Genomic DNA, 64,462 nt, shown 5'->3' on the forward strand with positions numbered 1-64,462 from the left:
GACAAAACAACACAAAATCACAAACAAATTCTACAAGTATTTTCTCTAACAATTTTCAGCATGCGAAATTCACATGCAACAATCCTAAATCCATCAACACAATTGCAACAAGAACTCACCAAATTTTTACAAGTTTTTATCAAGATTTTCAACAAAAATTAAAAGAAAAACATTAAACCAAGGCAAAAATAATTTTCCAGTATTTCTTGATCAATCTTGACATGCAATATGTCAAAATTGATCAAAAAGTACAAAGAAAATTATAAGAATTTTTTCAGAATTTTTATCAAAGGTTTTCAATCAAGCAGGGGTGTAAACAGTAAAATTTAACACAAACACGCAGGAAAGGGGGGGTGCGCGTAGCAAAACTCATGCAGGCATGGCAGTTGGGCTTTAGAGAGCAACTGGACCGGGTAGGGTACAAACCATGGGTTGAACCGGTTTGAGAGCATATATAAGCAAGAAACCGGTCCAAATTTCATTTTAAGCCTCCCTTTCTCTCTCTAACATTTCAAACTCTCTCTTCTCTCCCTAAAAACTGCAGATCATCGGAGAAGACAAGAGGGGGCGGTCGGAGCTGCTCCGACGCGGTGGTCGGCCGGAGAGCCGCAGCGTCGGAGTTTTTTTTTTTTTTTTGAAAATTTTTATATCAAAAGGCTCCACTCCTTCTCCTCTTTGCATTTCTTTCAACATTTTTCGAAAACAAACAACCACGAAGCCTAGATCTACAATCATAGATTCAAAAATTTTGGCATAAAGTGAAGCAAAAACCAAACGCCAATCATACCTTTGCTTGAATCGGAGAGAAAACAAAGCAAACACGACGAAAACTTCAAGAACCGAGCTGTTTAACGTGAATCCGAGCTTTCTTCACGTTTTGGTGTAATCTGCTCCCCTTCTTCCTTTCGGTTTCAATTTTGGCTTGTGAATGTTCTTTGCTGCGGTTTGTATCAGTGATTGAACGACTCGATTTGTTTGATTCGGACCAGTTTCTTCTCTTCCTCTTCTTTGCGGTTCCAAGCTCTTTATTCTTGCTACTTTCTGTTTCTATTACGGTTTGATTCTGTTTCTTCTTCCTTCCGATGCTTGATTCGAGACTTTGGAGGATTGCCGCGAATTTGAAGGATAGTGATGGTTTTGGTGTCGATTTGTGATTGTGTCGATGATGATTCTGTGGTTTAGTGTTAGATTGATGATGAGTATTAGTGAATTGGTGGAGGTTGAAGGTTGTTAGGGTGGAGGAGAGTGGTGGTTAGAGTGGTGGTTTAGGTCGGTTAGGGTGGCTGAGGGAATTGGTTACAGTGGAGAGAGTTGGTTAGAAGAGAGAGAAAGAAATTTTCTCTCTCTCTTTCTTCTGATTTTTTTTGTGAAATTTTTGGGAAGTGTGGAAAATGATTGGTGAATCTGATGACTTGGCATGTGACTGGGCTTTTATAGGTGATGTGTAAATTTCTGGACCAATGAGCACGCGCCACCTGGCCTGAACTAATGACTTGGACAAGTGGACTGATCTGCAAAATAATAAGAAACAAGGACCAAAATGCAAAATAATACAAAAGGACTAAAAATGCAAAAATTAGTAAAATTGAATTAAAAAATGCAATTTGAAATAAACGTAAAGTGAAACCAATAAAAAACACAAAATTGACTAAAATGAACCAACTATTTAAATGAGGTACTTCAAAGTAACCTCTCTCTGCCAAAATTCCGTGTGAAATGACCAAAATGCCCCTAGGGACTAACTAAAATGACTCGAAATGACTCAAATGCAATTTTTAAAATGGTTTTTTAACAAGGAATTAAAGCAAGAGTTTATACAGGAAAATTAAAAGACTCATAGACAATTTTTCAGAGATTAAACAGAGCTTTAACACTGGAAATGACTAAAATGCCCCTAGGGGCTAAACTGACTCAAAATGACTTTAAACGTAATTTTTGAAATGGATTTTGACATGGAATTAAACAAAAATTCATTCAAACCAATTGAAAGGACTCAGGGACAACTTTTCAAAGATTGAAAGAAATTTTAACATAGGAAATGACTAAAATGCCCCTAGGGGCTAAACTGACTCAAAATGACTTCAAATGTAATTTTTTGAAATGGATTTTAACATGAGACTGAAACAAGGACTTATACAAATCAAATGAAAAGACACAAACAATTTTCAAGGACTAAAATGAATTTGAATGCAGGAAATGACTAAGATACCCTTTTTCATGAATTTTGCAAATAACATTGAAATAAGATGCAGAGGAAGGTGCAATTGATCAAGGACAAATTCAAATGACTTGAAATGCAAGAAAAGAAGAATTGAGCTAGTATTTTTAGGTCCAAAATTAGGGTATAACAGCTGCCCCTATTTAAGTTTCTTTGTCCGGAGAGTCAAGAGACGAAGTCTTTGATTTGACGGGACGAAGACACTTAAATATTAACATTTGCACTGTTTTTGGACATAAAAATACGCTCTCAGATTTTCAAAATGTGAATGTCATGCAACGTTTTGATTATGAATGCAAGACAAACGAACTGGAGTCTACAGAGCATGCCATATCACTGGGGATTTAGGTAGACATTGACAGGGTAGACAAACCAGGGGACAAAAGATAGGTACAAGCTGTTCTTTGGATCGAACTCGCCACTTGACCATGGAATACAAACAGGAGATGGGTACAAGCTGTTCTTTGGATCGAACTTGCCGCTTGACTGGGAATAGAAATACAAGACAGGTACAAGCTGTTCTTTGGATCGAACTTGGCACTTGACCGGAGACATAGTCACATAGGAAGATACAAGCTGTTCTTTGGATCGAACTTGTCGCTTGATTGAAAACACAAACAGATAGGCAGATACAAACTGTTCTTTGGATCGAACTTGCCATTTGACCTGGAGGCATAGACAAAAAGTTGATACAAGCTGTTCTTTGGATCGAACTTGCGGCTTGATCAATATCACAACATGTAGGTTGGTGCAAACTGTTCTTTGGATCGAACTTGTCGTTTGACCAAGAACAAAACATAAGCAGGGTACAAACTGTTCTTTGGATCGAACTTGCCGTTTGACCGAAAACATATGCATATAAGCGGTACAAGCTGTTCTTTGGATCGAACTAGCCACTTGACCAATAACAAGACATATAACAAGATACCAATTGGAAGTTTGATTTGAAAAGATAGAAATTGAGAGTAAGTTGACATTGATTTGATTTGAAAATAGACATGACCATTATTGTTGGCCCAAAAGCAAATTGGGAGTGAATTAAAATTGATTGAGACATTGAATTGAATTGACAGTTTGAGATTGAAAGAAAGATTGAAAATTGAGATTGAAAGAGATATTTGAAAATTGGAATTAACAAAGACACAAACATAGACATAGACATAGACATAGACATTGAATCGAGAGTTGAAATTGAATTGAATTGGGAGTTGAGATTGAATTGAATTGAAATTGAGATTGGGTTGAATTGAGATTGAGATTAAGTTGAATTGGAAGTTGACATTGAATTGGATTGAGATTGAGATTGAATTGATTTGGAAGTTGAAATTGAATTGAATTGGGACTGGTACTAGGAATGCAACATGTATGTATGGTATAACAAGATTATTAAATGTATGAGCACATAAAATGCATGATTATGCATGTATGAATGCTTGAAATGCATGATTGGTTTGTAGTTTGACAGAGAAGTTTCACAGAGGCAGACGAAACATTGGAAGATTGGGCACGTAGTGGCTCGTGCTATAACATATTCATATGGAAATCCTCTTTGGAGAGACCGTCATTGGAAGACGTATCAAAACCATGGCTGAGGGCATAAAAACTTGTAGAGGAGGAACCTCGGAAAATTCTTGGATACAGGTCGCTGCTGTTAGGCGTGTCAGTGCTGGGTAAACATTGGATGTTCGCATCTGTGGTCAATGCTTTTCATATTACTTTATTCTTTCTTTTTCATTTTTCAATCCCATTTTTGCCTGAACCGCCCTTTCGGGTTTTCGATTCACCGGGAATAAATTCTTTTCATTGCCCCATTTTTGCCTGAATTGCCTTCATAGGTTGTCAATCAGCGGGGTGCTCATTTTTGCCTAAGTCGCCCTTTCGGGTTTTCAACTTAGCGAGCTTTTCATTTGCATTTTTTACTTTCGTTCTGTTTTTTCATTCTTGCCATTGACCACAGATCATCCTGGGGAATAACCTGCTCGTAACATGTATTTAAGTAGACATTGACACTCATTTATTCATGCATGTTTCACTGGAATGTACCCTATTGCTCAGGTTTGCTTTCAAAATAGACAGGAAAAGATTTTTCAATTTCCAAAAATGTTTGTTTCATACATTGACATTATCAAATAGGAAGAAAATATTTTGTATATAGCATTGAAAATAGAAAGAAAATAGAGTTTCAAACAAAAGTATAGGCTCAAATTGATGTAGAAGAGTGAGAGTCAGCCAAAGACATAACTCCACGGATTTACAAAGCTTGGAAAATGGTAATTTTATTGGTTGGTGGTACATTGAACACGATGACCGCTACATTTCATAGAAATTTTGAATTCACAAGTACAGAAGCTTCTGATGAAGACAATCATTGACAGCTGCAGATGCCCCAAAGGGGTGATGGTGATTTGCCAGATATAGTTACTTGTCTTTTATTATCAACCTCATTTTTGCATGAACCGCCCTTACGGGTTTTCGGCTCATCGAGGCGCTCATTTCTGCCTGAGTTACGTACAATCTCAGCGAGCTTTTTCATCATCATTTTTTTTGTCCCTAACTTTTGCCTGGATCGCCCTTTCGGGTTTTCGATCCACCGGGAAGCGCATTTTTGCCTAGGCCGCCCTTTCGGGTTTTCAACCTACCACGCTGTTCTTTTCTTTTTAGACAAAGTATTTCTTGACTATATCGGCATTAACAAGATTCGGAAGTTCGACACCATCCATGTGTGTAAGAATCAAAGCACCACCAGAGAAAGCCTTTTTGACAACATAAGGACCTTCGTAGTTAGGTGTCCACTTGCCCCTTGGGTCGGGTTGCTGTCTTATCCTCCTTTTCAATACAAGTTCGCCCTCCTTGAATTCTCGAGGTCGAACTTTCTTGTCAAAAGCATTCTTCATTCGCACTTGATACAACTGTCCATGAGCCATGACATCCATACGTTTCTCTTCAATCAAATTCAACTGGTCATACCGACTTTGACACCATTCAGCCTCAGTTAATTTTGCTTCCATGATCACTCGAAGAGACGGAATCTCCACTTCCAGAGGGAGAACTGCTTCCATGCCATATACTAAAGAGAAAGGGGTTGCCCCGGTTGAACTGTGCACTGTAGTACGGTAACCATGCAAGGCAAAAGGTAGAATCTCATGCCAATCTTTGTAAGTAGTGACCATCTTCTGAATAATCTTCTTGATATTCTTGTTAGCGGCCTCAACTGCACCATTCATCTGGGGCCTATAAGGAGAAGAGTTGTGATGTTCGATTTTGAATTCTTCACATAAAGCCTGCATCATGCTATTGTTCAGATTGGAACCATTGTCAGTGATGATCTTGTTGGGAACACCATATCGACAGATGATGTTATTCTTGATAAACTTCACTACCACTTGCTTGGTCACATTGGCATAGGAAGTAGCTTCAACCCACTTGGTGAAATAGTCAATTGCCACTAGAATGAAACGATGTCCGTTGGAAGCTTTTGGTTCAATTCTTCCGATCATGTCAATGCCCCACATAGAGAAAGGCCATGGGGAAGAGATAACGTTGAGGGCATGTGGAGGCACATGAATCTTGTCAGCATAAATTTGACATTTGTGGCATCTCTTGGCATGTTTGTGGCAGTCATGCTCCATAGTTATCCAATAATAGCCGGCTCTTAACAGTTTTCTTGACATGGGGTGACCCGTAGCATGGGTCCCAAAGGTGCCGTCATGTACATCGTGCATCAATTTCTCAGCTTCTTGTTTATCAACACATCTCAACAAGACCATGTCATAGTTCCTCTTGTATAGGATTTCTCGGTCCAGAAGGAATCTGCTAGCCCACCTCCTCAGGGTCTTTTTATCCCTGTTGGAAGCACCAGGTGGATATTCATGATTCTGCAAGAACTGTTTGATATTATGATACCAAGGTTTTCCATTATTCACATATTTATCATCTTGATCTGGCATATTTTCAATAGTGAACACATGTGCGGGTCTATCAAGACGCTGCACCTTGATTACAGGCACGTCATTCCAATGGTTCACACGAAACATGGAAGACAAAGTAGCAAGAGCGTCAGCCATCTGGTTTTCATCTCGAGGGATTTGGTGCAGCTCAACCTTGGTAAAGTATGTCAACAGACGTCTTGCATAGTCACGGTAAGGGATCAGCTTCTCATGATGAGTTTCCCATTCACCCTTTATCTGATTAATAACAAGTGCAGAATCTCCATAGACATCAAGGTGCTTAATTCTCAGGTCAATGGCTTCTTCAATGCCCAAGATGCATGCTTCATATTCAGCTATATTGTTCGTGCATTCAAAAGTTATTCGTGCGGTGAAAGGAATGTGGTGCCCCTGTGGAGTTATAATAATGGCCCCAATCCCTTTACCATAAGCATTGACAGCACCATCAAATACCAATCCCCATTTGCTATTAGGATCCGGCCCTTCATTAATTAGTGGTTCATCACAGTCTTTTGCTTTCAGATACATAATCTCTTCATCAGGGAAATCAAACTTAATCGGCTGGTAATCATCAAGAGGTTGACGAGCAAGATGCTCAGCAAGGATTCTTCCTTTGATTGCTTTCTGAGCTTTGTACACAATATCATATTTAGACAACAACATTTGCCAACGTGCAATCTTTCCAGTAACAGCAGGCTTTTCAAAGATGTACTTGATTGGATCCATTCGGGGATATCAACCAAGTTGTATGATTCACCATATAATGACGCAAGCGTTTGGCAGCCCAAGCTAAAGCACAAGTCTTTTCAAGCATTGTATACCGAGTCTCACAGTCGGTGAACTTCTTGCTCAGATAGTAGATAGCATGTTCTTTCTTTCCAGTCTCATCTTGTTGACCGAGAACACAACCTACGGAATCATTTAACACTGACAGGTACATAATCAAAAGCCTTCCTTCCATTGGCGGGACAAGGATAGGTGGTTCCAACAAGTATTCTTTAATGCTATCAAAAGCTTCCTGACATTCATCATTCCATACAACCGGTTGATTCTTTCTGAGCAGCTTGAAAATTGGTCCACAGGTAGTAGTCATGTGAGATATGAATCTTGAGATATAATTCAGGCGTCCGAGGAAACCTCTGACTTGCTTTTCAGTTTGAGGGGCCGCAATCTCTCTGATGGCTCGGACTTTATCAGGATCAACTTCAATGCCTCTTTGGCTGACAATGAAGCTTAGCAACTTCCCAGATCTTACACCAAATGTGCATTTGTTGGGATTCAACCGCAGCTTGTACTTTCTCAATCTTTCAAACATCTTTTTCAAATACACAACATGATGCTCCTCATCACTTGATTTCACAATCATGTCATCAACATATACTTCAATCTCTTTGTGAATCATATCATGAAACAGAGTTGTCATGCCTCTTTGATACGTTGCACCAGCATTTATTAAGCCGAACGGCATCACCTTATAATAGAATGTTCCCCATGGAGTGATGAAGGACGTCTTTTCTCTATCTTCAGATGACATCCGTATCTGGTTATAGCCAGAGAAACCATCCATAAAGGAGAACACTTTGGATTGGGCAGTACTGTCAACATGCACATCAATATGAGGCAGTGGGAAGTTATCTTTCAGACTGGCTTTATTCAAATCTCTGTAATCAACGCACATTCGAACTTTCCCATCTTTCTTCGGCACTGGTACAATGTTGGCAATCCATTTAGGATATTCAGCTGTCATGAGGAAACCCGCATCAATTTGCTTCTGCACCTCAGCCTTGATCTTAAGAGCCATGTCTGGACGAGACCTTCTCAATTTCTGTTTGACAGGAGGACATTCAGGTCTTGTCGGTATCCAATGTTCCACAATCTTGGGATCTAGGCCCGGCATATCTTCATAGGACCATGCAAAGACATCTGGATAATCATGGAGAAGCTGAGTAATCTTCTTTTTCACTTCTGGCTCGAGTGCATCACCAATCTTGATCTCCCGCTTGTTCTCTTCAGTATCCAGGTTGATGAGCTCAATCTCTTCCTGGTGAGGCTGAATGGCGCTTCTTTCTTGCTCAAGCAGTCGAGTGATCTCATATGGTATCTCTTCATCATCTTCCTCATCTTCAGCTTCATACACATGGAATTCAAAATTTGGAGGAACCATAGGGTCATTGTGTTCAACGGGTTTATTGTGGTTCAATCTGCATAATATGATTGGGATGATTTTAGAAAAAATGTTTTTCATGCAGATTTTTGAAATTAATAAGAAAATACAGATGTTTTGGTTTTTTCTGGCATTACCATTATTTCCAAGAAAAAAGCACTAAAAAGTAAAACACAAAGAGTCGTGAGAAAGACGACAACTTTTATTGATAACGGCAATGCCGAAACAAACATACCCTTACAATGATATCACTTTCGCCTTGGGCAGAGCGAAAGGATTGTTATTTTGAAAACAAAAGCATGAGCAACAAGACACATTACATGGAAGCATGCATGACTAAAGGAACATCAATTGCCTCCCAATTTCTCACAGTGCCTCCTGGTATAACAAATGTAGGCACATAACTACTTTCAGCAGCATCTTCAACAATAGCATTAATGAACCCAGCACTATAGAAAGTTCCTGTTGAAACACCCGAGGTCGGGGAGAACCCAAGGCCTTCTTTGCGCTTGTTTTCGAAAATCTGTATCACTTTGCCCCAACCGGCAGCTTGCCCTTCTTGAACAGCTTTTTGGGCGTCTTTCAATGAAGCCATACTAGCACTGGCTCTCCGGGGTTCTGCACCTTCAACAATCAAGTCTTGAAATGAAGTCCCTTCAGCGGACCCTGCTTCAACACAAGAGAAAGATGACACTTGGCTAACCAGATATGCTTCTTCACCATGTACAGTGACAAGCTTACCGTTCCTCACAAACTTGAGTTTCTGATGTAGGGTAGATGTTACCGCCCCAGCATCATGAATCCATGGCCTTCCAAGGAGGCAACTATAAGAAGCATTAATATCCATGACTTGGAAAGTGATCTGGAATGTCTCGGGACCAATGGAAATCGGCAGATCTACCTCTCCAAGAACATCTTTACGAGATCCGTCAAAAGCCTTAACCAAATAGCTGCTTCCCCTTAGAGAAATTCCATGATGGCTCAACTGTCTCAGTGTAGACTCAGGCATTACATTCAAGGATGATCCAGTGTCCACCAGCACGTTGGATATCATGTCAGACTTACAGTGCACCGAGATATGCAAAGCTAAGTTGTGGTGTTTCCCTACTTCGGGGAGCTCATCGTCACCAAACCCCAAGTTGTTGCAAGCAGTAATGTTACCCACTATTCCATTGAACTGATCCACGGAGACTTCATGATCAACATAGGCCTGTTCCAGTACTTTCATCAACACTTTCCTGTGAGCTTCTGAGCTCAGGAGCAGAGACAAGATGGATATTTTTGACGGAGTTTGCAGTAGCTGGTCTACAATCTTATAATCGCTCTTTCTGATAAGCCTCAGAATTTTGTCCAGATTAGACTCTTCAATAGACTGGCCTGATGGGCCGGCATTCTTGTCAACAAGAGGAGCAACTGGCGGAGTTATTGTAGCAACAGGGGTAACCACCTTCTTTTGGAACAAGGGTGGACGGACTTTTCCGCTTCTCAGAGCTGTAATTTCTCCAGCAACGTTATCAACCGTAGCTGGGGATACCAGAGGCACTTCCACCCCATTCTCAATCATAGTTGCATTATACTTGTAAGGGATTGCCTTTGTAGAGGCATAAGATACCGGACCAGGCAACCTGATCACTAAGGGTTCAACATTCCTTGTCTGAGATATACTTTCAGTGGGAGAATCATGAAACACTGGCACGATCACACAAACATCACTGGCAATCAAGTGTTTACCATCCATTAGGCTCTGTATATCATCTTGCACCACACAACAACCCATAGGATTTTGAAGACATTCTGAACAAGAAGCATGATCGTGATTGAACAAAGAAGCCTGGCAAAGTTTGACATGTAGCGGTACCAAGGGAGTAGCGACATTACGGACATCCAACATGGAAGCCTCTCTAGGAACAGGAACTCCTTCGAAAGCCTCTATCATGTTAACTGCAGCATGATTTGGAAGTGGGTTGTCAAGAACATGAGGAACACTATTTTCAAAAGTCAACCGTCCTCTGTCTATCAGATCCTTTACAACGTACTTCAGAGCATAACAACCTTCCACATCGTGGCCTTGAGCGCCCTGATGGAATTCACATGTGAGATCCTGTCGGAACCTAGGAGGCAATGACGTAGGCAGAGGCTTGCCTGGTCTGGTGACGCAGTGGCCTTTAGCGAGTAGAGTTGGGAGCAGATCAGCATACCGCATTGGTATTGGTGGAAAATAAGTCTTGGGCCGAGGACCCTGTTGTTGCTACTGTTGCTGTTGAGCAGGAGGCTGCTGTTGTACCTGCTGAGTAATGGCATTAACGGGCACTGGTGGTTGACCCGGTGGCAGAGGATATTGCTGGTAGAATGGTGGGAAGAAGGGATGTTGAGAGTACTGCATGTATTGATAGGGCAGAGGTAACTGAGTAGCATTAGCAGGTGTAGACTGATTACCAGATACCATCCCTACTTCGGATTCTTTCTTCTTATGGTGGCCATTACCGTACTTCTTAGGTGCACTAGCTGAAGATTCTCCCTTTTCAAGAACAATGATACCTTCTCTGACAGCCTCCTCTAGACGAGTTCCCATAGTAACCATATTGGAGAAATAATTTGGAGCAGAGACTATCATTCTTTCAACATATTCCTTCTTCAAAGTTTTTAGGAAGGTCTGTGTCAGTTCTTCCTCATCAAGCCGAGGAGAAACACGGGCAGCTGCCCCTCTCCACCTCTGAGCATATTCACGGAAGGTTTCATCTGACTTTTGAGACAAAGACTTAAGAGAATCCCTATTTGGTTTCAAGCGGGTGTTGAACTCATAGTGATTTTCAAAGGCAGCAGCGAGTTCCTCAAAAGTATGGATATTGTCTTTGCTTAAACCAGTGTACCAGTCTGCCGCATCTTCCATCATGCTATCCTGGAAGCAGTGGATCATCAGCGCATCATTATCTGCGTAGTTGGCCATCTTTCGGACGTACCGGATGACATGGCTATGCGGACAAGAAGTTCCATTGTATTTGTCAAAATCTGGCACTTTGAACTTCTTAGGAACCTCAAATCAGGATACCAAGCATATATCACGAGCCTTAGCAGAAACACCGTTCCCACGGCTAGCTTTGACCTCACGGAGTTCTCCAGCTAACTCTCTTAACTGTTTTCTCATAGCCTCCATCATAGGGTCTTGTCCACGCGGAGTGTCAACATCAATCACCTGCTGCACAGTGTGTACAACAGGATCGGTAACAACAGTAGTCATTTGAGGCATAGAGATAGGTGTAGAGGCAAAAGTTGTCACGGGAATCTGTCCTTGATTGCCAATACCAGAAATACTGGCCGCAGTATTAGGAGCATAGAAAGCTGAGAGTTCATAAGGGCGTCCATTGGGCATAACAAACCGAGCATCAGACATCACAGTAGACAGTGGGATAGATGGAATCACTTCAGTAGAGGTTGGGACAGATGTGGCTGGTTGTTCTTGTGCAGCCATCATAGTAGACATAGTGTCATGAGCCTTAGCCAAGTCTTCTTTCATAGCAGCCAATTCGGCACGGAGCTGAGCATTTTCTTCTTCAAAGTTAGCCATGTTTCTTCTCTTGAATAATCTTGTTTGATGAACTCTATCTGGTTGATAAACCTTACGAGCACGAGCCACTTTTCAGACTGCGGCAGAAGAACCAGGAGGCAATGAACACGAGAGAAGTCTTTTGTGACTAATGAATGCATATGATGCATGAGATGTGTTAATGCATATGCAAAAAGACTCTTTTTGTGTTATCGATGGGTTTTAGACAAATTAGAAATTTGTAAACATTACTAAACAACTGAAACATCAAAACCAGACAAAACAATCAAACATCATAGAGTCTTACAAGATGATTCCCTTTGAAATACTAAGCCAAGGGATAGACTTTGAAATGTAGAACAACATAAACAATTGGAAATAACAACAGGAAATGGAAATCCTCAAGCATAGGAAGTGGAAGCATCATCCTCAGACTCAGACTCAGACTCATAACTGCAGTATCGTGCATAGAAGTTACGGGCACCCCTAGCCCTCTTGGAGTCTCTCATAAGCAACTTATCCTTTTCCTCAATTTCCTTCCTAGCTTTAGCCAACTCTTTCTTTAGTGTCAAGACCTCATGAGTCTTCTGCTCATCCTTTCCATCCAAAGTCATGATCAAGTTTTCAGCCTCATAGTATCTAGTCCTCCACTGATGCTTCTCCCGACTCTCCATAGCTAGATGCTCCTGATACATCTCCTGAGTAGGTGGTAGTAGAGGCAAAGGCATGGTTGGAATAGATGCAGACACATACCTCATGGCGGGGTAAGGCATACCAATCTTCTCAGCTTGGTTTATCACCCACTGTGTATAGGCCTCATGAGCAATACCGGACCTCACACCCATATGCTTCACCCCTTTCTTCCGAAGTTTAGACCAAGCCTCTATGAAATCCTCTCTTATTCCTGTGGGTGCATTGGAGTAGTGGAAGAAGTAAGGAGATGTAGCAAGATTGATGGGCTTTTCTTTCATCGGGAAACCAAATTGTCGCAAGGCAAGCTCCAGGTTATAGTTGATTCCACCCCGGGTACCAAGAAGAGGTACATTAAGAAACTTCCCACCACCGAAGATGATTTCCTTGACTCTAGCAGCGGGAGTGAGCCAAACCACTTCATTAGGGGTGAGAGCCATGATCCTCTGTGAAATAGTCCAATTCTCTGGATTATCATGGAAAGACTTCAGAAGGTGCGAAATAAACCACCTATAGAGGAGAGGTACACAACAAAGAATGTATCCACAACCCTTGCCGGATCTATCGTGAATAGCATGGTATGTGTCAGCTAGCAAGGTAGGAACCGGATTCTTGGAGTGGAAGATCATAATAGCATTCATATCCACGAAGTCATCAAGATTTGGAAAGAGAATAAGCCCATAGATGAGGAGTGCAAGAATAGCTTCAAGAGTGTCTTGACAAGTGGTTTTGAGGTTGGCTTTCTCAAGTAGATACTTCGAAGTGAACCCTCGGATGTGAGCCTTAGTGACAAGATTCTTGGAGACATCGGTGGTCTTGAGATAGAGATCTTTAGCAATAACCAGTGGAGTAGGGGGATTCTCAAGTCCCGCGAAAGGTACCCCCTTAGCAATAGATAGATCCATTAAGCAAGAATAAGCCTCGAGTGTGGGCACCAACTGAAAGTCGGGAAAAGTGAAGCACCGATAGTCCCGATCATAGAATTGCACTAGAGTGTGCACAAGCTTCTCATCCACATTAGTCTGGAGAAGAGTAAGTAAAGCCCCGTAACGATGTCGGAAACCAGTCGGATCCTCGATCTTGAGTGCCAAATCTCTCAAACTAGCCAAATCCACTTCCTTGAACTTGTAGGACTTAGTCTTCCCCATTCCTACAATGTTTACAAATTCAATTTGTCTAAGCCCTTCGATAAAATGCATGGAAAAAGTCTATGCATGTATGCATGATTATGTTCAAGTACGGAGAAAACATGGTGGGTTGAAATTCAAAGTCAAGGAGTCATGGGTGGACACGGTGTCCGGTAAAACTAGGGCTTTGGATAATAGTAACTGGGTGCTAAAAAGGTTCCCAAGTTGCAACCTCTCCGACGTATATCATGGTGCCACGAGACAAACACTCGCTCCATGATTATCCGTAAGAAGGTCTAACTTGAGTGTAGTATTGCGTGACGACTAAAATTCGAGACAACACTCGGTTTAGCCTCCGCACTACATCCTAGAAAATGGCCATGGATGGGTTTGGTTATCTAAGGTTCATAGCGTCATAGAACAATCAGAAGTAAAGTGCCTAAACGCGACAACACGCACCGACAACATCACCCCCAAAATGCCTCAGCTATGTGGGATTGATCGCATAATCCAAAACACGAGGCGACCCCCGGAATATATTGTCGATTATATCCCCCCTAAATCCTAAGTTCACTCAGCCCGGGTGTAGGACTCTTGATATTCTCACCCCACACGTTTGCGAGAAATTAAACATTTATTCACATAGGAAAACAAGTAAAAGAAGCAAGTAAAAACGAAAGCGCAAGCGTGGAACTAAAGACTAGGCGTAACTCTCGAATCTCCCCAGTGAAGTCGCCAACTGTTTTATCTTGGTTTTCGGGTGTCAAACATTGATTACGTTTGAACCTTTTTAACCTTTGATATCTCATTTTTTCTTGGGAAGGGAAAAAATAAGCAAAACCCTTGAGAATCGAGGTCCGGGAGTTGTTTTTGCTACGGGAAGGTGTTAGGCACCCATAACGACTATAGTATCCTATAGGAACCGTCTTTATTTTCTACGCGCGCGCTTTATTTATGCTATTTGAAAAGTGATATTTACACCTAAGAGTTCACTAAGTCAAGAATTGGAGGGAGAAGAAGATGTTTGAATTTTGTTTTATTTGAATTGAAGGAATGTTGTTTCCTTGCCTACGTACCCTTTTAAGGGATCAAATCCACCGTAGTTCTCTTCCAAAAGATGTTTTTGTTTTTGTTGGTTGATTTTAAGTTTGAAAATTGGAATTTTGAAGAATGAGGGAGAGAGGCCTCAAGGGCATAAGATTGTGAAATTGTGAGGTTGAGTTAGTTATTTTGCAAAAGAAAGTCTAAGTATGATTAAGAATTTGTTAAGATTTTTGTTTAAGAAAATAAAAGGAAAATCAATGGGATTTTGATCCCAAAGTTTATTTAGAAAATTATTTGAGTGATGTTGTTCATATTTTTTTGGAAAAAGGATTTTTGCCTAAGTTTCAAAGTTCCTAGACATACATCTAAGCATACAATCACCTAAACATACATCTAGGCATGCATACCCTAAACATACATCTAAAGTGAGGTGTGTGCATGTGTCGGTGCTTGTGTCGGTGTACATCATTAGAGTCCATTGTCCTTTACATCATGCTCTAGATACATGCTATGGTCTTGCAAGAATTAAAAAATTGCATGAAGTAAAATACACCACCCTAAGTTTTTACATGCTAAGCCTTGGTGAAAATTAAATTGCAAGAGACTGAAGATGAATGTGAGATGAGATAGGGATGTCTATGAAATGCTTATGGAACAAGAAATAAAAGGTTAGTAGTAATAGGCATTGAATAGTGGGAAAAAAATTGGCAAGAAAAATAAAGCACATCAACATGGTAAAAAGCAACAAAAAAAGTGGCAAAAATTCACCTAGTAAAGCACCAAAATTCCAAGGCAAATGCAAGGCCTATAATTCTCACATTTTGACACTTTTCAATGATTTTGTGTTCAGCCCTAATGTGAGTGTTACAAGGAAATTATGAGCCAAGGAATTATGGTACATTATTAAGCCAATCTTGCACTAAATCACACATTAAAAATAACAAGTAACTTGCTACATAAGCAATCAATTATCATACATCTAAAACAACAACAAAACACCAAATCAAGCATCAAACAAAACTCCAAGATGATTCAACACACCACAATTATTATGAGCCAAAAGATTGGAACCGAAATATGCAAAAAAAACTTCATAAATTGGACAAAACAACACAAAATCACAAACAAATTCTACAAGTATTTTCTCTAACAATTTTCAGCATGCGAAATTCACATACAACAATCCTAAATCCATCAACACAATTGCAACAAGAACTCACCAAATTTTTACAAGTTTTTATCAAGATTTTCAACAAAAATTAAAAGAAAAACATTAAACCAAGGCAAAAATAATTTTCCAGTATTTCTTGATCAATCTTGACATGCAATATGTCAAAATTGATCAAAAAGTACAAAGAAAATTATAAGAATTTTTTCAGAATTTTTATCAAAGTTTTTCAATCAAGCAGGGGTGTAAACAGTAAAATTTAACACAAACACGCAGGAAAGGGGGGGTGCGCGTAGCAAAACTCATGCAGGCATGGCAGTTGGGCTTTAGAGAGCAACTGGACCGGGTAGGGTACAAACCATGGGTTCAACCGGTTTGAGAGCATATATAAGCAAGAAACCGGTCCAAATTTCATTTTAAGCCTCCCTTTCTCTCTCTAACATTTCAAACTCTCTCTTCTCTCCCTAAAAACTGCAGATCATCGGAGAAGACAAGAGGGGGCGGTCGGAGCTGCTCCGACGCGGTGGTCGGCCGGAGAGCCGCCGCGTCGGAGCTTTTTTTTATTTTTTTTTGAAAATTTTTATATCAAAAGGCTCCACTCCTTCTCCTCTTTGCATTTCTTTCAACATTTTTCGAAAACAAACAACCACGAAGCCTAGATCTACAATCATAGATTCGAAAATTTTGGCATAAAGTGAAGCAAAAACCAAACGCCAATCATACCTTTGCTTGAATCGGAGAGAAAACAAAGCAAACACGACGAAAACTTCAAGAACCGAGCTGTTTAACGTGAATCCAAGCTTTCTTCACGTTTTGGTGTAATCTGCTCCCCTTCTTCCTTTCGGTTTCGATTTTGGCTTGTGAATGTTCTTTGTTGCGGTTTGTATCAGTGATTGAACGGCTCGATTCGTTTGATTCTGACCAGTTTCTTCTCTTCCTCTTCTTTGCGGTTCCAAGCTCTTTATTCTTGCTACTTTTTGTTTCTATTACGGTTTGATTCCGTTTCTTCTTCCTTCCGATGCTTGATTCGAGACTTTGGAGGATTGCCGCGAATTTGAAGGATAGTGATGGTTTTGGTGTCGATTTGTGATTGTGTCGATGATGATTATGTGGTTTAGTGTTAGAGTGATGATGAGTATTAGTGAATTGGTGGAGGTTGAAGGTTTTTAGGGTGGAGGAGAGTGGTGGTTAGAGTGGTGGTTTAGGTCAGTTAGGGTGGCTGAGGGAATTGGTTACGGTGGAGAGAGTTGGTTAGAAGAGAGAGAAAGAAATTTTCTCTCTCTCTCTTTCTTCTGATTTTTTTTGTGAAATTTTTGGGAAGTGTGGAAAATGATTGGTGAATCTGATGACTTGGCATGTGACTGGGCTTTTATAGGTGATGTGTAAATTTCTGGACCAATGAGCACGCGCCACCTGGCCTGAACTAATGACTTGGACAAGTGGACTGATCTGCAAAATAATAAGAAACAAGGACCAAAATGCAAAATAATACAAAAGGACTAAAAATGCAAAAATTAGTAAAATTGAATTAAAAAATGCAATTTGAAATAAACGTAAAGTGAAACCAATAAAAAACACAAAATGGACTAAAATGAACCAACTATTTAAATGAGTTACTTCAAAGTAACCTCTCTCTGCCAAAATTTCGTGTGAAATGACCAAAATGCCCCTAGGGATTAAAATGACTCGAAATGACTCAAATGCAATTTTTAAAATGGTTTTTTAACAAGGAATTAAAGCAAGAGTTTATACAGGCAAATTAAAAGACTCAGAGACAATTTTTCAGAGATTAAACAGAGCTTTAACACTGGAAATGACTAAAATGCCCCTAGGGGCTAAACTGACTCAAAATGACTTTAAACGTAATTTTTGAAATGGATTTTGACATGGAATTAAACAAAAATTCATTCAAACCAATTGAAAGGACTCAGGGACAACTTTTCAAAGATTGGAAGAAATTTTAACATAGGAAATGACTAAAATGCCCCTAGGGGCTAAACTGACTCAAAATGACTTCAAATGTAATTTTTTGAAATGGACTTTAACATGAGAGTGAAACAAGGACTTATACAAATCAAATGAAAAGACACAAACAATTTTCAAGGACTAAAATGAATTTGAATGCAGGAAATGACTAAGATACCCTTTTTCATGAATTTTGCAAATAACATTGAAATAAGATGCAGAGGAAGGTGCAATTGATCAAGGACAAATTCAAATGACTTGAAATGCAAGAAAAGAAGAATTGAGCTAGTATTTTTAGGTCCAAAATTAGGGTATAACAATATGAACTGTAGACCAAGCTTGCAATCCTTTTTGTTCACAAAATTCCAATTTCCGACAAAATCCGAAAAACCAAAAACGGCACAATTCAAGTTTCAAACCAAATAGAAAATCTAAGTTTCAATAAAGTCAAGTTTGTTCCAGTAGAAAAGTAAGTGAAAACAGCAAAGGAACACTTCAAAACGATCGCCTATGACCCATACACGACTAATCCCAAGCACCCGGACACGGAACAACGTTCCCGTTGTCATGTCCTAGGCGCTTGGTGCTAGAGGTGCAGCGTCTAGTGCTAGCTCTCTGACTATGGGCGCCTAGCCCCCTTGCTCAGGCGCAGCGCTCCGTAAACGCACGTTTTCGCGTGTTTCGGCCTCGGGTCTTCGCCATTTTCGCCCAAAAATCAAAGGTTTAAGTCCCTCATTCATAAAAAATGATCCAAGGCATGACCCGGGGATCTAACACATCGAATACACTTGTTTTGCGGCATTTGAATAAGTTTTGAAATTGATTTAAAATGGTTTTTCTCAAAACAACAAGTCTTAACAACAACAATAACAACAATTCATCTCTTCCAATTCAACACAATCCAACAACAACAACTCAACATAATTCATACCCAATCATGATATGACATTATCAACAACAATCAACCACAACCACAACTTATAATCATGCATTCCATCACAATTCAACAACAACATGTCATAATTCATCAATTGAGCACAATTCACAAACTACCCATTTATATATATCATGAACATGCAAATTCATCATCAACAATTCAATTATCATCAAATTAACATGCTCAAACATATCACTACAACATGAGCACGAATTTCAACGGTTGGGTTCACAATAATCACTTATTCAAATAAGCACTTATGCATAGAAAAAGAGAGAAGAAACTAACTAAGAGATTATGCTTGAAATCTAACCCCCCTACCTCAATAAGCAATAATCCTAGCAAAAGCTTCAATTAAGCTCCTAGAATCTCTAACTCCTATTGGTTCTTCAAGCTTTCTCCCTTCTAACCCTTTTTCTCCTTCTCTTGAACTCTCTCTCTACCTCTCTCAAATTCTTATGAAATGAAAACCTATTTTTCTCTAAAGACTAGAACTTATATAGGCTCCTCACAATTGGGCTTAACCCTTAATGTCTTAATGGGCTTAACCCGTTTACTAAACCATTTACAAAATGTTTCTACTCACTTAACGGTAAAATGATAATAACGATCACTTACCGGCTCACAACTAATTACCATACTAGTAACTTAGTAAAATAATGGTTCTCACTTGAAACACTAAAAATAATCCTTACCATGAAATTAGTAAATTACCCTTACTTACAAAATGACCAAAATACCCTTTTTGCACTAAAACCCATTAAAATGCACCCAATGATAAATAATCACACACAAGCACATAAAAACACATATTAAAACAATTAAAATAAATCTAGTGAAAAATCGGGCTGTTACATGTGATATGAGTGTCCTAAGATGCATAGATGGGTAAATCTAAGGAACCTTGACTTCATTGCCTTGGGAAATGGTGGAAAGCCAACATAAAGTCTATGTTTTCAATTACCTTTAAGGTGGTAAGACCCCACACGTAATAATCACCGTGTGACCAGCAGGTGCAACCAAACATTGGAGGGATAGACCTAGTTAACCGGGAAGTATAGACCCCACACGTAAGGATCACCATGTGATCAACAGGTGCATCTTCCAACCTATTAGGTTAGTCTCGTCCCAACAACCTCATCCCTTATATAGTCTACTTAAGATAAATAAACGACGACATTACTATTATTTAATATCCAACAATATAAATAGGGGGATTTGAAGAATCCTAACCGCTGCTTACTTTTCTGCAACCAAAAACAGGTAAACATGCTCTTTTGCAAATAGATAAAATTGCAAGTTTCTAACACTTAACTCTTTTATTATATTGTCGACTTAAAAATAAGTAACACGAATTGTTTGGACGAAACGATAATCCTTGTGGATACGATACTATATTTATCACTTTATTACTTGATAAACGATTTGGTACAGATGCCTAATCCGACCATCAAGTTTTTGGCGCCGTTGCCGGAGATTGTTGATATTTTCGACTAAGCGATTCAAATTACTTATTTTCTATCTTTATTTTTCAGTCATTTATTTTTCCGCATTTTATTTTTCTGTTTTCAAAAATTCAAAAATACAAAAAAAAAATCAAAAATTTAAAAATAACAAAAAAATTTAGTCCGAGTTGAGTAATTTTATTTTTAGAGTCTAGTTATCATTTAGTTTATTACTAACATAGTTTATTTTTTTTTTCCATTTGCATTTAGTTTGATTGTTTCCATTTAGTATTAACCATTTTTCTTTTTGTTTTCCCAATTAGGAACTAACCCCATCTCATTTTTCTTTTTTCTGTTTAGAGTCATAGTTTAGGTTATTAATATTTTTCATTGCATTTTAGAGAGTCGTAAAAATAACGGTTGTTATAATATCTACATTAGATCGAGTCTAGTTTTAATTAGGTTATTTTCCATAGAGACATAGTTGTAGCTTCGTACAATGCACATGGGAATGTTGCAGGTAATGGAGTAGTGGTCGTACAAGGTTGTCCTTCTGTGTACCTTCACTAAAAGTGACATCAATTGACCTTCTGATATCTTCAGAGTCATTATGCATGATCTTCAGAATAATTAAGGCTTGATCTTCAAGGCTTTAACTCCTTTGTCCTTTAGCTTGTCCAGATCCTGAGAGTCTGGATGATCTTCAGAGTCTGACTTCTTCAGATTCTGACTTGCAACGTAGCTTCTCAAGAAAATCATTGCTCTTCAATTTGTTCTTTTAGAACCAATACTTTGATTAAGACATAATAAATTATAGTCTATGGTCCTGCACACTTGAACAAATATTTGCATATCTCATTGAACTTTTAATACATTGTTATCATCAAAACTCAAGAGGCATTGTTTAAACTTATTTTGTTCCAACATAGCATGATATCTATCCTCACATAGGACATCACTATTGCTCGAAGTCATCACTCTTATCATAAGAGCAACGACTTGGGGGGCTACTATTTGGACTGCCCAAAGGCTTATACTCACAACAGTCCAGGCCCAATAAACAAGCTCAACTTAGTATTGAGTCAATTACTAACTAACTTCACACTCCCTCCCCGCGAGGGGGGGGGGGGGGTGCTCGTAGCAACACGGGGCACCGGTTCAAAGATATTATCATAGCGGCCCCCTGATTGCACATTGCAACGCTCAACGGTTACGGTTCCCGCAACCGTAACTGCCGAGCAAGGACTTCCTGTCGTTAACGACATACGCATCTGCTATCTATATAAGGGGACTTTACAATGTCCCCAAAAGTACAATTTTCTTCAACTCATAGCCCCTATTCTAACTCACAAACTAACTTGAGTGTCATAGGTAGGGGTGGAAATGGGCTAGGCCGGGTCGGGCTTTGTAAGGCCTAAGCCTGGCCTACTTCAAAAAGTATAGGCCTGAGCCTGACCTATTACCCGTCATAGGCTCATTTTCGAGGCCTGACCTGGCCTTTTTAAAGACCTGATGAAGCCTGAAAGCCTATTTAAAAGCCTATTTTATGCTAAGATCTGGCAACACATGTAAGCCTACTGCTAAATAGGCCAAAACTTATTAAGGCCTAAAGCACAAAAATATGTTTGCTACTAAATAATGAATTCTTACGAAGGTCTAATCGCACCAATATATCAGCTACTAAATAGCCAATCATATGAAGACTTGTCTTTATGAAAAAAAACTTCAAAAATATCAATAATGGAAGATATATTATATATAAAAAGCTTAATAGGCCGGTCTGACGGGCTTAATAGGCTTTTTTGCAAGCCTTAGCCTGACCTGTTTAATGAAATAGGCCTTATAAAAAGCTTGAGCCTACCCTTGTTAATAAACGAGCTGGGCCGAGTTAGGCTTTAAATAGGCTAGGCTGTAGGCCCCTGTCGGACGGCCTGACCTGTTCCCACCCCTAGTCATAGGGTATGCAGGAACATCCCCTGCCGTTCCAAGCTCATACAAACAACTAACTCACCACACCGAACATCATTTTGTTGAACAGGTAAAATCATTACATTTCTGTAAATTATTATTAATTTGTAGGTTTTTCTGCCTTATACAAAAATTAACATTTGTACCCCAATATTTAATTTATGATACAAAGCTTAACGTATAATGTTGGAGCTGTACATTTTCTTTGGCCCTTCAAATTTGATTTGTAGTTTTGTACCCTCACACTAACATATACCTTTATTTCTATTTCTTTGACAAATACTAATATATACCTAGGACACCAATTGTTTGAATTAATTAATTGGTTCAAGTATTAATGCCTTTATCCGATTCTTTGCCATGGTATCAGGGGCTCCATGACCATCTCCATATTGGTACGTACAGTGAGAAATTCTAGCAAGGTTGATTATTGTCTCTGAAAAATATTTTGAGGAAGGTGAATTGATAACTCGATCTTTGTTCATCTTCTTCCAATTTTCATTAAGCAAATTTTGGATGTGTTTGTAAGCAACCTCCTCACTAACACCATTTTCATTCATGTAGCATATAATTGAATTAACGCCTTCACCTCTTTCTAACTCCGCCTACAAAATTATATAACAAATCAATTGGATTGATTACTCAGATGCTCTTATATCATGTGTCCTTGTTGAAAATATTAGAAATTTCATATCTTCAAATCTAATAATTTAGAATAAAGGATAATTGAGTTGAAAATATCCTATAAACTTGTTAAATTGGATCAATTGGATTGATTACTCGGATGCTCCTAATAATTGAGTTGAAATGTGCAACTATGAAGCACGGACACTCCTCGGATTAGGCGTGTTCCGATGTTATGTGTTGTGTCCGACATCGATACGACATCGACACTTGTAATTACATTGAATTATGTAATTTTTTCAAATTATTAGCTATGTCGACGTATCAGTGTCCGTGTGTCCGTATCCATGCTTTATAGATGTGCAACTTTTTTTGGACTTACTTAAGTCTTCTATTTTCTTAGTTAGTTTTTCTAGTATTATGATATGATAATATGCATGCATGGACAGTTAAGGTAAGGCACAAATTACCGATGAAGTAGCCAAATCATTGCAAAGTCGAAAAATTATGGATGGTCTCTTCAACAATATAGGACAATTTTCCAAGTACTCAAGCCCCTCCTTTGTTATGTTACGATTTAGCAAAAAATAGGAATGGGTGAGTAAAACTACACCGGAGACAGACACCCATGCATTGTTGAGGTAGTCATCAAATTTTGGCATGTGTTTATTGTGACACCATCTTGCTTCTTGTAGGAATGCTTTCAACAAATCAGACCACTGTAATTTATTGGAAAAACCATGTCTAAATATTAGTATAACTTAGCAACAAACACCAAATGAAAATTATTAGTACAAGTAGTGAAGTGTGTATTAATTGTCTAATTGAGAGATAGTGTGATCATAAATATATTATGGCATAGCTATCAACAGTTGAATAGATAAAATTTGGAGGGTTTTTTTTTTTTTTGAGAAAAAATTGGAGGGTTTGTATAGCTCTGCTAATTTGAGATATATGTTATAAAAAAAAAGAGTTAAAAAAACCACATTTAAAGCCTTGGCTAGAAAAATTTAATAAAAATTAATTTTATAACAAATAATTTAGCTGTTAAGAACTGGAAATTGTGACTTCGAACATGCGCCCTAATAAAGTCTAAAATTTGGTGGGTCTGTATAGCTCAACTGATTTGAGATATATGTTAAAAAAAAAGGTTAAAAAAACCGCGTTTAAATTCTTGGCTAGAAAAATTAATAAAAAATATATATTAACCATGTGTATCTAAATCTAAATTATTTAGCCCTGTGAATATACAAATTTTGCTCATGTATTAAATGTTTTGCTCAAAATTTAATTCCCTAAGACATGTTCTAAACATGTTCTTAACCAATTTTTTTTTTTTTTGAGGGATGTTCTAACCATTTTGTGAACGTGGTTTTTATGTGAATTTGGTCATACCGATTTGACGAGGTAGGGAAGGATGTCATGTCCTGTTTCTTTAAGTGTGTCATATGTGAAATCATTGATAGTGTTGTAAAGTGCCAAGAAGAATATCTTCATATACTCCGGAAGAATTTGAAATGCATTAATATCCCATCTGAAAGAAACATAGGTTTTTTATTAGTAAACTATGTAATTAACAACAATTTTCTCTCTAAATTCTTCACACTACTTTGACTTTTTGCAAATAGTGTGATACTCCCCGGTCTTATTTATAAGGGAAATGTTAACTTGTGCCCTCAAGGCACAAGTTAATGATTCAAATATAGAAATAATATATTGGAATGTGTGCATTGCATTTAATTTTTAACTTTTTAATCCATTAAATGCACAAAATTTTAGAGAATATTTCTTTTTTTGGCTTTCTTAACATGTGCCCTAAGGGCACAAGTTAACACTACCCTATTTATAATTCATTCCAGATACATAAACTTTTGTTGACCAAACTTCCTCTTATAAAAAAGATTGGAGGGAGTAAAATTTATTTACCTTTCTACCGCCGTTGTAAAAAGCTCTAATTCATCCAAGGTGCCATAAACATCATAAATGTCATCGATTAAAGTAATCAGAGAGCAAACTTTGGTTAAACCCTTGCGGATATCACTAAACTGAGGCTCAAATAGTGTCATTCCAGCTGCCCAAAAGAAACATTCCATTAGCCTATCACGACCAAAGCTTAACCTTGAGGCTAGTCCCATGCCCTTCCACCACCTTCATTATGTAAAAAAAAAAAAAAAGCGATCTTATTAAAAAGAGTGTAAAAATGAAACTAACCCAACTTTATAAAATTATATTTTTTATATAAGCTATAAAATTAGTATAATATGTTAGTAAAAAAGGATAATGTATTGCTAAAAAACATGGATGAGACGCTTGTTATACATCATTTGAGTCTTTTGTTGTTAAAAAAAAAAAAATTAAATCAATGCAATTTTTTATTGTATTTACTAATTATTGCACATTTTATTTCATTTACAAATCCTCCCCATCGTCATCGGTTTTTGGTCGGCGACGTCCTTTAGGTCTACAAAGGGTCGCGCAATTGTGGTGGATCCAGTCTCTGGATGATTGGAGATTTTTATCCTTTGCAAAGAAAGACGGTACAATGGTCCAGAGGGTTGTGTTGATAAGGTGTTAGTGGTTGTGCTTGTGGTGGTTGATTTTGTGGCTTGTTTTGGTTTGTTTATGTTCCAGCTGGATCGATTTGCATTGATGTTCCACCTTTTCTTCGTCTTACAAATTTGGCATCGGGATATTGGTGGGCCAAGTTTTTGGACAGGTTTAGGTGTCTGCTCTGGTGGTTCATGAGTTGAGGGGTGCCTTTTTGATTTGTGTCGGGAGTCTAGTGGGTCAATCACTTTTGATTCGAGATCAGGAGCCAATTTTTTTTACTCAAGTACTTTTAGGCTTTTGGTGTCTCCTCCAACTTATCGGAAGTTGAGTGGTGGTCGAATCTGATTGTTTGAAGCAATAAATCATTGTCGGCTGCTTTATTGAACTCTGTTGGTGGTAATGGAAAATTGACAGTGTTGTTGATTTTTCGCTGCGTGTTTTGGTGTATTTTTATTTTTCATTTTGGTGTAATACTTGGATCTATTCCCCTATTTATATATAATATATTTTGTCATTCAATTTATTTATATATATTTTTTTACAAATTTAAGGTAAATCAGGGCTCCCAATCATGACTCCATTCACAAACCATAACTACAGTAGGACATGATGGACCCGAGGAGCGGACATGATGGACCCGAGGAGCATCACATTAGACTTTAAATAAGCACACTGGAATAAATATGTTTTATGTTAAGTGTGAGTAAAAGAGTCTTATATTATATGGAAAAGTGGATGTTAAACATTTTATAAATGAGAAGATCGTAAATCAAATTTTGAGTTAAGATAATATTAAATTCTCAGGACTCAATATGATGATCATCCGAGCTTCCTTTACGAACCAACAATATCAAAATCAAAATCTAGTTCGACAAATAATAATAGGTACATTCCTTTTCATAAACTTACCTGGACATTTCTTTAAGATCCTCTTGTAAAGTTGATTGCACAATGTTGAAATTCAATTTGGCTGCTTCAAGCAAGACCTTGTTTGCATCCTTCCTTTTTTCGTACGAATCAATATACCATCGAGCTTCAAGACTTTGGACTCTACGATGTAGTGGAAGCTCCAATGAATGATTCACTTGTTCAAAGAGGATACTGCTTCTACCTTCACTAAGGTCTTTGAGGTGGATGCTGGTGAAAGCATTGGCTTCATCCAAAATTTGTTCTCCTTCATAAGATAGAAACGATGCCTCGTAGAGACTTAACATTCCTTTGATATCTTGGACAAGACATGCCTTAAAATCTCCATTGTGGTCCTTAAACATCTCAAAAATATCTGTATATACGAAAAAAGTTCTTCATCATTGTGGTCCTAATCATATAGAAAAACATCTTCATCATATTTATCATACAACGTTGTCTTGATGTAATTCAATAGTTTAGAGATTGTTTAACATAGCTTTCTGAAACTGAAAATGGAAATTATGTTCTAATCTTCAAAATTGAGTTGTAATAAAATTGTGAGGGTCTACTTTTAAAATATTTTTTTGTGGTTCATATTAGATGCACCTGTTTATCATATACTATAATGGTACAATATTTAGGTAAGGTTATAATGGTTTATAACATTTCACTCGATAGATATTTTACAAAATTAACGGTTAGATTGAAACTATACTGTATCATATAAAAAAACTCGTTGTAATAACTTGAGAAATATATATATATATATATATATATATATATATATATATATATATATATATATATATATATATCATGAAACTTGCTAATTATATTATTCATATATAATAATTATAGATTTGTAATTTCTTAGGTAATTAACTCATCGAAAAATACAACATTTTTGAAAAAAATAATTTACATTTCTAATTTTTTTTTTCCCAACTAATATGGTAAGAATAATGCACATTTTTTATAAACTAAAATTGATGCATGTACGTATGTATGTGCACCTGGTGAAACATCATAACCATATTCTCGAAGGAGCCTAAATCTTAAGGCAGTTTCATGAAGACTTCTGCCAATATTGTTTGAACCACTGCATTTTTCAAAAGATAAAAATCTATCAAGGGCTTCTCCTATCTCCTTTTCGAAGTGGTTACTGAGGCCCAAGTGTTTCACAGTATCGATTAACTCTAATATCTTTACATTTTCATCCTTAATCATTCTTCTTACTTCCTCTTGCAGCCTCCTACTACTATCCACGTATCGAGCATCCTAGAAATAATACAAAATATAAATAACTAGTAAGTAACAGTGAAAATGTGAATTTTTAGCCACTAAAATACTTGACGAAAAAAAAAAGTGAATTACCGCATAGTCGTGTTTCAAGGATTGTAAGATGTCGTAATTCCAAATATTGGGTTGGTAATTGGCTGATTTTCTTTGAGAAACATTTGTACTAGTAGCGTAACATAGAAGTGGAGAACCATTTCTATGGCTGAGATTATTAGTTCTTCGTAGTTCTTGAGATTTGAAGAAACTAGGAAGTGAGATAAAGGAAGAGTTCAACAACATTGAATGAATTGTATAAGGATACTTATGTTATTATGGAAGAGTTCTTTGCATTGTTTCTCGTAGGTGTTAGGGTGCTGACATTTATATAGGCATACTTGTGTCTTGGTTTGAAACTTTGTATGGATGATGTGTCATTTTTTTAGTGGAGCTAGTACAGTTATTTTTTTAGTGGAGCCACAAAAGGAAATTAATTAATTAAATGGTAATCAATTCTTAAATATCCTCAAGTTTGGTTGTCCATGACATTCCCTAACACTGCCCACATTTGATTAGTTACGTTTTTAATACGACGCTTACTACTTTTAGTAAGTTTTAAAATATTAAGTTTTCTTTTGTAAAGAAAATATTAAGGATTGTTCTTTATTTTTTATTATTATAAAATTTAATTTTTATTTTATTTTAAAGGATAATTTTATCAAAAGTTGTAAAAGTTCATCATTAAATCATTTTAAGATCGAGATGTTTATATTAGACGCACCTTCAAATTTGTGTCATTTAATTTAAAAATTTGAAACAACCATGAACATATTGTAGGTATACGTAATTTAATTTGTTTTAATATTCCAACTTTTAAAAGAATCAATCTTCGTACTAAAAAAATAAATAAATAAAAGATTCAATCTTATAATGTAAATTTGTTTTTATATTACTGGACATTAGTAAAACATGTCCAGTAATTATTTCCGTAAGGAACTGAACTCAACTTTTTTATGTTTATTTAGTGGTAAAAATCATAGCCACTTTATTAATTTTATTTAGAGGTAGTCATTTTCATTAATGGTGACAAAAAAAGAAGTTATTCACAAAAAAAGAAGTTATTCTTTAAGGTAAAAGCATGCATGTACCAAACAAAAAGAAAAGAAAAATATTAAATAATTTTAGTATGGAATTTAGGTAAAATACAACTATGGAGTTGTTAGAAACACATAAGTGGCTGTGATAGGCTATTGAAGCCACTTAATAGTATCGAAGATAGATACAACTCTTGTAGTATTTACAATATCAATTTCAATTTTTTTTCTCTCTTTCTTTGCTATTTTAGATTACCAGACAATTATTGTCAAAAAAAAAAAAAAAGATGATCAGACAATTGTTTTCTAGAAAACATTTCAAGCAATCAAAGAGATGAAACAATAGTACTTGAATGTTGATTTTTAACCTTCAACATAAATTTTGATCAATTTGTGCCAAAAGTCTTTGATTTTTAACCTTCAACATAAATTTTGATCAATTTGTGCCAAAAGTCTTCAAGCACAAAATCAAACTTATCATGCAAAGGGAAATTCAACATGCGATTTGACTATTATATCTTAAAAAAGGTTTGTATGTCTATTATATCTTATAAGTTTACTTTATGTTGCAATTTTAGCCCCTCATGACAATTTTAGCCCCCTAAGTTTACTTTCCAAGCCCCCTAATTTCAAGTCAAATAGTAAACTTAGGGGGCTAAAATTGCCATGAGGGGCAAAAATTGCAACAGAAAGTAAACTAAGGGGGCTTGGAAAGAGTTATTTTTTTTAGGGGGCCAAAATCACAACTTTGAGAAACTTAGGGGGCCAAAAGTGTAATTAAGCCTTCTTTTTATCTAGAAAATGGAGAGAAACCAAACAATTGAACTCGAGTAATAAATGAGCAAACAAATCGTTCGAAAAAATCTAATTCAATTCTTGGATGAAACAATTTTTGGTTAGACTAATGTTACCCCCCACAGCCGAATAAGAATGTCCTAATAACGAATATTAACTACACCCAACTCTTAATCGATAAAGTTGGTTTCTATACTGCTCACTCTCCAAACTCCAAATAAATCTGAAATCTATATACGTGTAATTGATGGAGGGGAAAAAAATCTGAATGCGTGGTAGCTAAAATAGCTAACAATTCATCCACATGATTCCTAAAAATAAATGTGTATCTTCTGCAAGGAAATAGCATTGTCATGTCGAGGGGCCTGCCATGCCAACCCAAAAACGTCGCTTGCTGTCGGGAAAAATACGAAAAAGGTAAACCTATCTTTCATAGGTATAATATGTCATGGTCCAAAAATGTATGATCTTATTCTAAGTTTCATGTTTCTTTCCGAAAAACAAAATACATTTGTTTCATGTTAAAAATGGTCTTTTCGTGTGAGGAACTATTCTAAGAAGCAATTGTCAAGTAAACCCTTGTTTTAGTCCTTAATAATAATGATACTCCCTCTATTGTCAATTATAAATGAATTTGACTTTTTAGATTCATTTAATTAATGATGTATGTGGTATAATATGAATCACATACATCATTAATTGAATGAACATAAAATGTCAAATTTACTTATAATTGATAACGGAGGGAGTATGTGATTTGGTGTAAATCAAATCTGATGTGTTTAAGAGTTCATTAAACGCGTGGAAGGAAACTTATGAAAAAAAAAAAAAAAGAAAGTAGAATACTAAACAGTGTCCTCAAGACATTGGTTAAGCAACCAAAACAAGTAACTTTTTTTTATTAAAAATAGTGTAATTATCACTTTATCAAAAGTCAAAACTTATATTTTCAAGACAAATTTTATATTTATAGATCCCTTAATCATTGCCCTGAAGACATTGGTTAGCAAGATAAAAAAAAAAGGGGTCTTGTTAACTTGTGCCCTAAGGGCACAAGATAAGAAACTAAATGTAGAAAATTAATCTTGGAAATTGTGCATTCATAACCTTAAAAACTTCAAAACTTATATTTTCAATGCAACATTTATTTTTAAATTCTATTTTAAGATCCTTATCTTGTGCCCTAAGGGCACAAGTTAACATTTTCCAAAAAAAAAAAACAACAGCTAGCATGAATTAATTTTGAAAAACAGCTCTTAATTTATGAATTTGAAGAGTCATTATCACTTGAAGAGAATTCGTGGTTTGGACGGTTGGCAATAAGTTGGAGTAGCATCTCAATTTCTATTGTCCCATAAAATTGGTGTTTGGCATAAGAAATGTAATTTTATTTTGACTTTAATTTTGGAGTCACAACTTTGATTCAAGGAGCTCATGTGTTAAGAATGTTGAAACGTTTATTAAACTCATTCAACTCGAATAATTGACCTCCGAAAGACAAAAAGTCTTCACATATGTTGCATTAGTGATCAGCTATTTATTTTTCAAGTTTTAAATATTACTAGGTATACAACCCGTGCGTTGCACGAGTTTGATTATAATGTTTGTTTTTAAAATTTATTGAAAATAAAATATTTGGTGGATCTCTATTGAATTATTTTTTGATTAAAAAACATGGCTATTATAAAATATTTTTAAACTTATTATTCTCTCATCAAGTGAATATAGAGTAGATAAAAATTATTTTTGGCATAAACAGTGTGTCATTCACCTATATTAGAAATCAATAGAAATTAATAAAAATTCTTCAAAAAAAAAAATAGAAATTAATAAAAAAAATTAATATATTTTCTTGGTTTAATTTATATCTCCTCTTTTTGTTTACCTTTGTTTTAATACATTTTTGGATTTTAGAAAGATAAAAATTATGAATTATAATTAGATATTATCAAATTTATATTCTAACTTGAGTTAATGAAATTAATTTATTTAGAGAAAATAGAAGAAAATAACTCAATTTCAAAAAATAAATAAATCAAATGACTTATTTTTCATATGTACCATTCAAATACTTCATGACAACATGGTTTTTAGATTTAAAAAAAAATAATTATTCATTTTCCCCTCAAAAAAAAAAAAAAAGAAATTCATCTTAATCCCTTTTACAAATAATTTATTTCATAAAATTTAATATGAATAATTATAGTTCCATTATTTCATACGAAGGATGCATGTTATATTTAGCATTTTGGTGCTAAATGCAAAACAACTTTTTTATTAAAATAAAAAGGTTGAACTTAAAAAACATATGTAATATGATTTTAGTACAATCTCTGCATTACTCGGGACTATAATACATTTTATTGTATCGATTCATTAGTGTTTTTCCTAAGCAAACTACTACAAATGTGTAACTTGGATCATATCCTTTAGTCTTCTCAATATCTTTTTTTAGAGGCACAATTGTCTATTTCTCTCAATTCTCTCTATCGATGATCATGTCTCAATTATATTATAATATCTTTGTTATTGTTTTTATACGGAAAAAAATGATAGATAGTTTTCTTCACCTTTAAAAACTAAAATAATATTTTTATGTAAGATACAATCTTCCATATTAAATTTAAAATATTTGAATAAAAATTAATTGAACTTTTATTTATATTATTAATATTTACATAAAGACTATAAGTTTAGACTATTTAAATACATTGTAGCTTTCATTTTTTTAATATATACTTAATTCTATATTATACTTAATTCATAAATAGAAGCCTTGTTTATCCTTCATCTTCAAATTCACAAGAAAATATTATAATATCCAAATTAAGTAACAAAAGGAAATAAGAAAATTAGAAAAGTAGACTAATAAACATTAAATCAATAAAAAAAGCAGGGTTTGAATATTTGGTAAATCTAAGAGTTTTAATATTAAAACAGAAACTTACTAAACAATTGTAACTAATTAACCAATTTATTCATTAAATTTTTCATTATTATAATGAGTGTTTTTGTTGGTTACTCATTAATATAATGAGTGAGTAAATTATCATAGTTAGGGAATATGTAAAAATAGTAGGTCAAATTTTGATGCGACAAAGTCATTTTAAAAATATAATAAGACATTAGTAATTAATAAAAATGTAACTAATGATTTATCAATACAATTTATTTTAATTTGTAACTTACAACCTTTTATTCCTTCTAAAAAAAAAACTTACAACCTTTTATTAACCTTTCACCAATTGTTCTTAGTATTTTAAGAAATATAATTATTTTTTGGCTAAATATATTATTTGAGTGATCATTTTATTTTGTCATTTGTAACATTTTTCTACAAAAATTATTTTTTTATTCTGTATTTATTCTACATAATATTAAAATATTTAAGTTGCAAAGTTTTATGAGAAAGAAGTTATTATATAATGAGCTTTAACATTTGTGTTTCATATTTTTCCAAAGTATATAAACATGATAAATAGATAAAATATAATAAAAATATAAGTGTGAAAATAAATACGGACTTTTTTGATAAAAAGAAATAAATATAGATGATAATAATTATCACTACGTTGATATAGACTTCAATTTTATCTAAACTATTTGGTCGACCTAAAAGTAACTTGAGTTTCTATCATATCATCGAAACTAAAGAATAGCCAAGAGATGAAGAGTAAAAAAGAGAAGAAAAATTATAATACAAAATGGAAGAGCTACCATCCAATATTTTCTTAGAGAAAGTGATGACGAACAACGATTTTTCATAAACTTCTTGAGCAACAATGATGCAACAAAATTATAATTGAAGAGGTACCGTGCAATGATCTCTTAGAGAAAGTGATGATGAACAACCATTTTTCATAAACTTCTTCTTCAACAACAACGATGCAACAAAATTAAAATAGAAGTATCATTTATCTTCTTTTCCTAATTCACATAAAAAAATTCTTCATACACATTAAGAGATAAAATAAAATATGAAAGAAAGTCGGAAGACTAACAAACATCATATAAATAAAAAAGTAGAGCTTAAATATTTGATCAATCTAAAATTGAGCAAGTGTTGTTTTACCATCACCTCATTTGATTTGTTATCAATTGTATTACTAACATTATAATTCACTTATTTTCAAATGCATCACAAAAACTATCAACATAGTATCGTATAATCTCTAAAGTTAACAACAAAGATATGAACTTGATTAACATCTTACAATTTCAAGAATTATTTCATAATATGAACAATGGAGAGAAAAAAAAATACACATTGAGATCACAAAAACATGATAAAATTCATCTTCAACAATAGGTAAAATCCTCTCAAATTAAAATTTCATATCGTCCATGTATTGAGAAGATTGTATATAAGGCATCTTTATATACTTAATTTACAGAACCGTTTTTTTATTATTGTTCAATTGAAGGATGAGAAAAATTTCAAAGGTTGCACTATATTAAAGGGGTGTTGCTCGTTTCACCTTTTCATTGAACCTAGTGCTTTTTTTCATTGAACCTAGTGCTTTTTAATCAATCCTTATTATCTAATCCTAAACTACAATGTAAACAAAACTTCTAAAACCCTAATCCTATGTTTTGAGCGGGAAATTAATGACTTAACCTCACTTAATGCGATTTTTGAATTTCAAATCAAGTCCTCTTTAGAATAGCGCGCTTAACAATCCTTCCTGGCTATTAAATGAGCTTTTTACATTCTCTAGACTCTTGACATACAACCTGTATGTGAATACGAATAGTCTCTGCATCTGCTATTAATGTTTTGCAGTTTTTCAATGTAACAGTTACCCATGCAATGCACCATACGATAGTATAAATATGACTGATCTTTCTGATTTCCCTACATTCCAATCGGTTTCATTCTGTCATGGCACACAATGGAATTCAGACCTTTCTTTCATACCAGATGTTGATTGGCACATTATACATTCTATCTCTTGCTGTTTTGTTTTGTATATTTGAGATTTGGTTTTACTTTTTATGAATAATTCGTTTATTAACATCTCAACGGTTTATTGCAGCACCTTTGGATCCCAATCCATCAACTGACATAGACAGGAGGATCAATGAGCTGAGGTTGAAATATAGAACATATATGGTTGAGAATGATGTTGATTGGGTGAGTATACTAAAGTTGTTTTAATATGTCGTGCTTTACATATATATACACACAATCATTTTGTTTCTTTCGTACAGGCTTCTGTCATGCTCCCTATGTTGTTTGCTCACGATTTTGGTGACCAAATAGGTCAATTGGCGCAGCTATGCTGTGAAGCGAATCACTGATGAGTGGGATGTGGTTAAAAGGTTCATGGTTCTTCATAATATCAAGGTGCTATGTCAATACCATATCAAGGTTCATAATTGCATTTTTTGCAAAAACTGTGTATAATCATTGTTTTTATTGCTGTGCAGTCAATTACTGAAGATGAAAATGATGTGAATGATGACAACGTTGTTACTTTGAGCGATTCTGTTAGGTATATTTTCTGTGTTGATATAAATGTAGGTTACATGCATAAGTAGGAAATTAGAAGCAGATGTCTTATTAATCAATGAATAATCACCGCTATTTAGAACCATAGGCTTCAAAGCAACTTTGTTGTTATCTTATAGTTTTGATTCTAGCTGTGTATATTTTGTTATGTGGCCAATCTACTTTTACTGCTATTAGATCCGTAGCATCTGTAAAATTGTAGAAGCATTGGCAGATAGTTTTTTCCTTTGTAGAAGAAACACTAATAATAATAAAATTGGGTCTTTTATTCACGCATGTACCATTTATGTTAACCAATAGACCAGTAATTGTGTCAGCTTATGTACTCAGAATTCTTTGTAAAATTCAGTCTTATAGAAGTATTTTTATAAGTACACTATATTTCTATATGGTTTATTAATTTTTATAAGTACACTATATTTCTATATGGTTTATTATTTAGTTTAGAATCACCGCCATTTTAAACTAATGTTTTCAAGTGTGTTTCCTTTATCTTTAAAGAATTCAGAGATGTCAAAAACTTATTTTGTTTATTGTATAATGAAGGTTGAGGGTGTTGGTTCATCCAAATCTGCCGCTAATCAAAACGAATGTCATCCAGCTGAATGATCGAGGCAAAGAGGATGAACATACACCTTGCAGCAAACTGGTGGGGAAAAGATCAGCTGAGAAGGGTGTTTCTGAACTGATGGCTTATGAGTTGGATGGCGACGAATCTACAACAAAATATGTCAAGCTGAAATGTGTGAAGATTGAGCTTAAAGATCAAGAGGAGTGTCATGTTCCAGTCCGTTTCTTACATTATTTTTACAATTGTCTGGATTATGGGTTTTGTCTTATTTGCTATTGTTCTATCTTATTTAAGTACTATTTGTTCGTGCTCCTTTAAGCGCCTGTTATGGTGTATGACATTTCGTATCCGTACTTTGTTTAATTTCGAATGATATCCTTATTTCAGCTTAAATTTGAATGATTTCGTAAAGTATTCAATTCCTTTGTAGTATGTCTTTTAGCTTTATAAGGCACCATACAGTTGTCAACCACAACATCTATGGAACATAAAGACAAGTTCGGATTAGAACCATATTACTAACTTATTTGTCGAATTTGTGCATTTTTGCTGCCAGACTTTGTAAACAGATGTATATTACCAAGTTTATGATACTGATAACTTCGTATTTGTCATTTATAAGCATCTATAATCATGTACAGCGGTGATTTGTCATATGTCGCGTATGAAATTAACAGTTAGTTTACAAAATAGCATCAAATTAGAATGTATGTCCTATTTGCAATTAGTGGTGAATAAATCATGACTTCCAATTTAGAGATTATATAAAGAATATTTCTAACTTACATTCCTTCTTAATTCCAATTCATATTTGTTAATAAGATCATATCCTCAATCGCGGTGATTAGACATATGTAACTAATGGTATCCAATAAGAAAAGCACCATCCTAGATAGCGGTTGTTAGTCTAAAATGAATGCAGTTTTTTTTTTTTTTTTTTTTACGAGTATATTTTCAAAATTACCTTATCTGTTTAGTGCTTCCACTATCATTTTTAAAACAATAGTTTCATGATATATGCGACCTATAGCTGCTTATATATGTTTAATCCATCTCCAACATGTAGATGCAAAATGGATATACAAAGATGCGGTTATAGACTTATGAACGGACTATGTCACCGCAAATATTTGCAAAGTCTTGGCATATCACTACATCAGTAATCATTTTGTTCTCAAGTTGTTTTGGAGTAGTGCAGTTTTGGCTTCTGACATTATAATACACTCAAAGAAAATGGTAATTAATATTCACATTGGAAAACAACACATTAAATTAAGTCTGCCTTTTGCTCTGCCTACACACGCCATTCAATGCAGGTTGTATAACCAATATTCAGTGAGCAATTATACAATCAGGTAATTATAATTGTGTATATCTAAACTAAAAAGTAAAGCTCGGTGCTCAAAGAAATTTATTGATGTTCTAGCATTGGGGAGCTAAACCTACTAAACAGAAAGTTTACGATTTTGGCTTAATCATAAGTCTTTCTTTTTTCCATTGCATGCAAATTTGCTTTGTCGATTGTTCCTTTCTAGCTACGCGATGTTGCCCAACAAGAAGCGCAAGACGAACGGAGGTCGCAATCCGTTGACTGAAATTACTAACAGTAAGTTTCTGTAAACTGATATATACTCAATGACATAAGTCTTGCTTATAACATGTTGTCATGATAAAATAATGGTGGTTATTATGTAGCTGATAGCTCAGAACGCAGAAAAAATTAATTCGCACTGCAAGCTTTTTAATTTCATGTTATTTGCATGTTTTGTTTCCAAGAGATGGTCAATGCATGGAAAGTACTTATAATGTAGTTTACAAGGAGATTTTCCGCAATCTACCCACATGAAGTATTTTTTTATCTTACTTTTCTTACAAACATTTTATGTTGCACCGCAACCATTTTAATGTCAGCTTATGTGCATGATTTGTTTCAAATTGATATGACCCGTGCGGCAGCACGGGTAGATGGTCTAGTTAATTAGTATGCCATAAGGTGCACAAATGGAGTTATAAAAGTTAATGGGTTATTATTGGGTGAATATTGTTCAATTAGAGATGAGAAGCTTCTCTAAAGCATGACACATAAGCACAATAGAGGCACATGAGCAACTCAAGCTTCTATTACAAAGATATATAGATAGATAGATATAGATAGATAGATAGATAGATAGATTGCACACTTTTTAATATATTTTGCTTAGAATATTAAAAAGCTAGTGGTAATATTTAAAACTTGAAAATACAGTTAAAACTCTATAAATTAATAATGTCAGGACCAGAGAAATTTATTAATTTAAAGAGTTATTATTTTATCGATAAATTAATAATTATTAATTTAAAGAGTTTTTAAGTAATTATACTGTACATACCAAACACAAAGGCAAATTAGTCTATGCCTCTTAGAATTACGTTGCAGCGAATCTTGAGACTCAACGTAAATTAGTAACTACTGTGTTCATATGCATTGGAAATCAATAATGACTTTTGAAGTATAGTAAATGTAAACAAGGGGAACAAATGTGCTCAATGTATTCTTAATATATTTTTTTTTCAGTTTCTATGAATTATTAATTTATGATTTTCTTGGGACCAAAAATTATAAAGGGATCTTCCGAAAAATTATTATCTTATTATTTTATCGAGTTTTTCAATTTTTTACATTGGCCCAAGTCGGGACCGGACAAATTTATTATTTTAGAGAGTTTATTAATTTACCGAGTATTAAATTAAAGAGTTTCTACTGTAAATAACCGATTATAAAACAACCTATCTAAAGTTTTTTTTGGGCTGACTATTAGAGTTAGATGAGTTTAATGACCATTTCAACATTCTTCATTTTTTTTTTCAAGAAGTTAAAATGAAATTTATTTAAAACACAAAGAATCCTAGCAAGCACAAGGAATGTTAAGCTAGGAGACTTAACGAGCAAAATACAAAGAAAAAGTGTCCGTATATATGCGGAACACCCAAACAAACACCCATGTATCAAATACAAACTTCTACAGGCAAACCAAAAACACCCTCCACCGAGGGCCCTCGAAACCAATAAAAACTAAACACCAAACCAAGAAGTCATCTCCAAAAACCAAAGTCCAAACGTCTACGCAATAGCAGAACAAATCTTGTGCCAAACCATTAAAAACCTCTCCAAAATAACCATCAAACCTACCAAAAACCCATGTAACCGCACCTTAAACAAACCACACTATCTAACATTCGTGTATTTGATAACTCCATCAACAACAAACTCATAGAAGAAAACCCACAAAAATCATAACCACCACTAGTCACCACAAGCACCACCACCACCACCAAAAACTACCATTAACCACCAAAAACCACCATTAATCATCTCCAAAAACAGCACTAGCCACCACAAAAACCAATAAACCCCACTGAACCTCCCATCAACTACCACCACACACCCCTAGCCACCACACAACCACCACGAAGACAACAACGAAAACAACTTGATGCTCTCTATCACCACTTCATCACTTTCACCACACAAATCCACCACCACACCGCAGATCCGCAACCACAGATTCCAGATCCACCACAACACCACCACAAGTCGGACTCTTCTCTCCACTGATCCACCAAAATAGCATCGTCGCCACCACTGCAATATCACCATGTCATCACCACCTTCACCTCCTATCACCGCCAAAACCGTGACCTACTCCACCACAACACACCAACGGAAAGTAGAACACGCAAGAGTTCAAAACGGAAAAGTCGCCGCCGTTTCGAAGAGGAACACAAACAACCAAAACACACAAGACCATCGGAGAGTAGCAACCTTAACGCCAGCGCCGACAGATCTGGCGTTTAGAGGTGGTGCGGAGGACTGATGTCACTCATCACACCACCATCATGACCGGCTACATCTTGTAAATTGAGGGTTTGGATTGGGATGGAGTCATATTTTTCAACACTCTTCATTGACTTAGCTCCTTGAAATTAAAGTCCCAATAAATTTAAACTCCCAACAACTATTTGAAATTAAAGTCAAAATAAAATATCGTTTCTTATTTCAAACACCAATTTTATGGGCCAATAGAAATTGAGATGCTTCTCCAACTTATTGCCAAACCATTAATTCTCATAACGTGGCAATGACTCTTCAAATTCATAAATTTAGAGCTGCTCTTCTAAATTAATTCACGCTAGCACCAAAAATACCAATTACACCATTTAATGAATGAACCTAGAATGTTGATTTTTGCTTATAATAGTGACCGGAGGGTGCACCTAATTGTGTTGTAACTTGTTTATTTTATAGGTTTGCGTCAACATGTTTAATTAACTCTTGATCCCATATTTGCTATTCCCTCTGTCCTATAATAGATGATCCATTTGAAAATGTGCAATATTAACATAACTTAATTTGACCATATTTTTCTACTAATATACAAAGATAAATAATACTATCATATAAGATGTCGTTAGATTCGTCTCGATGAGTATTTTCAAAATATCAAATTTGTATAATTTTTTCTAATAGATTAGTAAAGTAATTGAAGATCAAAAGTGTGCATTGGTGTGTGATAAGGTCAACTGTGTCACTTAAAATGGGACGGAGGGAGTATAAAAAAAAATTATTGATCCCATCAAAATCCATGTATATTCAATCAATATAGTATCCTTAACATGTTAAACATGAGAATGAATGGAAAAATGTTGAAATGTGCCTTTTCTTTTGGAACAAAATGAGTTTAAATAATGTCTCTTTAGTTTTGATGATAATAATGTATTAAAAGTGCAATTAAATATACTAATATTTGTTCAAGTGTGCAGGACCATAAACTAAAATTTATGTCTTAAAGCAAAGCATTGGTTCTGGAAGAACAAATTGGAACAAAGATATTTTTAAGAGCAGCCAAGTTGCAAGTCAAAGTCTGAAGAAGTCAAAGTCTTAAGACCATCCAGAAGGTGATAGTCAGAGTCTGAAGATCACCCGGAGTCTGAAGATCATCAGAAGGTGAAGTGAAGACCCTGAAGTCAGTTATTACAGATATTTGAAGACACAAATATGCAAAAGTGATTAAAGACTGAAACAACGGTTATTATGAAGAATTAGAAGGCTTTGGATGATTATCCTCAAAGAAAGGACAATGAAGGACAAATAGTACAATTGTACAATAACTACCTCAACTACTCCAACATTTTATGCGTATAGCACAAGCTACAATTGTGTCTCTACTGGATTGGAACAGTTAATTCCCTATCAAGGAATGATTTTCAAATTATTTCCTCCTAGGACATTAACCATATCAAGCAACAAACCAATGTTGATTGATCAAGCTTCTCCAACGACTCTTTGATGTGATGTCCCCTCTTCAACGTCTCTTTCATACCTCTATATAAAGGAATGAAGACTTGAAGATAAGTAAAGACTTTGCAATATTTTTACAAATGCCAAAACTCTGTCAAAATCATTGCGCATCAAATCACTTAGAATTTCTTATAAACTTTCATATCATAGAAATTCTTAAGTCTTAGAGTCTAAACTATTTTGTATTGTGAACACCACTGATTGTATATCAAGTGTTCAACCAAACTTATTCTTTGTAATCTGTTTGTTAGGAAGTCTCTTGCTTTTGTGTTTGAGTATATGAAGTCTTTTGCTTGTGTGCTTGAGCATCTGAAGTCTCTTTCTTGTGTGCTTGAGCATTTGTAATCTTGTGTGATTATAATGAAAAATCTCTTTGGAAGTGCAAGGGGGATTGGACTACTTCCGGATTATGGAAGGAACCAGGATAATTGCTTGTGTCTCTTTCTTCTCTCTCTCTCTCTCTCTCTCTCTCTCTCTCTCTCTCTCATATCCGCTGCATTTGACTCGGAACATTGTTTCAGACTTTGAACATTGGACTTTGTTAAAATGAAGAAAAAGCTAACACAATTCAACTCCCTCTTCTTGTGTTTTCTCACCTTCATTATCCTCGTTGTAGCGCGAAACCACCTATCTAAATTCTATAGTGGAGCCCAACAACAACTGACTTTATGAAACCAAGCTGGGAAGGTGAACTTCATTAGAGATCATATAACTGGTCATGATTAATGGAGTTGCGCTCCTCTGCGGTACAGACTAAGAAGCATATGAAGTCTTTTGTTATGCCACAAGCGACCTGGATTATAGGTCATTGGACCGCCATGTCATGATTGCTCCTAAAAGAAATATATATTTTTGTTTAAGTCTTCCAATCATTATTGAAATAGCCATATTTATTTTGTTGCCAAATCTTTTGCCTGACTTAAGAGCAATGAAATCAACAAGAAGGAAGCTTGAAGTGTCTGAAGAAAAGTGGTTATGAAGACAAGAGGTTATGAAGACATAAGGTCCTGCAAAAGCTGGAGTCATTAGAAGCACTCTCCTCAGAAGCTGGTCACCAGAAGCTGACGTCATCAGAGGTTCTGAAGATCATCAGGAGCTGAAGATCATCAGAAGCTGAAAGACTTGAAGCTTCAAAGGCTGTTCAAATGTTTTAATCACGCCTATCATTGCAGAAGATTAGAAACATGAATCAACGACTAATTCAAAAGGAATTGAAGGCATTGGATGCTTATTTGTTGGAGAATGTTGGGAAAAGGACAATAGTACGAAGTGTACAACCACTATCTCCACTACTCTGTTTTTGTCTGTAATTGTACAAGAACTGCAGCTATGCCTGCACTGGTGTTACTCCATACTTGGAATGGATTTGAAATTGATCCTTCAGAGGACAATAACCAAATAAGGCAAAAGATCATTGGTGATTTGATCAAGTTTCAAACAACTCTTTTTGATGTGCTGGCAATCAACAACGTCTCTTTCACACCTCTATATAAAGGAGTGAAGACTTGAAGAATTGCAAGACTTGCACACCATTTTACTAGTGCCAAAACTCTACTTAAATTGTTCCACATCAAAGTTCACTTAGAATTTTTTTGACAACTTTCATATCTTAGAAATTCTAGAGTCTTAAGAGTCTGTATTTGATTTGTATTGTGAACACCACTGATTATATCAAGTGTTCAACCTGAAACAAATTTCTTTGTAATTCTGTTTGAATAGAAGTCTCTTGCAGCTGTGCTTGAGCATAGGAAGTCTCTTGCAGTTGTGCTTGAGCATAGGAAGTCTCTTGCAGTTGTGCTTGAGCATAGGAAATCTCTTGCAATTATGCTTGATTAGTTTGAAGTCTCTTGCTAGTTTTTGTAGTGAGAAGTTGTAATCAGATATTACTTTTTTAGTGAACTCTCCTTGGAAGTGCAAGGGGGACATGACTACTTCCTGTCTGTGAAAGGAACCTGTATAATTGCTTTGTGTCTTTCTTCTCTCTCTGTTTTATCCGCTGCAACTAGATCCTGAACATTACTTCAGAAGTTGAACTCTATCTGCTTCTGAACAGTAATTCTAGCTTAGGAGAAAACAAAGAAAAAGCTAACACAATTCAACCCCCTCTTCTTGTGTTTTTCTCACCTTCAATTGGTATCTAGAGCCTTGGTCTGTTGTCTTAACACTTAACAGTGTACAGGAAAAGATCTGAGAAAAACATGTCTGGTGAAAGCTCTAGTTCTGGTCAGAACAACAATGATGTTCCATATGATTATGGTGATAAGAAAGCTGACTTTGGAAAATTTCAAAAGTTTAATGGAGATCCTGAAGAATTCTCTTGGTGGAAAACCAACTTCTACAGTTACATCATGGGTTTAGATGAAGAACTGTGGGATATTCTTGAAGAAGGTGTTGGTGACTTGGTTCTTGATGAAGAAGGAGTTGCTATTGATAGAAAGAAACATACTCCTGCTAGATGGAGACCTAAGGTTACTGCTATTGAGGAAGCTAAAGATTTAAACACTTTAAGTGTTGAATATCTTGTCAGCTCTCTCAAGGTTCATAAGATAAGTCTAAATGAACATGAGCCTGCTAAGAAGAATAAATCTATTGCTCTGCCATCTAAAGGGAAGTCATGAAAAGCTCTTAAAGTTATTGAATCTTAAGAAGAATCACCTGATGGAGATTCTGATGAAGATCCTACTGAGAAGATGGCTATGCTCTCCAACAAGCTTGAGTATCTGCAAGGAAGAATAGGAAGTTTCTAAGTAAGAAAGGTGGTTACAAAAGCTCCAAGAAAGAAGATCAGAAGGGATGCTTCAACTGTAAGAAGCCTGGACATTTCATTGCTGATTGCCCTGATCTTCAGAAGGAGAAATAAAATGACAAGTCAAAGAAATCAAACTTCAACTCAAGAAAATTCAGGAAGCAGATTAAGAAGAGTTTAATGGCAACCTGGGAAGATTTAGACAGTGAATCTGGGTCTGAAAAGGAAGAAGCTGGAGATGAAGCAAATGTAGTTATGGGGTTAGTAGCTACACTGACTTCAGAAGCTGAACCTGACTCAGACTCTGAAGATGAAAATGAGGTATACTCTAAAATTCCCAGAGAAAAACTTATTGAGTCCCTTAAAGAGCTCCTTACACATTTTGAACTTAGAACCAATGAGTTGAAAGATTTAAAAGAAAAGGCTTAATATATCATTTGGTCCCTTAACTTATTTTCAGTTTTCAATTTGGTCCTCTAACTATTAAACGTTCCAAATTGGTCCTTTATCTTCTTTCCATCATTCAATTTGGTCCTATTTTATTCATTTTAACCTTCAAAAAAAGAAGACCGTTGGATAAATGAGGTCAATCAGATCTAACTGTGTATCACCAACACCTAATTATTTTACCTTTCTTCATCTTCCTTCATCTTCATCTTCATACAACCTTCATCTTCATCTTCATACAACCTTCATCAATCTTCATCATCTTCAACAACTTTTTTTTTGTTCTTTCAAATATTCATCATTTCAACTTCAACAAAAACCACAATCATATGGTTTTCTTTTTGGAGTTAATGGGTTTTGGTGATCCGATTTTGAATGACGATGGTGGTGTTAATTATAAATTTAACAGAACTGCTATATGGTACGATAACAGTACCGACGAATTGCACGAGCATTTAAAACCAGGGAAGCACTTCACGCCCATTTTCGTTTTTTGACATTTTTTAAAATTAAAAAATAAAAATATCCAAAAATCTCGCGCGCACAATCAGTGATGAGAATTTTGTATTCTCTTTTGTCAAAAAATAAAATAAAATTGTATTCTCCATATTTAAATGGTTCTAGTTTTGAATAGTAGAAGAAAATGATGATGCTAAGTTTAGTTTCATTCATCCCTCTCTTTTGCCTTTTTTATTATTGTCTTACTACTTGATAACTTGATGCAGTTGGCTTCGATCAGAGTTTGTGAATTAAAATTTAAAACAAAAATTAATGAATAAACTATGTTGTTACGTACATACTGTTGTATATTTGAGATATTTCAAAAGTTATTTTATTTTATTATAAATAAATGTTTTAATTAATTTTATTGAGAAAATTAATTTTGCTGCCTTATGCTTAAGAAGCTGTTTTTGACAGAATGTCACTTTACATTTTACCATAACTTGTGTAACTTCTTTTGAAATAATCTACCTATTTAATAGGTGATATTTGTTAGACTTAATATTTTTCAATGTGCTTTAAGTGTCTCAAATGTATTTGACTTGGTATTTGTACACCTGTGTTTCCGTTTTCCTAAAAAACTAGCTCAACCTAAACATATTTTCATTAGTGATTATTATTAATAATTAATATTGGCTTTTAAGGGGAAGTAGCGGTTACTTACAAGAGAAATTGTTTTCTTTATAAACCAAGAACTTTTGCTTTCACGTTATGAAGAAATACATATATTGTTTTCTATTGTTTTCTTTTCTTCCTCCATTTTTAAACAAAAAATACTAAGTGCCTGAGTAACTATGTCAATATTCTTCTCGTGTCTTGATAGCCTCGGTATGATTATCGCCGGGAAGAACCTGTTGTATTCTGGGGGAATTGCGCAATCTTGCGGATAATTCCTTAGTCCAGTGACATAGTCACGCCTCAGGTTTTACTTTATATTTTATTATTTTGCAGGCTAATCATCTCCCGGTCATCCGCAACAACAATCTAAGGAATTATTGGCCGAAGACGATTGTGATCATGGCAACGAGAAGTCGGGGATTGTACCGTCCTTGCTACGACAATGAATGGATATATGTTTTGGAGTTCATCGGTAATTTAAATCTTTCTTCTCTTAAACCTACCCACGAGCCAGGTACATACTCTAAACATTATCGTTCCTATGTTTAGATTTGTGTGAAGGTATTATGACTTTTGGATGAACATGCTTAAAAAAAAACGATTTTGAATCTATTATTATTTTTAACTCTTTGATCATCCAACGCCGAAATGTTTGATTGCTGTTGATTTTAATATAATTATTGGCTTAGTGTGGGGCATGAACAATCCTATGGATCTGGAAAAATCTTTTTAAACATAGAAAATGTGTTATTGATTCTAGGAAGAAGCTAACCCTCATAGATTTGGGAGTGAACAATTTATACCGTATGATGACAAATATGACTAGTTCTTATTATAATTTCATATAATTTTATGATAAAGCTTTTGGTTGATATCCTTTAATTTGATCATATGAAATTCTAAGTCAATGAGTTATTTGAGTCAAGTTGGGATATTATGTTGCCCACTATTTTTTATGAGTGTACCCTAGATTTATACCATTGTTTCATATATGCTTATTTGATTATTCAGTCGATTGTGCTATTAGGCATGCATGTATAATTAATTAATGAGAGTGATTTAGTTTGTGTTATCTTGGTATAGGAATCAAAATAACTATATTGACCTGAATTTGAATTAATAATGATGCAAGTAGTCATTTTTGACCGAGTGTTTATTAGAATTATGATCATTATAAGGCTGTTATGCCAAAATAATATTTAACTTGAAATTTAAAAGTTGACCATGGTTATATGATTTGAAGTGCATTGACAAGAAACATTCTTGAGAAATTTATGAAATATATGCATGACTTTGTGTTAGAACATAGCAGTGCCATGTTAAAAGTAAATGAAATAATTATTATTTTTTGTTTGGCTAATTATTTGAGTTAAATGAGTAGAATTGAGACATGTTTTCTAATGTTGAAATTTTGTGAGTATAAATGTTCTCACATTTTAACATGCTAGCGTACTTACATTCTTGGAAGCAAATGAGACTTTTCTTGAGCCATTGTATTAAAATAATTGAATGATGATAACACTTATTTAAAGAAAATTGAGGAGATATCTTATCAATTAATTTATGGTAGAATTATGGGATATTGAGAAATACCATAAAATATTATATGGTATATTATAGATTATCCATTGTATTATAGTAATACAGTGATGGTTAATAAACTTTGCTTATGTTATTTATGGAGATTTGTTTTCTCCATGGTGAGAGTGTTGTCACTGAAAATTATTCAAGTTGATCTCTAAAAGAAATCTACACATTGCATTATATTAATCAAATGTGGGGGGTTTGTTGTTTAAAGTTTTTAAATAGACTTGAATAGTAACTTTATCTTTGGATTTAGTTTTCTCCTTTGTGGATACGTTGTCGCTTGGAATTTATCTAAGTAGACTTGATAAACCACATTAAGGAAGTTGATTTGACAGCACAAGTGATATTATTTAGAGAGGATAAACCATTGTATTCAAATAATACAATGATGATAATTGAGTTTTAACCAATAAAATAAATAGATTTATTTTATTGATGAATATGTTGTGGCTTACTTCGTATAAGAAAATTTGTATAAATTTATTGTGAAAACCGAGTTTATTTTTATAGACTCGACGAAATATGGGATTAATTGACTTAGAGACGTCTTAGTCAATATTTGTGAATTTAACGAATTCGTTGATAAAAACCCCGGGAAGAAAAAGAAGGAAATAAGACTATGCCACTCGAAAACGACAAGTGATGGGAACCCAACCTTTATGATTGGAGATCCCATGAAAAAGGTTCATATGGAAAAAACAAGTCACTTGTTAGTTATGTTAGCACTAAATTGTTGTCTTTTTCCCAGTGTTATGCCAATGAGAAGTGCTAATTAAATTTTAAATTTGAGGGGTAAGCTTTAAATGCTTTTAATGATTACCATAAGCCCTTATGGGTGGTGCATGATTGTAGCATGCACTGGATGGAATCACCTATATGAGTGTCAAGTGGGGCCGCTTGCATGAGACCGTGGCGGGTCTCTAGAGCACTCATGAAAACCAGACACGCGCACGGCCTAAATGCGCAACACAGCGATAACACGAGAAATGTGGGGGTGTGATGCGAGTGATAGGCCTCTAACATACGTCAAGTGTCTTTGGTTCATATAGCCTGCTACACCAATTCACTGTGTGTTAAGTATATCATTCTAGCACTGGTTCATATAGCTTGCTACACCAGTTTGATGCATCACACTCAAAGGTGACTCAGGCAAAATAGTTTAATTTAAAACTTTTGAAATATGTGGGGGATTGTTGTATATTTGAGATATTTCAAAAGTTATTTTATTTTATTATAAATAAATGTTTTAATTAATTTTATTGAGAAAATTAATTTTGCTGCCTTATGCTTAAGAAGCTGTTTTTGACAGAATGTCACTTTACATTTTACCATAACTTGTGTAACTTCTTTTGAAATAATCTACCTATTTAATAGGTGATATTTGTTAGACTTAATATTTTTCAATGTGCTTTAAGTGTCTCAAATGTATTTGACTTGGTATTTGTACACCTGTGTTTCCGTTTTCCTAAAAAACTAGCTCAACCTAAACATATTTTCATTAGTGATTATTATTAATAATTAATATTGGCTTTTAAGGGGAAGTAGCGGTTACTTACAAGAGAAATTGTTTTCTTTATAAACCAAGAACTTTTGCTTTCACGTTATGAAGAAATACATATATTGTTTTCTATTGTTTTCTTTTCTTCCTCCATTTTTAAACAAAAAATACTAAGTGCCTGAGTAACTATGTCAATATTTTTCTCGTGTCTTGATAGCCTCGGTATGATTATCGCCGGGAAGAACCTGTTGTATTCTGGGGGAATTGCGCAATCTTGCGGATAATTCCTTAGTCCAGTGACATAGTCACGCCTCAGGTTTTACTTTATATTTTATTATTTTGCAGGCTAATCATCTCCCGGTCATCCGCAACAACACATACTCTCAATTAAGAATGCAATTTTTCCTTCCACAGAAACACAGATAGAAACCAATTTTATTTGGTGATAAACAAGTAATTTTATTCAACATTTGTCTAAATTTAAATGTTTGATTTTGTGGTTTTTGTTGAAGTTGAAATAATGAATTTTTGAAAGAAAAAAAAAGTTGTTGAAGGTGATGAAGATTGATGAAGGTTGTATGAAGATGAAGATGAATGTTGTATGAAGATGAAGGTGAAGGAAGAAGATGAAGAAAAGTAAAATAATTAGATGTTGGTGATACACAGATAGATCTGATAGACCTTATTTATCCAACGGTCTCCTTTTTTTAGGGGTTAAAATGAATAAAATAGGACCAAATTGAATGATGAAAAGAAGATAAAGGACCAATTTGGAACGTTTAATAGTTAGGGGACCAAATTGAAAACTGAAAATAAGTTAAGGGATCAAATGATGTATTAAGCCAAAAGAAAAATATGTTGATTTCATGAAACAACAAGAATCAACTCTATTGGATCTATAAGTTTCTGAAGAGGGGCTTAGAGGCTTTGAGTTCATTTGTAAAACCTATTAAGAAGCTCAAGTTTCTTTGTCAGAAGCTACAAAAAAAGTGTAATGGAAAACCTTTAAGTAAACATTAAATTGCTCTTGAAGATTTTATCATGTCTGGTATTGACAGAAGCAAAGTGGCTTCTATGATTTACAACATTTACAGAAACAATGGTAAAGCGATTGGATTTTCAGAAGGGAAACCTAATGAAGTCAGTTTTAAAACATGTTGTGAATGCATCAAGAAAAGGTTAAAAACCTTCTTTGTACGTGAAGGTGCTAAGTTTGAAACTGTGGTTCAGTCAGAACCTGAAGCTTCTTGTTCTAAGGCTAAGAATATTTCAAATCTAAAGAACTCTAAGCCTAAGGCAATGACAAATTCTGATTCTAAAACTTCAAATATCAAGATTCTGAAGAGATCAGAACCTGTTCCTCAGAGTCTGTTGAAACCAGAGTCTGGTATCTTAAAGTTTAAGTTTCAGAAGAACAAGACAGTTGATGCTTCTTGTGAATCAAAACCAAAAGGTGCTAAACCTAAGGTATTGGTTAAATAGAATGATGTGATCAAGAGCTCATTAAGCATGTGGAAGGAAACCTACAAAAAACACACAAAAAAAAAGAATGTTTTATTCATTTTTTTGGTCTACTCACGTTTTTTAATCAAAATTGTTTAACTTTAAATTTTCATGGGGGTCTTGATTAGAAACAGGTCATTGATAGTATAATGGAAGGAATTAGAAGAATCATTTGGCTATTGAATGCATGATAACAACATTTATCATTTAATTGCACAATATCCTTCCATTATGGAAATTTGAAGAAACCATCACATGCACTTCAAGACAAGGCTTTAAAGTCAAATTTATTTTGGCTATTCATTGGTTTTTATTGGTTGAATATATGGTTTTGAAATCATATAGTCAACACTCAAAAATTATTTGTAAGGCTAATACGCCATTTCTTAGTTTCTTTAAATTATGATTAGAAGTTATTTTAATTAATTAGGGATCATTGAGATACTTAGCATCAAGTCTATAAATTGTAATTTGTTTGATGAAATAAAGGACATGTAGAATTTTGATATAAAAAAATACACTTTGTGGGTTGTGAGAGCTTTGTCTCTTTTTTTGGTTCTGGATTGAACCATGTTTATCGAATCTTATCAATGGCTTCCTTACCATTGTGGCGATTCTTCATAGCTTATCATTCCTTCTTGGATTGGAAGTGAGTGTGACGCGTTCTTTTACCATTCCTTTCCCCAATTCCATATTTTTATTTTAGTTTTATTCTTATACGAATTTTGTTCTCTATCACAGAAGCTATCAAACTCACAACACAAGGTACAAGAAGTGAAGGGTAAAACTTCTAGTACTAACCTCAAAGGACCCATAAAACAATGGGTATCTAAATCTGAAATTGTCAATACTGTTGGATATTTGTATGTTGGCTTCACTTTTGCCTAAAACAAATATTCACTTCAGATGTGGAACACAATGTTCCAACATCAAGAGTTGTTCTGTACGTTCTGGGCCTGACCTATGTTTACGCACGCGCCTGCTTGATTGAAGGAATCCACACCAGCATGTGTTGGTATGAACCGTGTGCAATTATGAAGAGATCAGAACATATGTGATTTCTTAAGGAATTGATGAAATGACTTAGGAAAGTATTTTTATGTGACTTTTAATAAAGCCCATTTTATAGGAGTTTCTATATCCGTCCATTGCTTAATGAAGAAGTCACTGATCCGATCTGAAGCATGATTGAAGGAATGACACGCCTTGCTTCAGTATATAAAAGGCTGCAAGACCTGAAGATATTCATTCAAGACATTGGTTTACAAATAGAGTTTTGTTTAGGTTTTGAGTCATATATATTGTGAGCCTTTCGTGTATCATCTTGATATATGTTTAGGACTGTGCTTTGAGTTGTAATACTGTGCACTACTCCGAAGCTTTTAAGCAAGGAGCTAGGTAGATTGTGAACTGCATCTAAGATTTTAAGCAAGGTTGCAAGTTGTTGTTTTTCGAGGGTAACCTCGTTTGATTTGAGTCTGTAATTTGGGAATCACAGGGGATTGTGATCTGTTGTAAGGGAGTGAGATGAGATCTCAAATCTAGGAGTTCCTAGGTTGAAGTCTAGTTGGGGTAGGTCCTAGGTCATAAGTGCAAACGTGGTTTGCTGAGAGCTTTTGAATACGGACTGCACTAGTGGATTTCCTTCCTGGCTTGGTAGCCCCCAGATGTAGGTGACGTTGCACCGAACTGGGTTAACAATTCTCTGTGTCTCTTTTCTTTCTTGTCCATTATTTGCTTTATTATATTTATGTATGTTAGCTTAATGTTCTAAACATCATATACAACATCTATTTACTGTGTTCTGTGTTGGAACATCGTTTAGAACATCGTAAGTCTAACGTGCCAGAATAACAATTGGCATCAGAGCAGGCACCCTGCCTGTTATTGGGTGAGATCCAGAGGAGATCTATTCTGGCAATATGGAGAAAGAAGGAGGTTTCGTTAACAGGCCACCATTACTAGATGGAACAAACTATGACTACTGGAAGTCACGCATGAGTGCCTATCTCAAGTCTATTGACAGTAAGACTTGAAAGGCTGTGATGAAAGGTTGGGAACATCCAGTTGTTCTAGACAAAGATGGCAATAAAACCACGGTTTTGAAACCGGAAGATGACTGGACACTGCCTGAAGATGAACTGGCTCTTGCAAACTCCAAGGCCCTAAATGCCCTTTTCAATGGAGTGGACAAAAATATGTTCAGACTAATTAAAAAATGTGATGTTGCCAAAGATGCTTGAGACATCCTAAAGACCGCTCATGAAGGTAGCTCCAAAGTGAAGAGCTCAAGGATTCAACTCCTGACAACCAAATTTGAGAGCCTAAGAATGCAAGAGGATGAGACTATACAGGATTACTACATGAATGTCCTTGACATTGCCAATTCATTTGATTCTCTTGGAGAAAAACTGTCAAATGAGAAATTGGTGAGAAAGATTCTCAGATCTCTTCCAAAGAAATTCGATATGAAGGTGATAGCTATTGAAGAATCTCAGGATGTCTCCAGTATGCAAGTGGAAGAACTCATAGGTTCTTTGCAGAACTATGAGCTTGTTGTTGACAACAAAGGTGATAAGAAAGGAAAAGGTATTGCTCTTACAGCAAATGCAGCTGATAATGATGAGTGGTATGAGGATGCAGAAGATGACAAAATTGCAGATGATATGGCTATGCTGGGTAGACAGTTCAACAGATTTTTAAAACAAGTCAATAGCAGAATCAGAGGCAGTGGGCAAAACATCCGATTCAACATTGACAAGCAACAAAGCAATCCAAGGTAAGACAGAAATAATGACAAAAATGTTCAATACAAAGGAGTGCAATGCTTTGAATGTGGAGGTTATGGTCACATTAGAACTGAATGTGCAACCTTGCTTAAGAAACAAAAGAAAGGGATGTTGGTTTCTTGGTCTGATGATGAAGATGGAGATGGTGAAGGAGATTCTGCCAAAATTGTCACTGCCTTGACTGGAAGAGTGATACCCCTTTGTAATTCTTCTGATAAAAACATTGCTGGTAGGGAAATTGTGGTACCTGACTATGATGATACAGACATGTCTAAGCTTCTGGCAGAGCATGATAAGATTATCAACCAGCTCCAGTATAAAAGATCTAATCACTCGAGCAAAATTGCTGATCTTAATCATAAGGTAATATCTGTCAAATCTCATCTTAACAATGCCTCACAACAATTTATGATGAGTGCTGGAACTAATGTTTTTACTAAGGTGTTAGATGGTCAAACCATAGAAGAACCTAATGACATAGAACATACTCATGAACTCTTGATAAATGAACATAAGATTAGTAACTATGTCCAGTCTCTAGAACAACATGAGATAGATAAAAGTGTGAACTCTGTTGAAAAGTTAACTTTTGTAACTTCTTCCAACACAGTGGATAACCCTGGCAAAATGTTAGAACATTCTACAGAACCTCTCCTAACTAAGCCTAAAAAGAGTCTTCCACCTGGAAATGTCCTCCTAACAACTTACAAGGACATAAAAATCTGTTGTGTTTCAATCTGTACAAAACACCTGAACTGTATCAATCCAGATCTGTAGAGAGTGAAACATATAAAGAAAGGAAATCTAAATGTGTGGGTCTGATGATCCATACATCCCCAACAACATCAGATGAGAAGGGTTGGTTCTTTGATAGTGGCTGTTCTAGACATATGACTGGTGAATACAATTACTTTGAAGACTTAAGACAGGTTGATGTTGGCCCTGTTACCTTTGCTGATAACTTTAAAGCCAGAGTTATAGGAATAGGAAACCTTAAGAAGAGCAAGTTACCTAAGTTGACTAATGTGTTTCTGGTCGAAGGACTCCAATAAACCTGATTAGCATAAGCCAGTTGTGTGATCAGGATCTAGAAATTACCTTCAGGAAGACTGGATGCAGAGTTGTGAACAAAGAAGGAGAAACCATAATGAAAGGGGTTAGATCTAGAGACAACTGTTACAAATGGGACTCAGAGTATGAAGAACACATTGAGATGCTGCGAGTAATGATTGAACAGCATAAGGTGTCTGTCACTACTCAAGTTGAAATTACTGAAAGTGGAGGAAGTATGGGCGGAGATTTGGTGTCTATGCTAGATACTGAAAATACTATTGAAACCAAATCTATTTCCAATATCAGTTCTGATAATGTGACAGGGAACAAGGCCAATCTAGCAATACAAGGTCCTGCTCTAGAAGAAAAGTTCAAAATTGTTAAAATCCTTGACTCTTTAGTTGAGTTTAAATTCATTTGTCTTCTGGTATGTGAAACTTTTATTCGAAAGGATAATGATGGATATCTTCAAAAAAAATGTATGTGTAGAAAAACACAGAGTTTATGATGACTCATACCCTTCTGTCCTTGTGTACAAGAAAGCGTATCCGTACCTTGAGCAAGCTTCCAGACCTTGGCTCAAAAGATTCTCAGAGTCCTGTAACATTCAAAAGTACAAGAAAAGTGATGCAGACAAGACCTGGTCTGTAAAGAAAGAACATGAAAGATTCCTGATTATCCTTACTTACCCTGATAATATTGTATTTGGAGGAATGTCGAATCAAATGGTTCAATATCTCGTTCATCAGATGCAGTCTAAATTTGAAATGAGTCTTGTGGAAGAACTGACTTATTTTCTTGGTCTGCAAGTCAGACAAATGGAAAACACAACCTTCATCTCTCAAAGCAAGTATGCCAAGAATATTGTGAAGAAGTTCGGGCTAGATAATGCCAGTCATAAAAGAACACCAGCAGCCACTCATGTAAAGCTATCCAAAGATGAAAATGGTGTAGCTGTTGATCAAAGCCTGTACAGAAGCATGATTGGAAGTCTCCTATATCTTACAACGAGCAGACCTGACATAACTTTTGATGTAGGGGTTTGTGCTAGATATCAAGCAGATCCTAAAATGAGTCATCTTGTTCAAGTTAAAAGGATCCTGAAGTACATAAATGGCACCACAGACAATGGGATTCTCTATTCTCACGGTGGAAGTTGCAGGTTGATTGGCTATTGTGATGCAGATTGGGCAGGTAGTGCAGATGACAGAAAAAGTACTTCAGGAGGCTGTTTCTTCCTTGGAAATAATTTGGTGTCTTGGTTCAGCAAGAAACAAAATTCAGTGTCTCTATCAACCGCAGAGGCAGAATATATTGCTGCAGGAACTAGCTGCTCTCAGTTAGTCTGGATGAAGCAAATGCTGGAAGAGTATGATGTTCAACAAAATGTTCTAACATTGTACTATGACAATCTAAGTGCTATCAACATTTCCAAAAATCCTATACAACATAGCAGAACAAAGCACATTGACATCCGGCATCACTTCATTAGGGATCTTGTTGAAGACAAAATTGTAACTCTGGAGCATGTAACAACTGAAGAACAACTGGCTGACATCTTCACAAAATCCTCAGGTACTTTTAGCTATAATTTATGCTTTTATCACATCTCAATTTGGCATATTTTATGGCTAAAAAGGGGAAGTAGGTATATCCATGCTGTATGTTACCTGACTATGTGCTCGAGGATGTTGAGACATCCGATTCTGGCCTTCTGGTTATTTTAATTTTCTTCGTTGTGGTTTTATATATATATAAAAAAAAAATTAGTGCATGTATTCAGGGGGAGTAAAGAATATCTGGTTGTACTCCTTGAGGGGGAGTAAGCTTCTGTGTCCCTGAATGTTCCTGTGGATGTTGGAACATCCTGATGATTTGAGCTACTGATTACTTTATTTCTATATTTCTCTAAGTAGCGTGTTGTGACAGTTGACTGTCTGTTTAGGATGTACAGGAATTTATTTTTCCTTATACGTCCTTTGCTGCAAGACTCTGATTTTCTCTCTGATACCTTTTAGTTTCTCTTGTCTGCAAAATTCCATATGTTAATTGTTGAGTGAAAATAGTGGAAGCAGAATCTGAGACATGTACTATAATTCTTCTAGTCCTGAAGATTATGTGTGAAGACTGAAGAACTATATTTTGGTATCTTTTGGAAGTCTGAGAATGTGAACCTTTCTTCAAGGAAGATTTTATTTGTGAAGATTGAAGGAAAGGTTGCGTGTGCTATCTCTCTGTTTTTAACAGGTGTGGGCTGAATTTGTTTTAGCCAAAATTTGCCAAAGGGGGAGATTGTTGGATATTTGTATGTTGGCTTCACTTTTGCCTAAAACAAATATTCACTTCAGATGTGGAACACAATGTTCCAACATCAAGAGTTGTTCTGTACGTTCTGGGCCTGACCTATGTTTACGCACGCGCCTGCTTGATTGAAGGAATCCACACCAGCATGTGTTGGTATGAACCGTGTGCAATTATGAAGAGATCAGAACATATGTGATTTCTTAAGGAATTGATGAAATGACTTAGGAAAGTATTTTTATGTGACTTTTAATAAAGCCTATTTTATAGGAGTTTCTATATCCGTCCATTGCTTAATGAAGAAGTCACTGATCCGATCTGAAGCATGATTGAAGGAATGACACGCCTTGCTTCAGTATATAAAAGGCTGCAAGACCTGAAGATATTCATTCAAGACATTGGTTTACAAATAGAGTTTTGTTTAGGTTTTGAGTCATATATATTGTGAGCCTTTCGTGTATCATCTTGATACATGTTTAGGACTGTGCTTTGAGTTGTAATACTGTGCACTACTCCGAAGCTTTTAAGCAAGGAGCTAGGTAGATTGTGAACTGCATCTAAGCTTTTAAGCAAGGTTGCAAGTTGTTGTTTTTCGAGGGTAACCTCATTTGATTTGAGTCTGTAATTTGGGAATCACAGGGGATTGTGATCTGTTGTAAGGGAGTGAGATGGGATCTCAAATCTAGGAGTTCCTAGGTTGAAGTCTAGTTGGGGTAGGTCCTAGGTCATAAGTGCAAACGTGGTTTGCTGAGAGCTTTTGAATACGGACTGCACTAGTGGATTTCCTTCCTGGCTTGGTAGCCCCCAGATGTAGGTGACGTTGCACCGAACTGGGTTAACAATTCTCTGTGTCTCTTTTCTTTCTTGTCCATTATTTGCTTTATTATATTTATGCATGTTAGCTTAATGTTCTAAACATCATATACAACATCTATTTACTGTGTTCTGTGTTGGAACATCGTTTAGAACATTGTAAGTCTAAGTGCCAGAATAACAAATACTGCAGATATGCCTAAAAGCAAAGGAAAATAAAAAATCATGGTACCTAAACAGCGGTTGCTCAAGACATATGACAGGAGATAAGTCTATGTTCCTTACCCTCACAATGAAAGAAGTAGGAAATGTGAATTTTGGTGGCAACCAATCTGGCAAGATCATTGGTACAAGAACTATTGGTAACTTCTCTATCTCTATTAATAATGTGTGGTTGGTAGATGGTCTTGAACATAACCTTTTGTGTATTAGTTAGTTTTGTGACAATGGTTATGATGTAATATTTGGTAAGATCAACTGCACGGTAATTAACAGGGATGACAACTCCAGGGTGTTCAAGGGAAAGAGGATTGAAAATGTCTATAAAATCAACTTCTCTGAACTGGTTGATCAGAAGGTGATTTGCCTTCTATCAGTGAATGATAAGAAATGGGTACGGTACAGAAGGTTGGGACATGCTAACTGGAGATTAATCTCTAAGCTTAAAGAGTTACAACTTGTCAAAGGCTTACCTAACATTGACTATCATTCAAATGCACTTTGTGGTGCATGCCAGAAAGGGAAGATTGTTAAATCATCTTTTAAAACTAAAGACATTGTCTCAACCTCCAGACCCTTAGAATTACTTCATATTGATTTCTTTGGACCAGTTAATACTGCATCCTTATATGGAAGTAAATATGGATTAGTCATTGTTGATGATTTCAGTAGATGGACTTGGGTTAAATTCCTGAGAAGTAAGGATAATGCTTATGATGTATTCAGTAACTTCTGCACTCAAATACAATCTGAAAAAGAAATGAAGATTTTAAAAGTAAGAAGTGATCATGGTGGAGAATTTGAAAATGAGCTATTTGAAACTTTTTGTGAAAAACATGGAATCATCCATGAATTCTCTTCTCCTACAACTTCAAAGAAAAATGGGGTTGTAGAGAGAAAGAATAGAACTTTACAAGAAATGGCAAGAACCATGCTTCATGAAAATAATTTGGCTAAACATTTCTAGACAGAAGCGGTGAATACAACATATTATGTCCAAAATAGAATCTATATCAGACCTATCTTAGAAAAACTGCATATGAAATCTTTAATGGAAGAAGACCCAATATCTCTTACTTTCATCAATTTGGATGTACCTGTTACATTCTAAATTACAAGCTTTACCTAAAAAAAGTTGATGACAAGGCCCAAAGAGGAATCTTTTTAGTTTACTCTGAAAGGTCAAAGGCATACAGAGTGTATAATTCAGAGACATTCTGTGTTGAAGAATCAATGCACGTTAAATTTGATGACAAAGAGCCTGGAAATGAAACTCTAGAGCAAGGTGAAAGTTTTGCAGATATACAGGTGCCTAAAGATACTTCAGAACCTGATCAGACTCCTGAGTCTGAAGAGAGTCCAGAAGCTGAACCCACTCCAGAAGCTCAAGATGAAATACCTTCTAATGAAGCTCAAGATGGTTCTCAGCAAGCTAATCAATCCAAGAATACCTTCAAGTACAAGTCTTCACATCCTGAGGATCAAATCATTGGAAACAAAGAAAATCCTAGAAGAACAAGATCATATTTCAGATAGGAAGAGTCTATGATGGGATTGTTATCAGTGATAGAATCTGCTACAGTTGATGAAGCACTATCAGATGATGGATGGATAATAGCCATGCAAGAAGAACTCAATCAATTTCAGAGAAATGATGTGTGGGATCTGGTACTCATGCCTGAGCATAAGAACATTATTCCAATAAAATGGGTATTCAGAAACAAGCTTAATGAACAGGGAGAAGTAGTCAGAAACAAAGCTAGACTTGTTGCTCAAGGTTACAATCAACAAGAAGGCATTGATTATACTGAAGCATTTGCTCCAGTCGCAAGATTGGAAGCTATCAGGTTACTTCTATCCTATGCAGTAAACCTTGGCATTATATTATATCAAATGGATGTAAAAAGTGCATTTCCCAATGGAGTGATATCAGAAGAAGTGTTTGTCAAACAACCCCCTGGTTTTGAGGATCTGAAGTATCCTGACCATGTCGATAAGCTTAAGAAATCATTATATGGTCTTAAACAAGCTCCTAAAGCCTGGTATGATAGACTAAGTAATTTCTTGATTAAAAATGATTTTAAAAGAGGACAGGTTGACACAACACTCTTCAGAAGGACTCTTGGGAAAGACATTCTTGTTGTGCAGATATATGCTGAGGATATAATATTTGGTTCTACTAATGCATCTCTTTGCAAGGAATTCTCTAAGTTAATGCATGATGAGTTTGAAATGAGCATGATGGGAGAATTGAAGTTCTTCCTTGGAATTCAAATCAATCAGTACGAAGAAGGAGTATATGTTCATCAAACAAAATATACTAAGGAGCTTCTGAAGAAGTTCAAGCTGGAAGATTGTAAAGTGATGAACACTCCAATGCATCCAATCTGCACCTTAAGCAAAGAAGATACTGGATCAAAGGTAGATTAGAAGCTGTATAGAGGTATGATTGGTTCTTTGTTATACCTCACTGCATCTAGGCCAAATATTTTATTCAGTGTATGCTTGTGTGCAAGACTTCAACCAGATCCTAAAGAATCTCATTTAACTGCTGTTAAGAGAATAATCAGGTATCTGAAAGGAACAACAAATCTTGGACTCCTCTATACGAAATTCTTAAATTATAAGTTGGTTGGATTTTGTGATGCTAATTATGCTGGTGACAGGATCGAAAGAAAATCAACCAGTGGCAATTGCCAGTTCCTGGGTGAGAATACATCTCAGCTGCAAGTTGTTGTACACAACTACTTTGGATGAAACATCAGTTGGAAGATTATCAGATTAATGCTAACAGTATTTCCATTTATTGTGATAACACTGCTGCTATTTGTTTGTTAAAGAATCCAATTCTACATTCAAGGGCCAAGCATATTGAAATCAAACACCACTTTATTAGAGATTATGTTCAAAAAGGAATTTTAGATATACAATTCATTGATACTGAACATCAATGGGCTGATATATTTACTAAGCCTTTAACTGTGGAAAGATTTGATTTTATAAAGAAAAATTTGAACATGCACTTTGTTTCTGATTAAATTGCTTGTCTCTGAATAGGAATTTAGGTTTTGAAGTTATTCAGAAGCTATAATCGGCAGAGAGGTATTTTAAAATACCTCATGTTTGGTTCCGAGTCGGGCCCTCTTCTCTTAATTTTATTTTAATTTTTAATTTCCATCTTTTATTTAAATTCTTTTAATTAATTTCACTTTTTAAATCTTTATTTTTATCATTATTTTGTTTATCTCTTTTTTTTTCATTCTTTTTATATGTCCGATAAAAATCCAAAATGCACATATTTATCCGTTTTTATTTTTCATTACTTTTATTGTTATTATTTGATAAAATCCAAAAAAGAGTCCAAATAGTGTCCATAGGTCAAAAAAGGTCCAAGTGCAGGAACTTTTCCATCAACCTACAAGCCACACGCCTTTTTTCAATCCCTTCCATCCTCATCTGCGGCAAACAGCTTTCATTCTAATCCAAAGTGCAATTTTTCTGCATCTCTCAACAAACCCTAACTCATAATCCTAACACTATAAATACAACCTGCAAAACAACCAGAAAAGGAAGCCAATTTTCAACTACAAATTCATCAGTCGCCATCCACAACCAATTTTCACAACACAATTTCCCAGCCGAGAGTCACACAACATAGTTCATCGAAACCAAACAACTTTACGGCCACAGATTCATTAACCTGCAATTTACAACAAGCCAAAAGCCACAAAAGAAAACCTGCAAAAACAGCCAATTCACTCGAACCTTCAAATCATTTAATAAACCAGCTTCAACGCTCACAAATCCAATCGATAGAACAAAACATGCAAATATCAGATCACAAAAATATTTTCTTAAATAAACCTTGATCCTAAATCAAGTGTCCGTCTTTTTTATTTTATTTTCTTAATCAAATATCAATCAATTTAATTTTACTTTGAGTCCATTTTCTTTAATATTAAAAAATACAAACAAATACTCACTTGCCATTTTGGCTTTCTTTCATTTTAAAATCTTTTTCAAAACTAATAAAAAACACACAACCAATTAAACGTCAATTTTTGCCATGAACTACGTGATTTTGATCCTTCACGGGTACCAAGATCTTTCAGGGTATTTCAGTATGTTAGATGGTCCATCTTATGAGAACTTGGTCAAGCATTTTGGGGTAAGAGCAGTGGTTTACGATAAATATGCTGCTAAGGCTAAAGAAGATCACATGGTTTTGCTCAATCCTGATCTTAAAGGAAAATCAAGGGCTGAAATGGGATTGAAAGAGTTTACCAGGACTTAAATAGGTTCAAGTATAATGGGGATTCCAATCACCATCACTGAGGAAGTGGTTGGAAAAGAATGCAGAAGAAAGATTGAAGGAGCCTTTCAACGGAGTTTGAATAAGAAGACTAGTGAATGGATTCCTATTGTGAAGCAAACCTTATTCAAATGCAAGAAGGATGGAAAATATTGTGACATGGAGAAAGAACACAAAGTTCTTCAGAAGCTGATGCAGGAATGCTTTCTACCCAAGGAGGTGGTGTTGAACAACTTTCTCTGGATCATAAAGTGTTTTTACACTTCCTCGTCTCATATGAAAAGGTGAATCTGCCAAGATACATCTTCCATCATATGCTATGGGCTTTGGAGAAAATCCAGCAGAAGGATAGAACTTTTGTTCCTTATGGAAGATTGCTGTCTGAGATATTCCATCAAGGAGGGATGCTGAAAGCTCTCAAAACTTCAAAAGTTGTCAATGATAACCAACTTGACATAGTGGTTGGCAAGTACATTAATGGATCAACCCTGTTTAACATGTGTCTGATCAAAGAAGTCATCAAGAAGGATACTGACCTGCAAGAATCTTGGATTCTATCAAACTTGATGGATGATTTTCCCCCAATTTATGTGTATGAGCATTGGAAAGCTACTGGGGAAACTATCAAGTATCATGAAATACCTGACACCATGTATGGTGGAGCCCTACCAGTTGCCAAGAGGAAATCCAACAAGAAAGCAACTTCAGAAGCCACTGATGAAGGAGAAGCTTCTGAACCAAAGAAGAAGAAAGCTAAGAAAGCAAGAGATGCTCCTCAAGTTAAAGAAGTTGGCTCTGCTATGCCAACCATTCAAAAAGAAGTTCAGGACTTAGAACTTGCTAAGATTCTGAACAAAAGAACAAGAAGTTGTGCAGAAACTGGTTCTTCTCAATCTTTACCTCCTCAACCATCCATTCCTATGAAGAAGAGGAATCATAGTATCAGAAAACTGAAGGTGTCAACCTATGTGATGGAAGAGGATGATCAGATAGAAGCTGCAACTGACCTGGTCACAAGGGAAGTAAAGAGGAAGAGGGCTGTTGATGAAGCTGCTTTGCAGAAAGCACTTGAAATTACCAGGGAGATTGAGGTTCCTACTGAAGCTTTGCTAAAGGAATCATCAGCTGAACATGCTGAGGAGGTAATTGAGCTAACTGGAATCTGCAAGAGCTAGTGGTGGCAGATGAGATACTGAAGACTGCTGAAGATGTTTAGAGGAAGGAAGCTACTTGTTCAGAAGCTGCTGCTTCAGAAGCAACAAGAGGTAACACTGATTCTCACACTACTACTAATCATGCAATAGAAATAGAATCGAGTCCAACCTCAACCTCACACCGAACCTCTGTTTTAACCTCTTCAGACATAGATGATATTCCATTGAATAGAGTCTATGCAAACTTACATAAAGCTTTATCCCCATCATCATCTACCAAGCACCAGAAAAAGCCTGTTGTTGATGAGTTTGTGTAAATGTATCCATCTATCCAAGAGAGAATAGGTGAAATGGCACAAATGAGAGTTTATGTTTGTTCAAAACTGCCTGCTAATCATCCCTTTCAACCACCATTCATTCAGCCTCTTCAAACTATCCCTACTGATGCAGAAGTTGAAAGAGAGCAAGCAGTGCATGAATCTGACATACCTGCATCAACTTCTCAACCTCAACCAACAACTCAAACTAGCGATCCATTTGTTTTACAAGATTTGGTCAGTCGCTATTCAGGTGAATTACCAGGTTTTGAACCAAACCTAGAAAAAGCCTCTGAAATTGCTTCTGATGAAGTTGTTTCAGAAAGCCCCCAACAACAACAACCTGAACACAGACCAGAATCTCCATAACCTACTCAACAAAAGTCTCTTGTACATGAACCATCTGATACTAACACTCTAGCATCAGAAGATCCAACTCAAATTGAATCTCAAATCATTGTAGCCTTACCTGCATACGTAGCTACAAATGAACCTGATTTTGAGATCACATCAGTTTCTGATGATGAAGATGAACAACCTAATCAATGGTTTAAGCCTGGATTCTTGAATCAACCTTTAAGCTCATCTTCTCCTTTTGTCCTAGAGTCTGGTCATGATCCTCCCTTTGTCCCTAACAATGCTCCTGCCATTGAGACCAACACTTCAACCATCATAGCTACTGAACCTACTCAAATTGCTGACTACATGTCCATAGACTTACCTTCATCTTCCAATCAAACTTGTCCACGTGTTCAAACCACAAATGTCTCATTCCCACCTACCCTTTTACTATATTCTATTATATTGAAAGAGGTTTGTGAGAATACTTTTAAGGACCTGAACAAGTTAGTGAAGACAAGGAATAATTTTGTTCATAAAGAAGACTATGTGAATAAATGGGCAAAACTGAGAGAAACAGTAGACTTTGTCATGTGTGAACTTCAGAAGACATCTCTTGAAGCACATGATAAAGCTCAAAACACTCTCAATGACTGGTTCAAAGATGTTGTGAATAGCATGGAGGAAGTAGAAATTAAAAGGGATCAAGAAAAGAGCAAGTTCTACATCTCTGATACACCTATCTTCATGGATGCTTCAAGCATTATCACTGCCAGTATTCAATCTAATGAACCTGATCTTAGTTGGTTGACAAAATTGAAGATCCAATCTGATGCTCCTATTCTTGGAAAGCTAAAAGGTAATTCTGAAATGGAGAAGGAAAACAAGAAGCTGAAGAAAGAACTATTTGAGCAAAGGTTATTTGCTACTGAACTTCAAAGGAAGCTGATTGAGCAACAGGAAGAAGCAAGAATCAGAGAGGAAAATCTGATTAAGGGTTACAATTAATGAGCTGAAGGAAGACATGCAGAAGCAATCAGAGAAGACAAACAGTATGATCAAAGAGTTGATGGAGATGGTTCAAAAACAAGCCAAGCCTTAGAATGCAAACAATTTTAGCTCGTTTACTTCATGTTCATTTCACAACTGTTTATGCTTCTGAATTACTTTTGTCTTATTTTGCTACTGAAAACATTACTGCTTCTGAACATGCTTTATTTGTTATCCATATTTTGAATTTTCTCACTATGTTTTTCTCACTTGTTCTTTTTGTCTGTATTTTTTTATCTTTTTGTTGATGACAAAAGGGGGAGTAGTTGTATAGTATTTATTTATTGGCTCTGAGCCCCATTAATTTAATTTTCATTAAGTTAAATTAAT

The 64,462-nt window shown here is 35.5% G+C and overlaps 1 protein-coding gene and 1 long non-coding RNA gene across 2 annotated transcripts; one reads left to right on the forward strand and one right to left on the reverse strand.

The window, feature by feature from the left end:
- Nucleotides 1-22,274: 22,274 nt before the first annotated feature.
- Nucleotides 22,275-27,930, reverse strand: LOC146929662 (tricyclene synthase TPS4, chloroplastic). Its single transcript, XM_085701462.1, has 7 exons — nucleotides 27,675-27,930; nucleotides 27,314-27,578; nucleotides 26,301-26,673; nucleotides 24,768-24,989; nucleotides 24,237-24,375; nucleotides 23,312-23,560; nucleotides 22,275-22,822 (listed from the first exon to the last, which is right to left on the reverse strand). The coding sequence occupies exons 1-7, from the start codon at nucleotides 27,876-27,878 to the stop codon at nucleotides 22,532-22,534; spliced, it is 1,743 nt and encodes a 580-aa protein (XP_085557588.1). The 5' UTR covers nucleotides 27,879-27,930; the 3' UTR covers nucleotides 22,275-22,531.
- Nucleotides 27,931-55,912: 27,982 nt separating this feature from the next.
- LOC146929663 (uncharacterized) lies at nucleotides 55,913-56,770 on the forward strand. Its single transcript, XR_015008284.1, has 2 exons — nucleotides 55,913-56,084; nucleotides 56,199-56,770. It is a non-coding gene; the product is annotated as an uncharacterized LOC146929663 (long non-coding RNA).
- Nucleotides 56,771-64,462: the final 7,692 nt, after the last annotated feature.

This window comes from Medicago sativa, chromosome 4 (assembly GCF_051527215.1).
Source record: "Medicago sativa cultivar Bolivia chromosome 4, Bolivia_mono, whole genome shotgun sequence".
NCBI classification, from domain to species: domain Eukaryota; kingdom Viridiplantae; phylum Streptophyta; class Magnoliopsida; order Fabales; family Fabaceae; genus Medicago; species Medicago sativa.

Coding starts and splice junctions, on each gene's coding strand:
- LOC146929662 (XM_085701462.1), bottom strand. CDS start 27,878: ATGTTGTTGAACTCTTCCTTTATCTCACTTCCTAGTTTCTTCAAATCT. Junction 27,579..27,674: donor CCTTGAAACACGACTATGCG/GTAATTCACTTT, acceptor TATTATTTCTAG/GATGCTCGATACGTGGATAG. Junction 24,990..26,300: donor GATCTTAAAGAAATGTCCAG/GTAAGTTTATGA, acceptor TACATAATGAAG/GTGGTGGAAGGGCATGGGAC.